The 72,089-nt window shown below is 43.4% G+C and overlaps 1 protein-coding gene across 5 annotated transcripts; it reads left to right on the top strand.

Moving 5' to 3' along the window:
• The first annotated feature begins 20,118 nt into the window (after positions 1-20,118).
• LOC149277302 (rho guanine nucleotide exchange factor TIAM1-like) lies at positions 20,119-57,969 on the top strand. Of its 5 annotated transcripts, XM_089503064.1 has the most exons (26): positions 20,119-21,078; positions 24,440-24,887; positions 25,914-26,086; positions 29,534-29,758; positions 30,669-30,854; positions 32,469-32,615; positions 32,941-33,015; positions 33,396-33,566; positions 33,684-33,788; positions 34,366-34,447; positions 35,714-35,800; positions 36,803-37,044; positions 38,671-38,675; positions 39,948-40,032; positions 49,101-49,280; positions 49,725-49,793; positions 50,389-50,514; positions 50,959-51,067; positions 52,697-52,876; positions 53,535-53,653; positions 54,538-54,646; positions 55,353-55,411; positions 56,051-56,153; positions 56,267-56,354; positions 57,203-57,375; positions 57,467-57,969. In XM_089503064.1, exons 1-26 carry the CDS (start codon positions 20,119-20,121, stop codon positions 57,967-57,969), a joined length of 4,809 nt encoding a protein of 1,602 aa, XP_089359190.1. The 5 variants fall into 5 exon arrangements, with proteins under 5 accessions (XP_089359190.1, XP_089359194.1, XP_089359192.1 ...); XM_089503068.1 differs by lacking the exon at positions 38,671-38,675 and having other exon boundaries at positions 36,803-37,009; positions 39,929-40,031; positions 49,175-49,280; XM_089503066.1 differs by lacking the exon at positions 38,671-38,675 and having other exon boundaries at positions 36,803-37,009; positions 39,929-40,032.
• The last annotated feature ends 14,120 nt before the right edge of the window (positions 57,970-72,089 follow it).

Raw genomic sequence — 72,089 nt, 5'->3', positions numbered from 1 at the left:
TATCATCTGTTTTCCTCCTGACATCCAAAAATCTGGTTTGGATGCTGGAGGAAGTGTGTTAGCCTTCTGTTTGACGGCGTAACCTGGCGTTGAAGTTTAGTAACTACGTTAATATGAAAAAGATGATGGCTTTCAGCGTATGGGGACCTATAGAAGCCCCACATGTGTCAACATGCTGCGCAGGTCCGAGCAACCCGTATTTTCTGTATAGTCCAATTTTTTTTTTCTCTGAGCCGATTGCACCGATCACGTGCCTTACGGGACTGCGGGGTCTCACCCTAACCCCGGCACTTAAAGGGCTGAATTTGTTGATTAGCAGACCTAGGGTCTCCAGACAGGGCCGGCGCTCCCCTTAGTTTATGGGGGATGCTTTTGGTTGGGGTTCCTCTGTTTGAATGGCTGTGATGGAAGGCGTACACACAGACCTTAACTGCTTCGTGTGTCTGCAAACAACGTGTCAAGCCAATGTTAACATGGAAAGGTGAGACGAGTTAAAGCAACTGTTCGCCGTGCCATGTCTGCTCTTGAGATAACACAGCAATTTATCACCAAAGCCTCTCAATCAAAAGGCGATACTCGGACTGTATCAACCGGGATCAATGATATCTTTAAACGCAAAGAATAGGATTCTCCCCCTGGACGGGACATTCCGCATAACGAGGCTGCTTTCCGCTGCTCTGGAAACCAGACGAACAATACATGCTTCATGATCGCTCGGCTGTCTCCTCTGATGATGTCCTGACCTTCAAGGATGTGTGAAGAGCCTCAGATAGGGGATCGGGCTGAGGTTATGGGAGAATGACATGTTTGGACAATGCCAGGCAACGCTGTTTGATCATAGGAGAAACGATTGGCTCGGTCATATCTCGGGGGAGAGTCATTTCAGATAGCGTTTCATTATTAAATGCTTTGGGCTGCCAACCATGTTAACGTTCCGAGAGACGGACGTATGACGGATGTTAAGCCCCAACATATGAAACGTAATCCGTGCTGTGGAATGTGCAGCAGAATGCCTTTGTCCCCTGGCAATCAAAGAGTTAAAAAAAAAATATATAAAAAAACTTGTGGAAAGTTTAACTCCTGCATGTCTGTCCTGTAGCAAAAAAAAAAAAGTGTTTGTTTTTTTTTACTTTTTATTAAAAAATGATTTTGGCTGCCAGAGAAATTGTGCAACTATCGGCCATCGAGGGGTTAAAAAAACAGACCAGACCGTGAGGTTTTCAGGAATATTCTTGCGAGTGTGCAGCGAACATGACTAATACGTCACATATGTAGGCATCAGATGTCATTGTTGCAGGAAACACTCAACTGGCTTTTAAGGAGCTCACAAGTTCACGTAAAAAATAAAGAATTTTTTTTGGGGGGGGGGTCGCCTGAATAGTTCGGTCTTCTTCATGCATGTGAACGTACCCGGAAAGCTTTGTTGTGCGTTGTTTTTATGTATTTAACATACAGATATAACCTCCTTTTACCTGGAGGCCAAGGAGTAGCTAACTAGGTGCATTAATAGGACATTAATTCTGACATGGAGACAGTTCCTCCTTTTTAAAGTGTTTTAAAGTGTGTATATGTTTTCTGCCCGCAATCGCTTGGAAAGAAATTAGATACTTAAAAAAATAAATGCAGAAAACCCCAACACTATGCATTTAACGAGGTGGCATTAAATCTGAGTGCCAGGAAGCAAGAAGTCATTCTGGGGGCCATGAGCCGAGCAGCCAGCTGTCTCTCGGAGTATCGCTTTCTAGTCTCCACTTGTGTCGGTGTTATCAGTGGCTCTGACCTGTGTCAGCACGGAGTAAGCGATGGGATTTATGGATATGCTGCCGGCCCACGTATGAGAGAACACCTGAGAGGATCACATTGTTCCTTCAAGCGGTGTCTATGCCCAAAGAGCTCTTCAGAGAAGTCTTGGCGGGAAACATAGCTACTCGACCTTCAGACAACGTGTTCTTGATGGATCCAAGTGCGGGATCACAAGGGGTTAATTATTAAGTCCGGTATCGGTGATGTGAATTAATGTAATATAAGGGAGATCGTTTGCTGATGAGAGAACTTTACTTTAAGGAACCAACGTTTCTTAAAGCAGAAGATGGATTGTTCTTCAGAATCCCGTAGTCTCTGTTTATTACTTTTAAAGTTCTGGATCCCACTTAGAATAAATCCATTTGTGGCCGGGCCATCCCCTGCTGGGCTAATTAGGCTCATCTATGTCTATGTGAGCTTTCTGAATACATGTTCCACTTCCCCGAAGCTCTCCACAACAAATGAGACACGTTTTTGTGTTTGTCATTCGTCGGGAGCCGTAGAAACCCCGACACAACACGTCAGAGAGTCTTTAGTGATTCTGGGTATTCTGGAAAAACTAGATGTGACTCACGTGAGATCTCACCTGAAAATGTTCCCAAACGACAGCGGAATACTAATCATCTTTACCAAGTTAATATCCCGCTTCGGGGCACCAAACCTATAGCATATTTCGCCCTCTTGATTGACTGAACGAGACAAAAGACAGGTGAAGGGAAGCCCTGGTGCCGGTTCTTGGGCAGGTATAGACAGCCTTGCCTTATAGCATCTTAACAAACCCTGTGAGCAGGCAGGCAGTATCGGCAGCCTTGTACATGCCGGCACACGCATGGTGCGTGACCTCCGGTGTCTGAGCCCTCGGTGCTCACGAAAGCCATTGATCGACACTCCCGCTCTGCATTCAGAAATACAAAAGCGCTTTGGTTATCCGACATAATACTGAGCCGGATACGTTGGCGCGGTCAGGAAAAAGAAAATCATACACTTAGTTATAAACAAAAGTCTCCCGTTTAGGTTCTTAGACCAGTTTTTTCCTGGATTAGCAGCTGGAAGAATATTGTATACAGTATTGGCTTTCAATTGTTGTTGAATTGTTTAGACTTCTAATGTTCTTAAGGCGTTGGACGGTTACTTTCCCTGTAACTGGTTCCCATACACAACGGATTTATACGTAACCGCGCTGATTAAAGGAGAATATACCCCGTCCCGTTTCCCGATAGTTTAAGACATGTCGTTACTCGTTACCGATTTCCTCAGGTAAAGTAATCCCTTTCGGGGCTTGTATGTTTATCTTCTGTGGGTTTGCAGAATTTATTTTCCCCAAAGTGGTTACCGCAACCCTTTAGCCGACCCAGATCTTCCTAATGGCGTTAAATCTTTTCAGAGTCAGAGGAAGGGCCACACCTTGCTAAGAAATGCGAGTGTCGGGCCTCTGGCAACCAAATTGTTAGGGGACCTTGAATACATCCCATTAAGATGCCTCATTCTTCCAGTTTAACCATATAATGGTTTAAGCCTTAGGCTTGAGACTCCGGTATCCCAGGCAGCGTCCTGAATAAAGAATGCGTGTTGAAGCGCTTCGTAAGTATTTTCATATCCATTCACCAGGGAGGAATACCTTAAGGAGAAGCTGCAGTAGAACACTTCCACCAAGGTCTCCTTAAAGAAGCCAGTCAGTGGCAGGAGATACAAGAAGCCAGTCAGTGGCAGGAGTTCGGCCGGCAGAACACATCTCATGCAAGCCAAATAGCTGTTGGGTGGGGAGAAGGGCCACTCACCATGTGCAAGCGGGACCACCTGAAAATGTAAGGGGAGCGCTCAGCTGTCATATGCATTAAAGGTTCCGTGAATAGGTAAGTGAAGCCCCGAACATTTCTTAGCTATTGCCGGTGTTGTGTTTTGTGTATGGAAGCTACCCACCTCCTATCTGCACTAATACAGTCGGTGACATGGCGTGGGTGGAAAGAAATGTTGCTATTATGAGAAGGAAAGGAAACGCAAAACAGCCTCTTCTCCCTCGCAGAACGCCGGTAAACGTTTCCTAGAACCCCCGTTTTATTGTATTAGGTTTTTTTAAACACCTCTGTGCGTCCCGTGTGGATAAGGTAAGAGCTGGAGGGTTGTCTTCTCATGCGCGGGCTCTGCTTAATATTCCTCGGTAGGTTTGTTATCGGCACAGTTGCCGCTATTTTAGTTAAAGGGGAATCTGGATTTTGGGATTCTGGAATCCATCGCCTAGTTTGTGGAATTAAACGCCGTGATGTCTCTGGGCCTGAGAAAAAACTTTTATAATGTGTAAAACTTGTGTCTGGGGCAGAAGTAGCTGCATTCACTTCATGTTTTTAATCCATACATATCTAGTATTTTTATGATTTTATTTGTTCTGGTTTGTTTCCTTCTTTTCTTGCATCGTGGAAACTAATCCCGAGACGGGCGTCCTCCTCCAGCCGGGGACTGGTGAATCAGCCTCATGCGATATAGGTCTTCATTCATGGTGGCTTTGGTCCATGTGATCTCTCCCATAAATAGGGCTTATAGGAACCTGCATGCATTTTGTTCTTTATGTTATGAGCATCATCTACCACTCTCAAAATAGACAGTTTCCACCTAATGACATCATGCCATATGTCATATTTTTCCTGGAGCAGAAACGTTTATCTTCAACTTTATGAAGAGAGAACCGAGCGGTGTGGGTACCTATCAGCCGGGTCAATACCCAACACCAGGACTATATGGGGAGTCGTACGTGAACGGAGTTGGGTTAGCGTGAAAAAGAATCATTGTAGCAGCGACAGACAGCTGCTCGGCAGCCACAGCGGCTAATTAGAGCAGCTATTAAACTCAATCCCTTAATCGCATATTAAAAATTCGCCCATCTTCTGACAAAAAAAAAGAGAAAAAAATATTTATGTTGCTTTCACACCACGATGTTAGGGCCACGCTGTAAATCGGGGTCATATTTTGGCTTTAAGGAATGCAGGCCGTGTGTCACGTGGACCTTGAAAACTATTTTATATGCCAAATATACATATAAAATAGTTTTCAAAAAGAGAAGAAAAGGTCCCAATTCCTGTTTTCTCCATATATATTATTGTGACTTTTTGGGCTGTGGAACCCTGTGATGCCCTCATACCCGGCAAACATTCTTTGAAATCCTAGAAGAGAGGGGCATCAGGGGAGGAATAAAGGATTTGGGTAAGCATATTTATGAGGCATTAATGATCAAAGTGTTTTTATTTATAGTTAGAGTACATTTCCATGCTTTTACGGGAAAGGTATGATTGTGTCTCTAGGAGGAGACCGGTTGCCCATTGAAACGCTCAGCAGTTATTTACGACCCCGTAAAGCCGCTAATTGTCTGTCGGCGGGTGGATGGATCCCTGTGAAGTCCTCCGAATAGTTGGAGAAGAGATGTGAATTTTCAGACAGGAAACTGAATGTAAAGGAGTAGGATGCCCGAGAACCAGGAGTGACAGACGAGGAAAGTTTACTTCTTACCTCCAAACACTTTTCTGTTATGTTAACACTATTTGATTTTAATTTTGTTTAATGTAAACTAATGTTTAAAAGTTTGGGGTCACTTAGAATTGTCCTTTTTTTTTGAAAGAAACACGTTTTGTGGATTAAAATACCATGAAATCCAGTGCAGACAGGGTTAATGTTGTAAACTGCTGATTTTTAAGGGAATCTCTTCATAGGCGTACAGAGGCCCTTTATCACTCTCATCACTCCTGTGTTCCAATGGCCCTTTATCACTCCCATCACTCCTGTGTCCCAATGACACGTTGTCTTCACTGATCCAGGTTTAAGTTTGAAGGGCTAATGGAAAGTTAAGAAACCCTTTTGCAAATTATATTACAGCCAAAAAAGCACCCCCCCCAATGAAAACTGCTCAGTGACCCTAAACTTTTGAAAATGTCTTCTGGTTCACAGATAATGGCGCCCGTGATTCTGTAAGCACAAGTAGCTTGGTTTTATAAAGCACCCTTGGATAATAGATAAATTCCAAGCTTAAAGGAAAAGATATTTATTCTTTCGGTATTTTTGTTCTTTTCGTGTGTTACCGTTGCGTAATTCTGAAGATCGTTGTCTAGCTTGTCTAAAAATGAGTATTTTAGTTATTGTAACTTTGGGATCTGATTATCTTCAAACACGCAGAATAAAGAACGGTTCGGAGAATTCCGATGTGATTACGCCGTTGTCTGTCTTCTGTGATTAAAATACTTCTGTTAATATCTCCCATCGGGGGGAGATGCGATACTTGTTCTTATAAACGGATCATGGTAAGGCAGCTCTGTCCGACGCGTCACGCCTCGGGCCGGGGATCAGTGACAATAGATATGGAGGTCGGAATCAGGGACATCCAGTTTGTGATTTATAGCACTTTTAGTGGTTAATAAGTCCTTTCCCTGGAGACATAGAAACATAGAATTTGATGGCAGATCAGACCCATTCCTCCATCTAGTCTGCCAATTGTTCCTGATTTAGAGACCCAAACCTTAATCGCTCGTTGATCTTGTTTTAGATTCTGGATAGCTTTATGTCTATCCCATGCGTGTTTAAATCCTCTCACTGTATTAACCTCTACCACTTCTGATGGAAGGCTGTTCCATTTATCTACCACCCTTTCAGTTAAGTAAACTTCCTTACATTACCTCTCTCTCTCTCTCTCTCTCTCTCTCGCTCTCTCTAATATTATTAAATTAAATGTCCCTATAGTAGTTTGTTGAATCCCTTTAAGTATTTCCATTAGTAAATCGGATTAGTTTATCTATCGGAATGTGATCCAGCATTAATGCAGAAATAAACGATGAGCACCGCAGACTATATGATGTAAAAGGCGTTTTAATGCAGAATCTGCAATATAGGCAGCAACGAAATAATTTGGAATAATAGTTTAAAAAAGTGTTATTTCCCCTTTAAGAAACGCGCAGGAAGCCAGCAGTCTCCCTTTAAATGCACATCGGGCGACGCTGACCCTTGCTTTGTACATACAGAACAATGACCCGTCACTTCGCTCATCTCCTTATTGCGACACACGGGGTGTCAATCACGGAGTCCTTACAGAACACCAACACCCTGGAGAGAAGAACCGCGCTGATTAACTCCTGTGTCACGCTCTGGATTGAGGTTTTACCAAATCCGCAGCCCCTGCCATGTCGCCTTTTCTGGAACTCTGTGACCGACATGTCCCGAGGAAACCGCCCGTATGTTTCAACAGACAAAAAGGGTCACGGAGTCGGCGTGTAAAACGCAGGAAAGTGACGGGCGGCGGGCGTGTAGAACACGTCTTCGCACACGTGGCCGGTCTGAGTTACCACGTGACGGCCCAGCATAGAAACATTTAATGTTTGGCCCATCTATTCCGCTCAGGACTTTATAGGACTTTATAACTCGGGGTTATTCTTTGTGCGACTTTTACTCGGTCAGATTGAAATCCCGTCCCGCTCCGTTCCCGCGGGCAGACCACTTTAACCTCCCTGTTTATAAAACTTCTTTAGCATGTTTAATAAGGGGGGGTGTCTATTAAGCAAGCAATATTTTAATATACGACATATTACGACAGCTTATATAATATATAATATAACGGGGGTTCAGGTACATCTGGGAGAACACAGTATATGAGTAGGAAAAGCAGCTAACTGGTTAACCCAAACCCGTATTCTCAGCCAATCTGTTAACACCCCCCGGCGCTCTGTATGGAAGGAAGGAAGGTGGTCGCGGGGGGGGGGGGTAGGTACTTGGGTCAGGTCTAGGTACATAAACCTATTGATAGCACATCAAATGCTAAAGCGTGGCATTGAGCAGGACTCGGTAATGTTGCGGGTCTGTGCCTGCGGCTCCGTTGCACCCGGATGAAGCCCCCTCTGCAGTGGTTGCTCGGCACCCCCGGGGAGGCGTTATTCCTGCCCTGCTATGATCAAGGAGATCCACGGCCCGCTGTGTCTTCATCAGCAGGTTAAGCCCTTGTAGAGTTAGTCTTGTCTTGGAAGTCTGAAGACTGGCGTAACAGGTTGCGGGGCTGCTTGTCCCTGCAAGCCTTTCCATGGGTGTTCGGCAACACGGGTAGAACGCACCGACCGGCCCTCATTGTTAAACATGAAAGCTAAGTTTGCACAATAAGACTGATCGCAATGGCAGGAAGATCACGCATTAAACTAGATCGGGGTGTGTAGCGGGATAAAGTAACCGGCATCCTCCTGTGTCTTCCTCTATGCCAGCGTTCATTCAGAGCTCCTGGGACAGCGCATGCGGAGCTTACTGGATCAGCCGGCCATAAGCATGCGCGACGCCGTGTACTTTGAGTGTACTGGTCTGTATCTGTCTTTAAAAGCAAGGGTGTTGAACGCGCACAGAATTTGTTCGATTGGATGTCTATTTTGAGCGTTGCACGCAAATTAATTCCCTGAAACGTAGGAGTTCCAGAACTGAAGCACCTGTTGATCTTGGATCGAGGCCAGACCTGTCACTTCACACAAAATAAACCCATTTTCCACATTAGACTCGTTAGTGGGTTAGCGGATACTTTGTCCAGAACGTTGTCCCTGTCCGTGGGCAGAATGTCGGCCCTTTCCCTGTCTTTGTAGGGGTTTGTCTAAAATATTTTAAGATATACTTGATCCAGATATCAAATGTTACCAAAAAAGTAATCTTTCCCGGTGACCTCCCCTCCCCGGTAAAAATAAAGTAAGACATATGGCGGCCGCGGGCTACGAGCTCACAGAACCTTCAGTAACTTGCAGGAGACTCCATCTCTTCTCTCTCCAGCTCGTTGCCTGTTAAGGTCCATGTCCTCTTCTCTCTTATAGACCTTACACCTTTTCCCGAGACATTACGACTCAAAGCATGAAACGGTTGATCTGTCTGTGTGATTCACGTAGCGCTATATAAATTACCTCCAAATGATATGGATGTCCCGGTGACTTGTTTAACTCATTATAAGCCGGAGAGGTGACCAGCGCTTAGCAAGACAATTTGCAGCACTCCTCCACAGCACTCAAAGGGTTACTAGTTATTGGGAAATATATAATGTATGTATTTCTGCTTCCTTATTTTAAGGTGAATCATTGCTTAATTATAACGTCCCCCTCCATTGCCAAATGATTGCTAGCGTAATCTTCCATTACTCACTAATAAAAGTAGCCGGTTACGATTTCCATTCATATATACAGTTTTATAATCTAGAGACGCGTGCGGCTTCTTTATCTCTCTCTCGGTACACGGTGACCCCATGCTGCTGCTGCTGCTGCTTGAAGATGTCTCTCCTTGAATTCAGGTGAGTGTTTTCGAGCTGATTGGTTAATGTATCAGCGATCCTTGTGCTGATAGGACGCGAGGAGGAGGGGAATGAGAAAGCCTTTAAGCATTGTGTTAGGTCAGCTTTGTAGTAAACACCCCGCTCATTGTATATGTGCACCTGTCACATACGTGTGACCCTTATCATGTCGCATGTTATGGATTGAAAGATCTGCCCGTAAAGTTTCCTTCTGCTCTACATGAGGGCACTTTCAATGCAACGGCCCTCGGGCAAAACTATCTATTAGGATCCTCCCATCGGTCTATTCTTGCGTATGTATGTATGAATATGTATGTATGACCTGCGGAGAACTATCCCACGCCTGGGGTTCAGGTAGTTCTGGGTTATGAGTTCCCATCTCACACACATGGAAAGGGGATGGGGAAGCGGTGGTTCTCCGGTATGATGGCGGGGATGGGGAAGCGGTGGTTCTCTGGTATGATGGCGGGAAGGTGATGGCGGGGATGGGGAAGCGGTGGTTCTCTGGTATGATGGCGGGAAGGTGATGGAGGGGATGGGGAAGCAGTGGTTGTCCGGTATGATGGTGGAAAGGTGATGGAGGGGATGGGGAAGCGGTGGTTCTCCGGTGTGATGGAGGGGATGGGCAAGCGGTGGTTCTCCGGTATGATGGAGAAAAGGTGATGGAGGGGATGGGGAAGCGGTGGTTCTCCAGTATGATGGCGGGAAGGTGATGGAGGGGATGGGGAAGCGGTGGTTCTCCGGTGTGATGGAGGGGATGGGGAAGCGGTGGTTCTCCGGTATGATGGAGAAAAGGTGATGGAGGGGATGGGGAAGCGGTGGTTCTCCAGTATGATGGCGGGAAGGTGATGGAGGGGATGGGGAAGCGGTGGTTCTCCGGTATGATGGCGGGAAGGTGATTGGGAAGCGGTGGTTCTCCGGTATGATGGCGGGAAGGTGATGGAGGGGATGGGGAAGCGGTGGTTGTCCGGTATGATGGTGGAAAGGTGATGGAGGGGATGGGGAAGTGGTGATTCTCCGGTATGATGGCGGAAAGGTGATGGAGAGGATGGGGAAGCGGTGGTTCTCCGGTATGATGGCGGGAAGGTGATGGAGGGGATGGGGAAGCGGTGGTTCTCCGGTATGATGGCGGGAAGGTGATGGGGAAGCGGTGGTTCTCCGGTATGATGGCGGGAAGGTGATGGAGGGGATGGGGAAGCGGTGGTTCTCTGGTATGATGGCGGGAAGGTGATGGATGGGATGGGGAAGCGGTGGTTCTCCGGTATGATGGCAGGAAGGTGATGGAGGGGATGGGGAAGCGGTGGTTCTCTGGTATGATGGCGGGAAGGTGATGGATGGGATGGGGAAGCGGTGGTTCTCCGGTATGATGGCAGGAAGGTGATGGAGGGGATGGGGAAGCGGTGGTTGTCTGGTATGATGGTGGAAAGGTGATGGAGGGCATGGGGAAGCGATGGTTCTCCCGTATGATGGCGGGAAGGTGATGGAGGGGATGGGGAAGCGGTGGTTCTCCCGTATGATTCTCCCGTATGATGCCGGAGTGTTCCTCAGTCTCATACACACTTTGAAAAATGATTGCTTTTGGTTGCGTAACTTCCCGAAGTCATGCAGAATTACACAGATCTATAAAAATCTCTCGGTTGCTGTTGTGTTGGACCCCCTCGTTGTGTAATAGGATCCTGTTGTCATTGTCATCACCCACACACCTGTCATGCTAATGGGAACGCTCGCTCGATTTCCCCCCAAACCCGTGACTTAATCACTGCTATCGGCCCTTGCGTTGAATGTAATTCCTCCCCGTTGCACGCGGCAGAGATTGTGTGTTCTCCGCCAGCCTCCCACTCGTGTCCTTGTGATCGCCAGCTGCACGCTCCGTGGATCTCGATCCTCTATTTCTGTCATGTACGCGGTGGGCAAGATTTCGGTTATTAAGATTCGTTTGACAGAAAAATTAGCTAGCCCCAGGCTACTGGACAGAGGAAGGAGGCGCTGAACTTTTCTAACAGTTTAAACAGCAGGTGCGATGCTTCTGTTCCCTCTTCTCATTATCATTGGTAATTATAATAAATTACAGCGTTTAACGTTGCTTTTTTTTGTGCCATAATCCTCTCTTTTTGGGAGGATTTTTTTCCCAACAGTTACGTAAACCCCGCATTAACCTCTTCACTGTAACGAGAATAAAAGTGAAATGATTCATTAGTGAACACGTCACGCCTTTCAGGCTCACGCTTGTTTTTTGGGGCACTGCTTACACTTTGTGCCCAAACCTGTTCCTGGCTTTGATCGTTCAACCCTTTCTCCCTCCGTGTTACCCAACGCGTTTCACCTGATCTGCCAATCATGAGTAGATATCGGTGATCTCACCCGCAGTGATTGTTGTGCATCCAAAGTCTTCACGACCTCGTAGAGTTTTGGAATCGGACTTTAAAGGCTCGGTGCGATAGGATTGGTTTGGCAAATACCATCATCCAGATCGGTGGAAAATTAGAAAAGTTGACGGTCTTCGCATATTGGGGTAAAAAAAACCACATTATAAGAGATGAAAGATGAGGAGCTCTCGTAGGACTTCATAATGAACGAGTGTCGATGGTCATCTTCTCTTCCATAGGAATTCTCTTGGCCGAGGAGAGTGGGGCAGCTAGGATTCTGTCCGAATAATAAGTACATAAAAAGTGGTTTTCTTTTGTTTTTTACTTGGAACGGTGGAAGTTCCTTCTGTAAGAGGGGTAGCCGAGGTGTGAAGCATTGTAAGGAAGATAGGCAAAGGGCAATTGGGAATGGTGGAGGAGCAGTTTGTGACAGGGAGGAGAGGGGGTTGTAAAGTCATCAGATACGCCTCCCCCGAGACATGTATTTGGGATATGTCGGCAGGTCAGGAGGCTGGAGGCGAAGGCAGAGGCTCGGAATTCCATTAGGCGAGTGCTGAGTCCCCGTGTGCGAGTATTACGGGTGGTAATTAGAGAGGCAGTGATCGTTTAAGGGGCAGTTTAGTTACAAGAGATGATTTACTGTGAAAGTTACTGGCGAGAAGTTTAAGTAAGGAGCGGGATTGAGGACATTTCAGTGGAAATGGCGTTTGGGTGGGAGATTAATTTGGAAGATGCATGACGTGCGGACTGGATGTGGAGGGGCGGCAGACTGATTTGGGACCCGCTGATCTTCTTTATTTAAGGTGAGAAATAATTAGTAAACTATAATGATTTGTTGTATCAAAAACGAGGGATCTGAAGCAGATTCTGATACAGATCACCCTGGAGTAAGCGTAGAGTTTGAGTAATATCTGGATGCCAAGTTTTGATAAAAGAAAACACTCCTAGTACTAACCATGTAAAGACTTGCTTGTTACCCGTATTCACTTTATTCTCATGTAGTTACTATGGTTGGAATTCCCTAAATGTATATATTCAGAGTATACCGTGCGCTTTGGCTTCCGAGTAGCGCTGCTTCACTTAACGGATCAGGTACCGGTGCCAATGTGATGTGGGGTCTTCACATTTGTATCGGTCATTTAGCTGGGAACAGACTTGATTTTCCGCGTCCCTCTTCTGTCATATCTGTGGCTGTCCGTTGGCAGACCGAGCCGCGGCAGTTGCAGAGTTTTGCATATGGGCCCTGACAGCCCACAATGTAAACACGGGATGAGTTATGCGCAAGACAGTCCTGGAAGCTGTAAAAAGAAACCCCCTCTATTGTCATTCAGCATATGCGTATTTCCTTTTTCCTCCCCATGGTATTGTCCCGTCCTCTTCTGGCAGTGGGTGCAGAGTTGGAAGCACTCTCGGGATCGGGATTGTGTATTTGGTGCTGGTTCCGTGTTCCAGAAGTAATCTATCTGGCCGCATGGGGAACCGATGTGGTAAATGGTGCAGCGTGTCATGTCTTATTAACCCTTCGCATACAACACACAACATACATACATATCATTTAACGAAACCACTTCTATACGAGCACCCAAGAGTTGATGGTGGGGAGCGGACAGACCTTTCAGGGGCTCTGCTGTTCTCCGGAGCCTAAGCCTTTACCCAGGGGCATTGGCTGAAAAGTTAAACGTCAGAAGAAGCCAACAAACAGGCGGTTTTCATGCAACTCCCATGAAGCTGTTCCAAAACTTACTGTTGGGGCGGCTGATGAATTTGTGGAATAATTAAAGCTGCGATCTTATTATTATTTATTATTTTATAAAGCGATGTCATATTCTGCCTCACTGTACAAGGGTTTTTTATACGATATATATATTTTACGATTAAGATTATATATATTTTTCTAAAAACATCCAGTTTATTTAGTTTCATTTGTTTCTTTTCAGTGAACCATACTGTATATCCCCCCCCCCCCCCCAAGACCCCTCATTACAGCCATTCTTCTAATGTGATATTGTTGCAGCTCCTTCCTTCCAGGCGAACCTTTTGAACTAAACTCCCGAGGTTTAATTCCTTTAACAGTCTTAAATTAACAAAAACTGTAACTAATTCACGCCGGGTCTCGCGCTTTTGCCAATGTGCTGAGCTTTTGTGGGATCAAAGATTTGTTGCTGAATAGTGTCCTGCTGGTCGGGAATTAAAAGCTAACCCCATGTTATTTGATTGCTCACCTAATTACGGTATTCCAGCGAAGAAGAGGAATTTAACTCCTTCATCCCTCAAGGCTGTTCTTTTATTGTCTCCCCATCCATCAGCGTGTTTAGCATAACTGTACTTTCTGTACTTCGTTTTTATCCGTTTGCCTGAATACTGAACTCAATTTTCTGTTCCAAAAATGATCTCCTAAAACCATAAGCAAATCTCTCCCAATATTTCTAGAAAGTCTTGCTGGGATCTGCCAGATTTGCGTATGTTTTAAAAAAGCGCGTTGGGTATTTGCCCGCGTGCCCATTGAGTTGGCCCGTGCCGGTGCACCTTGCTAGGACAGGAAGGCGTTCAAAAATAATAATCTGTTTTTAATATTATTATTATTTATTGTTTTCTATAGCGCCATCGAATTCCGTAGCGCTGTACAATGGGTTTGGGTAGAGATCTTCTGACAATGGCTCCTCGGCGTCCCCTCTCTGATCCAGTCTCATATTAAACCAACTTGAAAGTGAGAATGAGAGGCACTGTGCGGTCCCGTAATCTGGGTATGTGGGAACGCCGTCGTTCTGCAGGGTGTGGCGATCCTTTAATGAACGCGCTCCTGCACTGCGCCAGCCAGTGGTTTTGCTCTTGGTCTTTGGACATTTATGAGCTGAAGGCTTGTTCTTTGATGATTCTTAGAATAAGAAATTCTAAAACAATGTCTACCACTGCGTATCTCAGCCCAGGCTCACTAGACCTAGGCCTTAGCTGGCAGGTCCAGGTGTTTGCCATCTTGGGTGATCAGGGCTCCCCCAGTGGGTCGCTCGTCCATGATCTCCACAAGCTGCCAATTTATAGTATGGCTCGGCACATCCTCGCTAGACTGCACTAAAAAGGTCTTTCAGCCGTGGCGCGCTGATGTCCTATCCCGGCGCCCTGTGGTGTAGATGGTGGCTGTGGAGTCAGCTGCAGGGTGCGTTGGCCTGGGTCAGGCTTAGGACCGCACCAAAGGTAAACACACCGCTGCTCAGTACATAAATTACTAGTTAATTTTACGGCTTTGTCCCTGACTTCACTTGCCCAGATCATCCAATCTGATTTCGTCGGCTGGGTTTTAAATTAAGGTCACACTGCAAATCGTCGTCATTTCTCAGAAGACAAGACGTCACCTTAAGCAAGTTCTTCTCTTATGGAAACCTGTCTGGGGTCCTTAGTTTATTCTTGTCTGAGGAGCTTGGAGTCTGTATGGAGTATCTAAAACTGAATGCAAGCTTGCGTTTTTTCCACGTTTTTTTTTTTTTTACCAACGTTGCTTGTTCTCGCAGGAAAGCCAGGCTTGGGATTGAGAAATAATGATCTCTCATACACCAAGATAGAGGAGAAGCGCCATGGTAAATGTCTGTCGGGGTGGCTGTAGCTCCACAGCTGATGTCTCTTCTCTGCCATGGATACCAGCATTCATCTCCTGCCGCTGTTTGCTCTGTCTGCACGTCTGTCTTTGTCTCTCGGCATTAGCTCTTTGTTCCGAGGTGCTCGCCTCTCATGTCTCTCGTCTCTTCTTTTTCTCATTTTCTTCCAGCTGTGATTCATGTTTGTTCCTTGGCATCTCCACATTCTTTGCCTCCTAAACTACTTCATCGGGAGTTCCACGACCACAACCCGGGTCACTGTGGACACAAAGCAAAGCTTATTATCCCAGCAAATCATTTAAAACATGTAGCTTCGCCAAAAGAGGCTAATGTGAGAAAACCTATCAATGTATTCAAAAATGTATAACGCAGGATTCGAGAGATTACAAGTGTGTTTTCCCTGATTTCAATTCGCATCATCTTCACACTTTTTATTCAGAGCCATAAAAACAATATAAAATTTTAAGCATGAAGAAAAAAGGATAATGCGCCGAGAAAAAAATATATTATAATCTAGAAAAGGGTTCTGGGGATGTCTGGTATATTTTGGCACAAAAAGGCAATTTATCCAAGTAGAAATAGATTTTCTTTACATAGTTACTATTTACGTTCGGTATAGAGGGTCCGGCTTGCAGGTTTACGATCTAGAGGTAACGTTTTTATTATAGAAGTGACAAATTATATCGATTTTATTTTTGTACGTTTTCGCTATCCTAATTTCCTCTTGAAATAGATAAATTTATCTATTGTGATGTAATCTGCCGTATTTAATCTACGTAGTTTCCCCCACTTTTTTGTTGAAAGGATCCTATGCCCCCCAGGTGCTGTTCCTTCATCCATTACTCTGGAAAGACTGAAACGTTGGAGAGTTTTTTGTGGTTTGCTAAAGCATTTCCAATTGTTAATAAGCAGATTGCGTGTCGGGCCCTCGGGGGCTGGAATAGCTCCTGCATACTTGGAGTAAATCCCGCAGATTATATAAAGGAACTGACTGGGTGCTGGTTTGTTGTCTGCAGTGTACACAATATTTCAGTGTATGACAGTATGTGTGCCGTCATTGATCAAGCATACAATACATCAGATTTGTGCGTTAAAGTGTAGTTGTATTAATCCGCTAAAGTAAGCTATTAACTCCAAAAGAAAGCCATGGGGGAGCAGCCATATTTAGCATTTCAATCAGCCCTGGGTCCTGGTAGTTACAGTTGAATAGTTTCTTTAGTGATTCTGCTGCCAGCGGAACTAGTCGGTCTAACAATGGCCGGTTTAGAGGATTATTGGGACTTCGCTAAGTGCGAGTGGTCTAACGCCATGTTTTCCAACATTATACATGCCAAGCGATGAGCGGCAACGTAAGCTATAGACGGGGGGATCCCAAAACATTCAATAAATTGATGTCATGCAGAGGAGCCAATGGCTGGCCGCCGACGTACGGAAAACAGAGGACCTCATCAAAGACGACGGCCAGTTTAATGGCACCGGTTCAGATGAAGCTGAGATACATCTGTATAATGCTCTAGCGGGAAATCGCCATGCAGCCGTGTTCTGTTGGGCCCATCATGGGGCATTGTAACCATTTACATCCGCGACCAGCCATGACCCAACGAGTAACGGCAAAAGTGAAGTATTGCTCTGGCATTCTGTGACTAAAGGGCCAGGGTCACAATAATTGAAGGTCAGCAGCTATATCTCCCCACGCACCCTTTTAAACTCACTGTCTATTTACCAAAATGTAGACTCCACCTTTGGGATTTCCATTGATCGTTGGAAAAACCTAAAGTAATGATATTGAAAGACTCCATCGCCCCCCCCCCCCCGAACCCGCATTTCTTGAAGACTCTGCCCCAGGCAGCTGAGGTGCGTTAGAGTTGGGTTGATAGCAGGACGTGTCTGCCCCTCTCCTCCTCTCGCTGCGGCGACGCTCTGCTCGCGGGGTATAGGAGAGCTGTCAGAACAGTCTTCCCACCACCAGGCTATTTTTACTCGCGCAATCTGCTGTTGCGACGCAGAGCGGCATTCAGACATGCGCGTAGACTGTGGCCTGTCGGGGGGCCGCAGTCACCTACTTGGATGGGACATTAAGGACCTGGCTTTACTCTGACACCGTAACCCTGTCAGTGCTGGACTGGGGCTCCTATAACGATAATGCAGCTTTATCAATGTTATATGGTAGTTAATTTGTAGTGACCATAAATCGCTCTCTGAATGGATGTCCCCTTTCTAAATCCTCCAGTTCAGTAACAAATAGGCTGACGGCAGATCAGAAGCCTTTCAGCCATCTAGTCTGCCCATTTATTCTGATGTAAGGATTCAGACCTTAATCAGTCATTGGTCTCGTCTTAAATTCAAGAGCAATCTTCTACCCTTTCTGCTGGGAGACCGTTCCGCTTATCTATGACCCTTTCAGTAAAACATCTAAAACGCTGCTATAATTATAATCAGAATGCTATTTTTATTTTTTTTTGCTTTATTCTGTATCAGTTGTCTTTTAAACCTTAATTACGGTACATTGCAGCAGAGACCTGGAGGTTATACCTTTCTCTGTAGACATAAGTTGTGTTCTGCGTTATGTTTGGTATAAGTTGAAGTCTTTCTGGCTTGCAAAAAGCTTTTGTAAAATGAACTGAATGAAGTCTGCATTGTACGAAAGTGCGAAGTTATGGTGGAGAAACGATTTTTTGTGTGTGTGTGTCTACTAAATCCAGAGGCAGCCTGTAGTATAGTTTTATTTTATTGTAATTCTTAATTTGGCCACAAAAATCCCCTGCGAGAGCTGAACTCCTATAGTTGCTCTGCTTGCTGCCCCCGCTTTGTGGTTATACTCGCCTTTGTAGAGCTCATCCTGCAGGTCAGTGTGTGTGTGTGTTTGTATGTGTGTGTGTGTGTGTGTGTGTGTTTGTATGTGTGTGTGTATGCACAGCTGCATGAAACCTGAGTAGGTAGGGAGCCCTTTGTCCGTCAAATCTAAAAGAAAAAAGAGACTTCCGTGCGGTGACTTGTGGATGTAGCCCGTGCCTTTATGTGTTAATTCACCTTGTGTATAGTGTAAGCGTGTACCGGGGTTTCTCTGTGTGTCGAGTGGGATCTTATAACGCCCTTCAGATAACTATTTTAAGCTCGAGAGAGATACGCGCGAGTGGCGGGGTGCTCAATGAGACTGCCGGGTGAATTCATGTCCGAGAAGACTGCTGAGCAGTAATAACCCTGTACGCTGCTTTGAATTAATATCGATTAACCCTTTCAGCTTGTGACGGAGGCATTGCTCAGGCTCTCTCGGGGTTAACACCAATCTGTGCGGCTCAGTCTTTCAGTATTACGGTTCGGTATTTGATAACCGTGCATGCGTTGGCAGGTATTCATTTGCTCTCGTTATCACTAGATGATTGTTACTGAATCTTTTGCATTCGCTGTATTGTGTTCATTGACGTGTAATCTGTATATGTCGTTACTCACGTTTTTTTTTTGTTTCGTTTACAGTGTACCCCGCTCAGAAGAACCGAGAGATGAAGTACCAGGGAACACAGCTGTTTTATGCTGACTGATGCCAACCGCATTCTCCTTTTGCCACAAGTAAGAATTTAAGCTTCGGTTTGTAGCAAATCCTCTATGTATTAATGTTACCCGACCTCTGGAACGCGAAGGGTTAAGCCAGATCCCTTACCTGCCTGTCAATGTCAGACAGAAGCCAAGGAGTAATAATTATTAATGTAGTATTTTTAGTTATCAAAATCGTGGATGAGGAGGAAAAACATGGAAAATAAATTTCTAGTTCTTTAAGTTTCATTGTACCGTTTTGGGTCGGATATTTGAGTAAAATGATACCCTTCAAAGGTTTGGGGTCACTTAGAAATGTCCTTGCATTTTAAGGAAAAGCAGTTTTTGTCCATTAAAATAACATGAAATGGATCAGAAATTCAGCGCAGACAGGGTTAATGTTGTAAATGACTATTGTAGCTGGAAACTGCTTATTTTTAATGGAATCTCTTCATAGGCGTACAGAGACCCTTTATCACTCCCATCACTCCTGTGTTCCAATGGCCCTTTATCACTCCCATCACTCCTGTGTTCCAATGGCACGTTGTGTTCGTTAATCCACATTTCAGTTTAAAAGGATAATTGATTGTTAGAAACCCTTTTTCAGTTATGTTACAGCTGGAAATTTCTTTGTTTTCCTCGAAAACAGCTCAGTGACCCCAAACTTTTGAACGGTAGCTTAGCTTTCTTTTCCATAGTCTTTCTTGCATATAGTTGCTGATTTGCATTCCTATAGTAAATGCTTCCCTGTAGGCATTGTGTTTATGAATTGATTACATATTGATTGCATATAATTATATACCCCGTATCGATATACTGTATACTTTTTCATTGAGGTTACAATCCAATACAACACGTTCTTTAGCAGCTGCCCGTCTTTGTATCCAGCTGGCCGATATGTTTGATCCCGGAAGTCTCGTTAATCTGTATAGATCATTTATAGCGAGATGGACCGCATTTATTTATTCTGCCTTTAGCTTTGATACTTTCATAAGGTATTTGCTTTAAAACGGGAGTTAAATGTAAAAAGAGATTGTTACACGGTGTGAAAAGTGGTTTTATCGCCATAGCAACCAAAGGGATGTAGGGTGATAAGACCACTTTGTGGTAAATACAGGCGGATGCCTCTGTGTTATAAAGGGGTCTGTAGGAGTGAGAATCATTTTCCTGTCCCCTGCAGTTAGAAAGCGATAGTCAGACGGAGGCAGAATCCACCTGTCCTCCACCTCAACTTCTTTGCCAAGTTCTGTATAATTGTTCCTCCTTCAGGTGCAGGCTGGAACATGATGGGGTGGAACAAGGCGGTGGAAATAGTTCTCTTTTTTTATTGATGTGTTGATCCGAATTACGGGCTGGGGAAACCACTTCTTACCAATAGAAGAGAGCGAGTTTGCAGCTAAATATGCTTATTATCATAATGCCCCGTTCTAAGGATGCAGATGGAGAGTCCATAAACATAAAAACTGAAACGTGTTTAGAGTTTACAGAGTTTCTGATATAGAATTTAACTTCTTCTGCTATAATTGTTTTTAACCTTCTAGAACGTGGAACCATGGGAAACGCAGAAAGTCAAAATGTAGAGCAAGCTTTATACGGCAAAGACCACCCCAGCTTGGGCCGCAAGCACACGTCGCGCTCGCTCCGCATCTCTAATAAGGCTTCCCGTCGGACCCGCCATGCCTCTTCTGGAAAGCCGGTGCACAGGAATTCTGAGGTCAGCAACAGATCGAGCAGCACGCCGAGCATCCCGCAGTCTTTAGCTGAAAATGGCATGGAGCCTTACTCCCAAGATGCCAACCTGGATGACATGGATGGCCACGTTTGGATGGATATGGGCCTGAGGCCCGTGTCGTATCACACAGATTCTTCAGTAACCCCTAGTTTAAATAGCAGCACCGTCCTCACAGCAGCCTCCGTGCAGAGCATTCAGGACTCCGAGGAGAGTAGACTCTACGGAGAGGACGTTGCTTATTACACGGAGGGCAATGGCCGGTCCCAGCTGTATCCATTAAACGGGCCGCACCTCTTGGACACCGTGAGTTTCAAGAAAAAGAGATCTAAATCCGCCGACATATGGCGAGAGGATAGCTTGGAGTTCTCGCTCTCTGACCTGAGCCAAGAACACTTGACTAGCACGGAAGAAATCTTATGCTCCACCGAGGAGAAGGATTGTGAGGAAACCAGGAGGACCGAGGCAGGCGATTGCCCCAAGAAACTGGACTCCAGCCAACGTGCCAATTCTTTAACCGACTTGTACCCCCAGAAGAGCCAGCACGCGTCCGTCAGTGGCAATCCCAGGAATAAGTTCATGGTCTATTGTCGGAATCTAGTGTCTCACTCCCCGGAATCTGCAAAATACAAAATGGTACCCGCGTCTACAGAGGAAGGCCCCTCGTACAACAGTTATAACACCCTTCCGTGCAGAAAGTCCCACTGCCTCTCCGAAGGGGCCACAAACCTAAAGCTGAGCCACAGCAATAGCATGCATGGCAGACGGGCAAAGACGACTCAGGTAAGCCCTGCTCGTTATATTATGTTATTTGCCCCAGGAGCCAAACTCTGTCTGCGCTGAAGGTTGGAGCTGAATTCTCAGCCGGTTCCTGATTGGCTAATCATTTAGCAACCTTTTATATCTTTTATATCTTTTTTTTTTTTTTTTATCTTTGTAGCTTATATTAGGACAGGTATGCCAGACAAGAAGAAGGGATGGTTTAGATGCAATAGTCATTTCACGGCAGGCTTAGCTTTTTATTTAGTTCTTAACCCAAAGTGTAGAATCATTTTTAAGAAATATTTTCATTTATGTTCGTGCATTAAAAAAAAAAATCATCCCGCAGTTCTGTAATAAAATGTCTGCCTTAGTTTATTTTTGTGTTGAATGCAATAATTTAAAGAGTTTATGATCCTGGCCTTCGTCTCCATGAGAAATGTATAAATAATAAGATTGGATGGGCTGCAGTTGGGATCTCCGCATTAAAGAGAAGTCTGGCTTTATTCCAAGACTTTCACTAACGCTACGTCTGCCAGGTTGGGATAGAAGTCTTTCTTCAATAAATTGATTTAAGTTTTTTTTTTTTTGTTTTTTTTTTTTCTCTCCTTTACTCTCCTTTTATTTTTTTTTATTCTCCCTTTTTTTTTTCTCCCCCCTTTTTTTAACTTTGTTTTTACTGGAGATAACACGCAGCCAATCACAGCAATATCCAGAGAACATTTATAACATAGAAACATATCCTGATATATCAGGTGGATAGTCTTATCTCAATGAGTATATCAATATTATTTATCATTATTTTTATTTTATTTATATAGCGCCAACAATTTACGCCGCACATAAACATAATGGTGTAACGTTAATAAACCTGGGCACGGTTACAATGTTCAAGAAGAAAAAAGGGCATCGCTGGACCCCACATTCATATAATGCAACCCACAAAGCGCCTTTTGTGTTTGTGAGATGTGTTGTATAATTGCTTCTTTTTGCTGTTACTGTTTCATGTTTTTGTTGCCGCTTGCTTCATAGTAACATGGGTTCCCCCCAGCTACATAAATAGAACAATATATTTGCCCTCCTGAGCTCCAGAGCATAGAATGTGAGGGCATGCGCGATAAACTGTAATTGGTTATACTTCGTTTTTATGCTTGTTCCCCTCGTTCCTGAGTCCCTGATGATTGTAACAGAAGACGGAAGCTGTTCTGCGTTAGTTGTCCCTCGCAGCACATCTGTCGGGCCGGCATCCTGCAGACACCACAACAGCTGGGAGGCGTGAAGGAGTAAATATTTACTGACCTCAAGATATATGACCCTCTTCTGTTTGCCTGACTGCAGGGAGGGGGAGGCGTTTGGACTGCCGGTGACTCTGGAGCTGAATGGGTTAATGAAGTATACTAGACCCTTGTAACGTTAACCCTTCGAGGTTGATCCAAATGCTGTAGAATTTTCTGTGTACCAGTCAGATATCTGAGCATGATGGGAGTTGTGGATTAACTACAGCTCTTTGTTCGGGTGGCATTTGTGATGTTTGAAATCCTTGGTACAGCTCTGATGTCTCACGGTGGAAGGAAGAGCGCCGAGTAGACTGACACATTAGCGCTTCCATCGCTTTCCCACAGTTCTTATCAGGCAGATTATGACATTAAATCGCAGAACATGCCGCGGGGCAGACTGCCAGCGCAGAGCCTTCCCGGGCGCCGACGCGATGCTCTGCGGTTCTCTGGATTAGTGGTTACACGGAGCAGGGTGTCTGCATGTACGCCGGGAATCATTTCCCGCTCCGGGCGTTTATGGCATTTTAATGACGCGGTGGGGTATGCGGCATGCATGGCATAAAAAAACCACGGCCTTTAATCCCGGCATTCGCTGAAGCTGCGGGGACGCACCGCTAAAGAGTTAAAAATGTGGGCTTATCGCTTTTACTTACACTCTCTCTCTCTATATATATATATATATCTATACATCTATATATATATATTTCTCTGAAATCATAACTCATTCTGGAACTCAGGCAGCCAACAGGTAGTTCTCATATTGTAGAACTACAACTCTCATCATCCTCGGCCATAGTGTGGAATGCCAGTGGCCGGTTAGATTAAGGTATTGCGCCGGTGGCTCCGATGTCACGCTTTAGCCAGTGATAGTGTTCATTTTTGGGTGGAATCTGTGGTGCCTCTGATTAACCCCTTCAGCTGTGCGAATCTCGGTAAGGGCCGGTCCTGCTCCTCGCAGGCTGCTCGTGGTGTTAGGCTGCTCCAGGTGCGTCCGGCGGCCGCTGTACGAGAGATCTCTCCTCCGGGATGCGGTTTGTATGTGAGAGCCGTGTCTGTCCCGGGGGGAGCGGAGGAGAACCGGCACGCGGTTACCGAATATTCTTTGTGAATACCGTGCGATATTTTCAGTAAGTAGCGTTTTTTTAACATAGGCTTTATTTTTTGCGTAATTACGAAGTGGCTGAACACCTCGTCGTCGTTAGTCCTGGGATGGGCGGATGGGGGTCCCGACATTAAAAACCGAACCTGAGCCTCCCGCGCAGCATGCGCCTGCTTCACACCTTCATCGGGGTTGACCAGTCGTGGTGCAAAGTGGTAAAAGTGTCTCACCGACCCGCCTTCAAGTAATCAGTCCACCTGTGGCCAAGTAGCGTTTTTCAGATGTAGCTTTGTTTCTAAAGCTTTTAGAAAATACCCCAAAACAACTTTTATTAACTCTTTCCGTCCAGGTTCTTGTAGTATACCTCATTTTCTTCAACCTTGTTGCATTTTTGTTTACAGAATATGATCATAAACTCAGAATATGACGTCATACTTTACAGTGCCTTGAGTACTTTCAACATCTCATTATAAATTCTTCTTGTATATATATTTTATTTTGAGCACTCTGGTAACAAAAAATTCTAAATTTTAATGTAATGAGCAGTTAGCCATGGCTCGTGGGACTAGTCATTAATGTAGGTTTCCAGGGGCTTACGGCCGCGGCCCTGCACCTGGACGGGAATGTTGGCGCCCAACCAAGTCATTATCGCTCGTGGAAATTTGAGCTTGCATGACAGATCCTTTTTGTTTGGGGGGGGTTCTTAAACTGGAGATTCTCTGCCGCATTTTATTTTTAACTACCGGATAACAAACTTTTGTTTTGGCGCTACATAAAACAATAAATAACTATTACACCCTGATACATTGTGGAGCCGTCACCATGGAAACGAATAACTTTATAACTTTTATATAGGAGAAAAACCGTTTCATGTAACGCTGCGGAGTGATTTCTGGGCGCTTCGTGTGCTTTTGTGTAACCGCAGCTATGGTTATAACCTGCTGATGATTAAAAACGTGAAGAAACGCATTGCTTAAAGACTTCATTCTTTTTTGTTTTGTTTTATTAGGATGTCAACACTGGTGGGGAAGGAAGTGAGTTTACAGATAGCGGCATTGAGGCGACGGCCACAGACACGGACATTATGTCCAGGAGATCAAACGCCACGACGTCCAGCTACTCTCCCGCCGCGAGCCGGGCCTTCATCGGGAGCGACAGCGGCAGCAGCTCCGGGGATGTCCTCCGCCAGGGGGTCTACGAGAACTTCCGCCGGGAGCTGGAGATGAGCAGCGCCAGCCGAGACCACTTGGAGGAGGCCAATTCAGCCCTGAGCGACGAGCAAAGCAGCGGCACTTTAAGCTCCCCGGGGCAGTCCGACATCCTCCTCACCGCCGCCCAGGGGACCGTGCGCAAAGCCGGGGCGCTGGCCGTCAAAAACTTCCTGGTCCACAAGAAGAACAAGAAAGTGGAGTCCGCCACCCGCAGAAAGTGGAAGCATTACTGGGTGTCTTTAAAAGGTGCGTTGTGCCCGACGTTACAGAACGGCGCCCGCCTGCCGGGTGACGAGCCTTTCCAGGAACATATCATTAAATAACATTCTCTCCATGTTATGGATTCTATAAGATAATTATTTGTACAATGTTCTAGGCACACCAGTGCAAAAGTGCAATACGCAGATTTCTAAGGAACAGCTAATGCATTAACATACAGTGCACATAAGTAAAGGGTAGTAGATACGTGAAGTTGCCTTCCAGCAGAAGGCTAAATTGGAAATTCAAGGATGCCTGGAATGTGTGTAAAGCTGTCCTGAATAACAAATCCATAAAAAAGGAACGAGGTATCAAAGCGAACAGGCTAGCTGGACGTTATCCGCATGCTGCTATGTTAATACAGGTCAGGATTATGGCCCTAGAGGACAGGTTTTCGGGATTGAGAGAGAGAGACCTGCACTTCCTGTTTTGTGTAAAATTAACAAAGAATGGGTATCCCATGTATTTACATGAACCCTAAATTAAAATAGGATTAGGCGTAGCTATATGAGGTTGGTAGAGAAGGTGTTAAGTTAAATAAATGACGCTTTATACAGTGAGGGTTTTTTAGAGATTTCCTGTCACTTTCTACCATAGATATTCCTAAGAAGCGTCGGGGCTCATAAATATTACGCGTTGGTTTAAGTTTCCTCTGTTATTCCCCGGTGATGGCCGGGGGGGGGGATTTATAACGAGCTCCTGCAGTTCATTAACCGACACTTCCCTTTTTAGACTTCTGTATAAATCCTCCTTGCACGTGTTTTGTGGCCGAAACACAACGTGCCAATTCTTATTCCTCCCCGTTCAGATTTGATCTGTAGACTGTTAGATGCACGGATCAAAGTACTTAATGTAGTCCGGTCAGCACTGTGGCCATTATGGCCCCCACCAGCTAGAGTGACCCTTTGGCTAATTTATTTTATCCTTATGGCCAAAGGCCCGCGTCCTAATCGCCTGTGCCCAGCGGCAGACGCTCGCTTCTCCGTGTGATGCCTGTCCTTCTGCCGTTTACAGGTTGCACGCTGTTCTTCTACGAGAGCGACAGCCGATCTGGAATCGACAACAACAGTATCCCAAAACACGCCGTGTGGGTGGAAAACAGTATCGTCCAGGCCGTGCCCGAACACCCCAAGAAAGACTTTGTCTTCTGCCTCAGCAATTCCCTCGGAGACGCCTTCCTGTTCCAGGTTCGTCCTCTCTGCGTGTAAATGTACACTGGGTGTTAATAATAACATATAATGATACATGTAGGTACAAAGCCCTACACATATATACATTAAAGCACAAAAACTCTACAGGCTCCAGATCCAGACTGGTGCAAGCAGGGAGTGTGTGTGTGTGTGTGTATAGAGGATCCTCAGAGGAGTAAGGTGTGTGTGTGTGTGTGTGTGTGTGTATGTGTATGGAGGATCCTCAGAGGAGTAAGGTGTGTGTGTGTATAGAGGATCCTCAGAGGAGTAAGGTGTGTGTGTGTGTGTGTGTGTGTGTGTGTGTGTATGTGTATGGAGGATCCTCAGAGGAGTAAGGTGTGTGTGTGTGTGTGTATGGAGGATCCTCAGAGGAATAAGGTGTGTGTGTGTGTGTGTGTGTGTATATGTATGGAGGATCCTCAGAGGAGTAAGGTATGTGTGTATGCGTATGGAGGATCCTCAGAGGAGTAAGGTGTGTGTGTGTGTGTATGGAGGATCCTCAGAGGAGTAAGGTGTGTGTGTGTGTGTGTGTGTGTATGGAGGATCCTCAGAGGAGTAAGGTGTGTGTGTATGTGTATGGAGGATCCTCAGAGGAGTAAGGTGTGTGTGTGTGTGTGTGTATGGAGGATCCTTAGAGGAGTAAGGTGTGTGTGTATGCGTATGGAGGATCCTCAGAGGAGTAAGATTGTGTGTGTGTATATGTGTATGGAGGATCCTCAGAAGAGTAAGGTGTGTGTGTATGTATGTGTGTGTATGTATGGAGGATCCTCAGAGGAGTAAGGTGTGTGTGTGTATGTATGTATGTATGTGTGTGTGTGTATGTATGGAGGATCCTCAGAGGAGTAAGGTGTTTGTGTGTATGGAGGATCCTCAGAGGAGTAAAACCAATCTAAACCCGAACTGACCACATAAAGAAAGACACTACCTACTGGCTTTTCGTTGGGGCCGAAATGCTTGTTGGGTTTGAGTGCGTCTGATCTGCTCCGCGGAGTGATATGAAAACACCTTTCTTACTTTTTCACTTATATTTTGCAGATGGAATACTTGCTTTTCTTCAAGTTTCCCTTTAAAGTGACCGTAACGATATTTTAATCTTTGAATTCAGTGATTAAGTTGGGGAAAGAAATGCCTCTGTCCTTCCTTCACAGTGCATAGATCCTTTTGTAATTCTGGAAGGAAAAATGTTTTGGGTAGGGGGTACCAGGACTTTAACTCTTAATTATCTAAATTATCATCAATCTCTTTCTATTAGAGCATCTTAAATCTAGAAACACAGATTATGTGCAAAAGTATAGATTTTGTTTCAGATTTATGCTTGAAAATACATTGTTGTACCAAATTACAGAGATATTAAATAGAATTCCTAGTCTACAAATCCAGATGTCAGGGGGGCTGACCCACAATAATCCTTCTTGCCCCGGACGGGGTAGCACTTTGCTGCAAAAGCGAGCGCTGCGGAGGAAGAGAACGTTTCAGAGCGTTTAATTTAAACTTCTCGAAGGGCATTTAATAGGACAGATGGAACCCTTTCTCCTGGAAAACAGATGTGTGCATCAAATATAAGTGAGCCGGTAATCCCAGAGGAAAGGCCCGTTATATTATAATAAAGCGGGGGGCGGCTGAATTATGGCACTTATGGGTCAGTTTATGTTGCCGAGCTGGTTTTTCCAATAAAGTGGAACTTTGCAGTGAACAGTTAGAATGTTGGTTTATGTGAAAATAAATAGAAATGCTTTGTTCTTGAGTCATGCGCACGTTCCCTACAAGTCCTACGTTTCAGCCGGCAGACCTAAAGTACTCGTAGCTCTGGGTATCGGAGTATCTGATTTGGGATCGTGCTTTGAATAATCTGAACGGTAAAATGTGTTTTTTGAAAGAATGGCTGGAGCTGAACTGGGAATAAATAGATTGCTCTGAAAGTCAGATGTAAGAAAACAATTTAGTGTTGCCATGGCAACTGTCAAAGCCAATCTCTTTACCGAAACGGTTGTTGCGTGACGAGCTTCCGCAGGCAAATAATCTTTCTGAGCTTTGCAGAATATATGAACATACTGTTTGCGTAATGATTCGCTGTGTTTCGTAATGATAGGTTATATAGTCGCGTGTAAGTGGGATAGAGCGTCATAGACCCGACGTGCGCTTCTTCTGCCGTGGTTTAGGGGATTGGTAAATACCCACCTTGCAGTTACACATGCACAGGCGTATGTTTATTACTGTGAACTGTACACATGCATCCTATCTGTGTTAAAGGCATGCCTTCTCTGTCCCTTTACAGCCTCAGACGCCCCTCCTTCTGCCCCTGTTGCCCCTCTTTTCCAGGAGCTCATTAGTGGGTAGTTCTGCTTTACAGCAAAATGCATTTATACCTTAAAATAGGTGGATAGAATTCTAATATTCTTCTAACATTCTATATCGTTACATACATCAGTTGTATTAAAGCCCTGCCCCAGGCACACCCCTAACCACACCCCCTAACCCAGATTGCCTTTCATTGGCTGTTTTGAAATATCAGGAAGTATTTAAGCATTCAGTAACACTCGGTTCCCATTGGTATGCAAGCACGCTCCGCAAGATAGACTTCTTATGATCTTATCAGATCAGCGCCATGATTGTTGAGTCCACTTTAAATACACACACCATCCCTATCACCCTGTTATACACAGGAGGAATCAGTTCTCCGATGAGATTAAGGCCTCTGGGCCGAATCAAACAATATCAGGAGCATGTTATGTAATCCAGATAATCCTGCGGACACCTTCAGGGCATTACAGATCCTCTAGATTGTTTAGGATAAATTGGCTTGGGAGAGCTGCTCTTGAAGCTAAACTCTGCGGCTGTATACAGAACGTTACTGATGGTACTAAAACGAGGACTAGATGAGGGAAAAATATATATCGCGTGAACGTTCAAAACAATGAAAGCCTAGAAGCTCTTAGAAGCCTTATTTTCCAAGCTGATAATCAGTGGTTTGAAGATGTTGAGTTATGCAGGAACAGTTCCATTATTTAACAAATATTGCATGAAAAGCGCATTGGAGTTGCACCATATCGAGTCAAGATTGGCTAGACTTTTCCAGCATGAAGACACGGAGAACCGAGTAGTCATCGTGGATGATGGGCGACCCCACCTTATATTTATTCAGTTTGTAAAAACACTCCTTGGAGACTTACACCAAGGAACACAATCCCATCGCCGGCGTTTGCACATGACACTTGAGTTCCAGTAATGGACGTTTAAGGGCTCTTTAGTCTAGGAATGCTGCGTATGAGCCGCTCCGACAGCATTACATGAATTCCCAAACCTTCCAACAACTCAACGATTGATTAGGTCGGCCACGTTGTATATGGGTGTTAATCATGAGGTGTCCTCGTTTTGAGTTATTATTTAAACCTTGTACCACATACCATAAATGAGCTGATTACACCATTGTTCTTATACATGCAGACGAACAGCCAGACTGAGCTGGAGAACTGGATCACCGCCATTCACTCCGCCTGCGCCACCACGGTGGCAAGACAGCACCATAAAGAGGACACGGTGAAACTCTTAAAGTCTGAGATCAAGAAACTGGAACAGAAGATCGATATGGACGAGAAAATGAAGAAAATGGGTGAAATGCAGCTTTCATCTGTCACCGACGCGAAGAAAAAGAAAACTATTTTGGATCAGGTAATGGCGTATTCTTGGGTTTGAGGTTGGCAGCTGGAACCCCTTGGAACGGTGGAGAAATATCTCTGTTCTGTAAAAACCTACAAAACAATTTGATATTGTGTCTGATGCTTAATTTGTACTCCCCGTCACGGCTTTGAAGCGTGGGGTAGGTTAATACTAAATGTCTTTTTGTATGTAAGAAGCCCTCTCCTCCCAGACAGGAGTGCTGCGAAGCCTCTCTTGAACTGGGCAAGGACGTTTTAATTTAATTTAAGTCAAGACCGACTCATGTTCTTCTCTGTCAGAGATAACACAATAAATGTCACATCATCACAAACCAGTTATAAACGATGTCATCACTCATAAGGGAGAAGCTAAAACTCTAAATTTGTTTTTAACCAAAATGACCCGTCATCAAGATCAAACTCCCTTAAATGTGTAATCGTTGGCTTTTCTGCCATGAGTGACTACACCCTTAAAATGAACATAATGGCCTCCTAAGAATGTGCTGAATTTGCTTTAGAAGTTGCGTCTTCCGTGTTCGGTTTGGCTGTGTATTTGCTGCTCTGCATGTAAATGGTTAGCGTGTGTAATAGGTAATCGCATGTGCCGTCCTATCAAGCCAGGTCCATGAAGGTGGTCCCCCGTGGAATAAAGGTTAATTAATGCAATATTTGGCCTGCTATGCTTTCAAAGCTCGGATAGGGGAATGTAAATGTAGCCACGGTCTTAGATCCTGTGCATGTTTGAAATGTGTCTATGGCTTTACTCACATGGCGTTAGTTCTTTAATCATACAGAAGTAATACTCACGTGGTTGTTTGTCTGCAGACACCGAGCAGGAGCCATCCCTACGTTATCTGTGTTATTGCTTCGTTCAGCTCTCGTTCTTTTACCTTGTATTTAACCCCGTTTTTGTGTCCTTACAGATCTTTGTCTGGGAGCAGAACCTCGAGCAGTTTCAGATGGACCTGTTCAGGTATCGCTGTTACCTGGCCAGTCTCCAAGGCGGGGAGCTACCCAACCCCAAACGACTTCTCGCCTTTGCAAGTCGACCAACTAAAGTTGCCATGGGCCGCTTGGGCATCTTCTCGGTCTCTTCTTTTCATGCTCTGGTAATGATGATTTCTGCTCCGCCGCGTCTGTCTTTACATCTAGTAATGCTAAGAAGGGTTGTTTCTCCACATGAACACTGAAAGCATCGCTTTAACAATCAGTAATGTAAATGACTTATTTCTAACTTAATTATGCGAGCGTATTAAGACTAAGCGTCTCCTTCCCACAATAGAATAGGTTTTTAGTACAGCTAGGGCTGATGTATTGGATGCAGTTCTTGGTGTCTTCAGCTTTAGGACCTTTCCAATCATAAATGTGTTCCTGTAGGGGACTTGTGCTGTAAGACCGTATAATTAGTACGGTTGTAAAAGTAGATCTTACAGGGGGAAGCTGGCGAAGTATAAAAAACACAGAGATATAATTCTCGTTAAAGCGTAGCTTGGTTTTTCATACTACAGGCTCTTGTCCAAGTCAGGTCCCGGCAAGCTGTTGGTCAAACTGGGTTAATGCCCAATGAGCCCGATAACGTCTCCCTCCCGCCATCATGTAATTTAATACTGTAGCATGCTGCCCCCTACTGGAAACAAGTGTCCACAATGTGTGTCTGTGAGACATGGTCCAATGTGCTTCAAATGCCAGCCCCATGTTCATACGAGTACATACAACATGAGTATAAAAGCCTTTTATTAGTTATAGATCTCTCTAGTGAATGAACGGGTAAGATAACTAGTTATGTTTTGTGCTGCGTTGGAGATGCAGGTATAAGACGTGCCGGAAGCTCGATGGTCTTCCCTTTAGTTTTGGGGAATCTTGCTACTTCTGGGTTGTTACTCCGGATCGCTCCTTGAAAGTTGTGCAAAAGTGAGAACCGAGCAAAATCAATTAACACAAACCAGTCTAGCAAAGCAAATATTAGTGTTTATTTATTTAAACACCCTGTCACCCAGGGGCTTCACATTGGGGTGTTTAAGGCACTTTTAGCCCCTAGTAAGTTGTGGATTTTGCACTCATTGCACCCGGTCCCTGTTAGTATAGCACACGCTAAAGTCTGGGCAGGATGTGGCCCTCTGTTAGAGCCAGGTGGGTAACGAGGGGTTAAGTTCGGTGTACTTGTGGCCTGTATTTTGTCAGATTGTCTAATTTCTTCTAGTAGTCACAGCGTTTGCCAGGAGAGGCAGGTGTCTCGGTTCACGGCAGTAAAATTGCCAGATTAACTCCCACAGGCAATCTGCCTTCCGTTACACACACATGAAAGTCATTATCATAGAAGCCTTCACAGTGGCCGCATTTAACTTTTTCCTCCCCAAATAATGCAACCAAGCAGCTAAAAAGGAAAATGGGGTAACTCGCTGCTGGCAAATATGTAATCTGTCCTGAATGTGGTTTAATGTGTTTCTGATCAGTTAGAATGATTTCATTAAAGGTTCCCTGAAAACATTCAAAATATCCATTTCACCCCGGGATGTGATGATAGCGATGATATATAGTGATAAATATAGCGATAGCCAATTGTTACAGGGTGATGGCTACACGGTCCAAGCCGGACGGGAGTGGGGGGGGGGTAGACCCGGGTCCTGCGTTTGCTCGTCTGGTTATTGGCCCTCCCGGGTTTGTGATGTAGGGGCTGAGACGGTGCGCACCCAAACAAACCATTCTCCTGCTTGTCCGATTAGGTGGCGGCCCGCACCGGAGAGTCTGGCGTGAGGAGGCGAACGCAGGCAATGTCCAGATCCGCCAGCAAGAGGAGGAGCAGGTTCTCTTCCCTCTGGGGCCTGGACACGTCGTCAAAGAAAAAACAAGGGCGGCCAAGCATTAACCAGGTATTCGCATGTGAGGGGCCGAGACCTTGGAGAAGGTGCAGCGAGCCAAGCCTGGGAGATGCCTGCTGTCTACATGTACTCGGAGATGTCTCCATTAAATATATATATATATAATGTCATCACAGAAGCTGCTCGTATTTATTGTGACTTATTGACACATTCAATTTAAAGCGCCAGGGAAGCCGAGGCGCATAACATATTTCCATTGGCATTCTAGGAACCTAAATTACGTTTAAGTTGATCCGCGCTCGATTTAAAGCTTTTATTTTGTTAAACTAACTCATGTATTTAATAGTAATAACAAGCACGATGTTCTTCTTTGTAGGTCTTTAATGATGGTCCTGAGTCAGTGAAAAAGTCTCTGGAAGGGATATTTGATGAGTCCATGTCAGAAGACAAGGTAAAGACCTCGTTTAACCTTCCTGTGCTTTGATAACCTGATTAACCTATTATCAGTGTGTGTGGTTGGAGTAATTTGAGTTAGAATAGAAAAACACACAATGAAGGGGCTGAACACCAAAAGCAAATAAAAAGAATAATCGTTTATAATAAATCAGCTAACTAAAGAGGTTCCCCCCACAATCTAGTGACTTAATAATTAAATATAGAAGATGCGATTTCTACACTATATATTGGAATATGCGGGTGGAAAGCCCCAAGCCCCGATGAATGGGTCGGTGTCGGATCCCCCCCCCCCGCAGTCGGTGCTGTTATCAAAGCATAGAAACAAATTGTATATATATATTATTAAAGTCTTTTATTTTTGTTCTCTCTGGACAGAAGGAGAAAGAGGTCGTACTGACCAGCGTCCACCCGCACAACCCCGACGCGGACATGTGGGTGCACGATTACCTGACTCCTTCCTGGGTCTGCTTGCCAAACGACCAGCCCGTTCTCATGGTAATTCATCCCGAGGACACCGCGAAGGATGCCTTAGAAATTATTTGCAAGGTAAAACAATCCGCTTCTTGTCCGCCTCTCGCAGAGCGCCATGTCGGTGACGTTGTTAAGCGATTGCCGCGATTCAGCGGGTTTAATACCGATGCACGATATCTCTTCCCGTTGTAGGCTCACCAGCTGGATTATTCGGCCCATTATCTCCGACTGAAATTCCTGACTGACAGCCAGATCCAACACTACGTTCCCAAACCGGAAGAGGAGATCTACGAGCTGGTACCTGCCCTGAGCTTTACATATCTTTACAGGGAACCTTGTGAAATAATCTGCCCTCTTCTTGTGTTCCTATAATCTGTTTTATGGACACGCACAAGGGCAAGAAGGTCAACGGAACATCTATAGCGTTTATATGCCATGTGCTGACAATCTAGAAGGGAATTCTGACTATACGTTGTGATCACAAGATTGCAGGCAAACATATAGTTCTAGGGGGCTTGGTTTTTAATTTCGTCGCGGTGCCTTTCATTGATGTATTGTGGAGGTCACGGCCCTAGGCCCAGCCACCCCCAGACCTACCCAGGCAGTGAAAAACCAGTCCCTATAAAACATCAAAACCCCAATAAATATTCTATCCAACCTTACAAAACACTTGGATAATTAAAATCTTCCAAGCCCCTTCCTCCAGGCAGCCTGCATACCATATACACACCCGTGTGTGTGTGTGTGTGTGTGTGTATATATATATATATATATATATATATATACTATTTTTTTTACCTACGTTTTTATGTAGTCCTTTTGCGTATTCTTTTATTTAACGTTCTGAGCAATTTATTTGTATGCTTCTTTTCAGCTTTATAAAGAAATTGAAATATGTCCAAAAAACATAAAGAAAATGAAACTGGAGAAGAGTGACCATTGCTTGGAAAACTTTGGTAAGGTTAATCGACGTTATTATATTGTAAGCGCTCGTCGCCATGCTGTGTGGCTGTTATAGAGATATCGAATTTGACGTTAGATAAGAACCGCTCGGCCCTTTTAGTCATTAATCAGTCGTTGGTCTCCTCTTATATTCCGGAGCCATTTGCCGATCCCATGCATTTACATTCCTTTATTCTATTAACCTCAACCCCATCTGTTACGCCTATTTACCACCCGCTCAGTTAAGTACAAATACAAACATTTTCATACGATGAATAGAAGTATTACCGGCCCCAACACGGACAATATAATCTCAACAGAGAACTGACAGCCACGTATTGGCACAATGACAAAAATCAATATTGAGAAATCCATACAGAGAATCTGATCCGTCCGCTTCAAACACGGCGTGCGATTTCCTCAATTAAATGGCGTGACTCCAGCGCCATCTCATGGAAAGTGCATTCATTGCAGTGATCACTACATTTATTATTATTTATTGCTTTATATAGCGCCATCAAACTCCCTAGCGCTGTACAATGTGTAGACAGGACATAACAACTAGTATATAGCATAACAATTCGACTTACAGAGACAACAGGTGACGAGGGCCCGGCTCATACAAGCTTTCAATCTAGAGGTTTCGTTTTCCGTTCACTCGACTTTCTTCCTGAGTTCAGGAGCAGGGTAGATAAAATATACCGAGACTCGGCAAGGGCAGATCCTTGCTGTAGTCTGAAGGGTTAACACTCTGGGAACATTTCTTGGCCATAGAATGGACTCTGAAGCAAAGCTGTGGCTTAGTGGCCACGAGATGAAGGTCCGTGTGATACCTGGTTAGCGTGTGGCAGACGGTTACTTTGCTTCAGGTGTCTTCTGTGTTTGTACAGAGGCTTTTTCTGGATTAGATCAGGCTGTAATAACTCATTTTCTTGTGTGGTGTAAAACGTAAGTCTGGGGCGTGGTGTTTTCTTTTCATTACAGCAGGCAAGTTTAGTCTTGTTGGGTCTTTTTTTCTGGGTGCGTTTATAAGCTTGCCGGCAAGAGTGGGACTGTAGGGAGGGTCGGTGATCATCCCGCAGTCTGGCTTCACGTCCCATCATCCCGAATTCTCTCATCTTTTATTTCTTTGGTCCATGAGTGGATTGTTCTTCCGACCTCTGGACTATTGAGGTTCAGTGTGTTCCTCGGTAAAGCGGTTATTGCTGTTTGGTTCTACGCTGTGCTCCTTGCCCGTGTTTTATCAGCTTGGTTTGACTGCTTTTTTTTTTCTGTTTCAGGCTTCTCGGTCTCTTTGGTTGAAGAAGAAGGTAGACTTCACCTTTATGTGAGCTGCGTGAAGAAATCCGGCTTGGCATTTAGGAAGGGTAGGTGTGATTTTTCTCCCCTTGTGGTTTATGCCCGACCCATCCATTAATCCATGGCTTTGCTTCCAGTGGTCCCGACACGTCAACGTTATGTTTATGCACATAAAGTAAAGGAATAGATATGTTGACATTATTTATATCATGAGAACAGCCGTCTTAACTTGCTGTTCTACGTATCTGTGTTACTGCTCTGTTCCTCTTTGGCGGCAGATGATTGGTTCAGGCTGGAGAGATTTTCAGGACAGAGAACTATTGGTATTCTCATTCTGCCACCGTGTGCCACGGATCATCTCCAAAACAATTACACAGCAAGCAAAACAGCACATTGTGGGTTGTTTTCATTAATGAAGATATTATGAGACCCTCTGGCTGTGCTGATATTGTGCGTCAGTGTTTTGGGGTCTCCGTCGGATACTTTGGAAACGAGGCCCCCTTGTGGTTTTTACCCCGGCTCGCGTGGCTTTTGCAATACTTTTAGACAATGGGCCGGAATACTTACTCAGTCTTCAGGCTTATATACCATACCCTTATACCTATCCGTAGACTATCTGAACATCTGCCACTTCTGCTTGGAGGCTGTTCCCCTTATGTACCACCCTCTCAGTGAAGTAAAGCCCTCATTAAATGACATATGTTCCCGGACCCTCTAGTTTTAGATGATTACATTGTTTTAACATTCTATAATTTCCTATTTTTAGTAAAAAATAAGCTGTCCTTTGGTTAGGATTGGGACTCGCTGCTTATAGGAGAGACAGAAGGCCTGGCTGTCGGGGGCCGATGAATGGGTTTCCGTGGCTGAGCGGTGTTGGCAGACGTGGCTGTATAGTGCCTGCTGTTTAATGTAAACGGGGCAATTGTCTGGGGCAGATTTCTATGATACTGAGATGAATATCTATAAACACGGCGAGGTCCAGAGATCTTATTTTCATGAAAATGACATTAGAGAAAACTGTTATCTCTGTGACCTGTTCTATACTAACGAAGCAAACTGTTCATCTTCAGGTCTCAAAGTGGGAGACGAGATCATGGAGATTAACAAAGCCACTGCCCGGGACATCAACTCTGCGATGCTGAAACACGTCCTCTCCAAGCCGTTTCTGTGCCTTACGCTCCGCACCTGCCCGGAGGGGGAAGAAGACGATGGCCTTTTAGAGGCTCTGCCACGACGCTCAGATGCGGATTACAATGACCTCCTTCTTCTCAACCCTGGTCGAGGTAAGAAGACAATAGCGTCGCCGCTGACGGTAACGGAGGATAAATTACGGGACTTATTTAAAGATCCTTTGCTGTTCAAATGGCTTAACTGTGAGCTGAGCAAATATGGCTCGGTTCCTTCATGTTAGATTTGTGTAAATAAAACGGCTCGTTAGTGTTATATACGTTATGTAACGTACAACTTTGTGTCGATCTATGCATTTGAAAGAGAATTTGAAAGTACAAAGCTTTTACCCATATCTTTTATGGTGGGCACTAAAGTGTAGCTGTTAGGTTAATGTCAGCTGGAATGTAGAGAAGTTAAAATGGTTTTGTTGGATGGACATTGGGTCCTCGTTGTCCTGTTTATGACATTCTCCTGGACCATACTATTTCATCAAGCAACAGAACGAGTAGTGACTGAAGGTAAAAGATATATGGTACGTTCCACCGAGCCAAGCCAACCCCGTTACGCTCGGCCCCTATCCAGCTGTTAGTCCAGTCCATCGTATCCTCATAGAGATGGCACAGAAGGGTCTGCGTTATTGAAGCAGGATGCTAGCGGAGGTCTTTGGTGATTCCAGGACAATATCTGCGTTTAATCCAGCGCTACTGGTCGCTGAATTCACGTTTGGTATTGTTTCTGTGATCCTGTCCCTGTAAATCTTACAGCTCAAACTGCACGCAATGGGTTTTGCATACCTCCCAACTTCTACCCTCTGGTGAATCAGGATGCCAGGGGCGGAGCTTAGGAGGTAGTGTCAATCAAACTGGCAGCGCTACTGTGCATGCTCACAATTCTGCACATGTGCAGTATGCATTCTGCAGGGTCACAGAATCCTGCTGGACCTAAAAGCTGGATAGAGTGGCAAAATCGGGACTGTCTCGCGCAATGCCGGGCAGTTGGGAGGCATGTTCAATTAGTTGATTATACTATGGCAGTTTTTCCTTCAGAAACATACCCTGCACCCCCCCAAAGCCTGTATATCTGCTTACTACCACAATCTACACATCCTTCAAACATGTTAAAGCTTTGAATTTAGCTGGCGCTCCCACCATTTGTATTACTGATATCAGATGAAAAATGAGTTTCTGGAAATATTGTGCTTTTTTCAAAAACCCTGACTCCTTATGCTGCCTAGAGTAAACAATCGAATGACTCAGTCTTAATCACTCTGACTAAGGAACGTCTAAGAAAGACTTAAGTAGGAGTCCATTAGCATGCCTAATTTATGATGTCAACCTCTAGGACTCCAGATTAAAGCAAGTTGTCCCAGGAGGAGGCTATTGGCCATGTTACTGTAACATGGGGGGTGAGGCATGGGAATGTGTATAAAGTTATTATGGGGTTCAGTGGTCCTGCTGATCGCACCGTTCCATTGGCTGCTATGTTGATAAGAAATGTTTTAAACTTTGCACCGGAATCGCGTTTAATGCGTAGCATCTAGCATGCGTCCGGTTCATTTCTGTGCATCTTGTCGATATTAATGTCACATTATCCTTTAGTATTTTATTTAAATCATATGATTCGCTGATCGTTTTTTACAGGATCGGCTGAACAGAATCATTCTGACTCGTACAAGGTCATATAGAACAGAAATATGTACTTGGATGTCATTAAAATGTTACATTCATATCATAACTGATATCGGGATCAACAAGCCTCTGGGATACAGTCCCAGTTCCCGTCCTGTTTGCCAGTTAAATTCACCGTTGGCGTGTTCTTTGGCCTGTAAATTATCCCGTTGCGCACCCAGGTGGCACTGAACTACTTAATGTACTGGGGAAAATCGGAAATTGCGAGGAAGGTTGGCGATCGGCGTACAGAAAAAACAGAACTTCTCTATTTTTGTCGAGTAAACTGCCAGAATAATTGACTTTTCAAGCATTAAAGATTTTCGGGGAAGTTCCATGGAAAACAAATATTTTTCTCCTTGAGCATAAAATCCAGTGCTGTGCATAGTAATGTGGCTCCATTTCTCCTTAGGCTAATACAGCTATATTTCATTTTCTATACCTAGTTAAAGAATACTGGCTGAGCATCATGGGAAATGTAGTTTTTTAAAAGATGGAGTAGGGGTTCTCCTGCTATCGAAATAAGCACCATTTTCACCTTATGTTTAAAACTATTTTGGAAGGTTCAGGGATAAACATTCCGTAGGGTTAAATCTATTTGGGAAAGTAAAAAATTGCCCCATATAAATGCCTGGGAAAGGATGCAGTACCAGGGCCGGCCTGTAGGTGGCGTCAGGAACATTTTAAAACACAGCTCCAGAATGAATCTTTTCCTAGAAAATATGTTTCCGATAAAGATTTGTCCGTAAAAGTACACTGGAAACACGCAAAAGGTTAATAAGTATAAAGAAAGTAGAATATTGGACCATGAATGTAACCAAAATGAAATAACCGTAATGGGCCAGTTGAAAGAAATACATTATTTCTGTATTTTTTTTTCATGCGCCAGTGCCTTATAACCCCCCCTCTTTTTGTAGCATATCGGGCAGAATGGCTTTCAAGGGTTAAAGGTATAAGGGCAGCTTCTGCGGCGAAAGGAGCAATTTGTTATTTATTATATTCATTATTCAGTACCGCAAATAAAAAAACCCCAGTCCCCCAGTTTAACCCCCAGTCTACGAACGTTTCCACAAAGGAGCAATGCCTATGAAGTTGACTACTTGCATTTACGTTTGTGATCATGATTGCCACGCGGTGTACTATTATCTGTATGTTGATGGATTACCGCGATGGACAATGCAGCATCCGTACTGTGTGTTCATTCTGGAGCATTTACCGGGAAGACCCCCATCTCCATTTAGCCCTTTACATGATCAGTGGGTATATTACACACGAGACCGTTTATACTCATTATTGTAGGATATAGAGTTAATTTGTTTCTTTGGCGCAGGTGTTATTCTTTTCTTTGTTTTATTTTAGGATTTGCCGCAGTTTGCAGCGAGACGAGCAGCTGCAACGAGACAGCTCCGGAGGAGATAGAAGTTCAGTTGGAAACGTCTGACGAGACCGACGCAATAAACAAAGTAGGTGTATAGTTAATTATTGATCGTATATAGTCATTTCGTGCAACTCTTTCAATGGTCAATGTCAGAGTGTTGGCGGGGCTCAACCCTTTGTTTCCAATGGTGTAGAGGGGAGCTCCCTTTTTCCTCCCCTGTGGGTGCCATATTGTTAGCAATGTACCTAGTGATGTGCACTAAGTAAAGCAGGGAAACATAAAGCTTGGCATGGTTGTCCCTTGCTTTCTGACCCCCCCCCCCCCCCCCCCCCCCCGGGACAGTGTAGCCTGAGCTGGAGTACGTAAAGCCAAATGTTCTCAGACGAGTTTTGCTATTTTCGTGACATGTGGCAGGCATAAGACGTTTGATGCCATTTGCGGCATTAATACTTATGTGGTTATGACACGCGCTGCGTCACGTGTGACATCATCACATGCTGCTCTCAGATCTCCATGAAGCCTCCAGGATGAGTCCCCGCATTACCCGGGAGGAATGACGTGTCCGGCTATTAAAAAAGAGCAGGTGGAATAGATTAATACAGATATAAAGGAAGCGAAAGTAAAATATGGAAGCAAAGTATTGGGCGAGTTACGATCTCATTAAATTAGAGGCAACGCGCATAGACGGGGCTTTAAGATAGATTGACGCGATGCATGCGAGAGCCGGTTCCGGGCCAAGTTTTTTTCAAATGCGTTTCCGCTAATTGTATAGCGATGCCTTTAAAATGTCCGGGATCCGGCTGTGTCTTTAGTCCCCCGGGGGTTGGGGAGCAGATGTTGAAGCGCAAGAAGAAGGATATCGGGGTAACGCGTATGGGGCGCGTTTTTCTCCCACCGGCTGGGTTAACGCCTTCTCGTATCCGTGTAAACAACCGCACAGATTGAGGGAGCGAGGGCTGTCTGAGAATGTGCGTGAGCCCAGCACTCGGCAGACCGTCTACCAAAACCGTCTAAAATTAGAAGAAAATGCTAAAAAGCTCGTCTGCCGTCAGAAATAAACGTTTGTAAAATCTAAAGCTTGCATGTTTGTTTCCTTCTTCGTTTCTCTTTTTTTGTTGTTGTTGCTTTGATGGTTTTAACACCTTCACACGATCCACGGTGTGAAACGACACCCTTTAAGTCTCCTCCTCGCTGGAAGCGGGCCAGATAAAATATCATCTCCAGTTTGTTCCCAGGCGCTGATATTTTCACGCAAGGTTTGATACAGGAAAGACAAGCATGTTTCCAATTCAAGGGACGAGAGATGCATTTAATCCTGATGCTTAAATCAAGCGTTTTATTAAGACTATCCGGTTTACACGGACACTCCAACATAAGAGTGTGCGTGTATGTATAGTGTGTAAAATGCAAAAAATAATATAATTATATATATATATATATAATAATTTTTTAAATTTATTTATGGTCACTTCCCTTTTGGATCAGGGTTTATCCACCCATCTTTAGTTCTAACTGGAAGTTTATTGTCGTAAGGGGTTAACGAAACCGACTTTTTGTGTATGTATGATGATTTTTATAGCAAATGCACATGAAAAGCAGGCGGAATGTGTTGGATCCCGTCATGTGCGGCTTACAGCCGTGAAAGTCAGTGCGATGTGCGAGTAACCGCTGGATAAAAGCGCTGTTTAATTAACTCTGACTGTTCGCCACAATTAAGTTCCCCTCGGTTCGGCGACGCTGTAACCTCCTGCGATCATATGGAGGGCACCGCGTGCGCGGCTAATTACTCGTGATTTATACTTACCGGCTTGGGGATGAGCGCCGTTTAGCAGGTTTAATTACTAATACGATGTGAAAATATGACACCGTATTAAATGCGATGGAACGTGGGGGGGGGGGCGTTCTGCGCTTTCTATGCATCCGGCGGAACTAACCTTCTTTATTTAAGAGAGAGAACAGAGAGAGGAAAGGGGAACGAATCCAGTGTCATGATATATTAGTGGAACCGAAGCCAGGAAACGCGTCTAAAGGGGTAAAGAACAATAGGGGCAGATTTCCTATGTATGTGATGCGCGTCCATAAGATAAGTCGGTGAGTCTGGAGGAGAGACGTCTCTATAGAAGGCTATCGATGGCCGGAGGAAGGAAAGGCTTACATTGGTTTCCTGGTGTTTCGGAGCAGTAGAGGAGACGCGAGCGGCTTTTATCTTCTTGTTATTGCTGCTGCTCAGCTTTACGTTATGGAGAGACTCTATAGAGCGTGACTTTCTTCGTATAGTAGGTATGTAGCGTTTCTTTCGGGATGGATTGGGCGGCTGGTGATTGATAGAAGGGCTCGTTGCGCATGCATTGAATGTATAGCCTCTGTGCCGCGCTCTGATTACCCTCATTAAATGCCGCTCTGTTGGCTGGCGATGGGGGTTTCTTGGCTGCCGCGGTGTTGTGCTGAACAACTACTTAAGAAGGTCTCCGGTTCAGGGGACATTCAGGGGAAATTGTGTTTAATTAGCGGTGCCATATGGCGGTGCTGCGTGTTCATTTCATCTGCATGTATGTGTGGGTTTTATGTATGTGATCACATAGAGAGCATTCGGTATAATGTGAATTGTAATATTTTGGCTTTTTTTTTTTTTTTTTTTTTAGGTAAAATCGCAGTTTTTTTTTTATGTGCCTCTTAAATAAGATACATATGAAAGGACAGTTCCTAAAATCACCGCGACCGATGGTATCATGCGAAAAAACATCTTATGAAATTAACCGTTTTCAAATCTAAGTAAATTACTGAAAACAAATTAATCAAACTTTTAGCGCTCCTTAAAAAAACAAACAAAAAAAACCTTAAAAAAAAAAAGTCTGCAAAACTTTCTTTTGAACAATAATGACAATAACCCATTAACGTACCTCCCAACTTCTACCCTCAGCAAATCAGGACACTGGGGGGCGGAGCTTGGGAGGTAGCGTGTGCACTACTGCGCACAATTCTGAAAAGCAGGGCAGAGGTAGTGTGTCCATGTGTTTGTGTGTGTGTATGGTGCTAGTGTGTGTAAGTGTATGGGGTTAGGGTGTGTGTGTGTGTATGTATGTGTAAGTGTATGGGGTTAGGGTGTGTTTATGTATGTGTATGGTGTTAGTGTGTTTGTGTGTATGGTGTGAGTGTATATTAGTGTGTCTATGGTGTTAGTGTGTCTGTGTGTGTATGGTGTTGGTGTATATGTGTACGTAAGTGTATGGTGTTAGAGTGTATTTATGTATGTGTAAGTGTAGAGCTGCACCTGACCACCATCACTTGCACCCACGCTGATGTACCCTGAACCGGCAGAAAGGTTTCCCCCCGCGTTTCGTTGTACTCCCCGCTGACGCTCTAAGGGTTACTGCGCCTTTGGCTGCAGAACCTTCGGCTGGGTTTCTCGCCAGTGTTCTCCCCGACGCAGATTGCAATTTGTCAACTGGCACCCCTGACTCGTTTCATTGTTTTCTACTGGCCAAAACGCTAACCAATTTGCCAAGAGTGGCAGATGCAGTAGCGGGACTTATGATGTACTAAGTACACGGCTAAAGCGTGTGTATTTACATACAGAACATGATTAAGCTCGGAGTTTAATATGTTCGGTTCGCGTTTGTTCATCCTCTCGCAGAACGCTCTGTGCTTTCAGTGCTTGGCTTAATTAAGTTAATCACACGTTGCCTTTTTAGTCTTCTGTGCGTTTTTAGCCCGTCCCAGCGTAGCAGTAAATGTAATGGCGTGTGCGCCGTCTCCGAGGGGGGCCGCTCCTTCTATAATGATCGCTGACACTGACAAGCATCTCCCCGCTGCCGGAGTTTAAAATTCAAGAAATTTGGGCGCTTTTTTTTTCCCCATGTTTCTTTCAAGAGAGAACAAGGGAAGCTCTATCAGGTCTCGATCTTAGAAGAAAAATAACACCAATGCTGGGAATTGTTAAAAGCCGGGGAGTGGAAACAATGTTCCTGTGTATCTAACCCCCAATCTGCGGATGGCTGCTGCAGGCACGTTCAGGTCTGTTCTCGCCCGCCGCACCTTCCTGGGGCTTCGAGGAGGAGAGATCTCCGCGGGGGGGATAACCTTCTCCTTCCTCGCAAAACCGGAGTAACATTAAATCTGAAACGAGCGAGGACGGCAGGAATACATTCTTGGAGAGGTAGCATGCGAGAGACGGGAGTAACAGTCTGACGGAGAAAGCGCTTTTCTTGGATCAGAGAGCTTGTGGATGGATCTCGGGGTTGGGACGGGGTTCTCATATGCTGTCTTGTAGGACTCTTTATCATAACTGTTTGCATTGCTGTATAGATCAGTGTATATATATGTGTGTATATATGTATGTATATATAGTATATAGCAGAGGAACTCTTGGTGACACACATTTAATTTAGAAAGTGCGTGTGTCGGGGTCTCTATGCTGTGCAGAGACCCCAGACGGCTGTTAAACGCGTTCTGTTTCCCGTCGTGTGAAATGTATCCCCCTGAAGACACCGCTCTGAAGCTTGGGTCGGCCGTCTTTACTTTCTTGGGGTCGTTTAGGTTTCGTTGCTTTAGTACGCGGATTTTTAAAATGTGCGTATCTAACCCGACGGCTGATACAGAACGCTGGAAGGGTTTCTGCTCTTTTCGTTCCTTTATTTGCAGATCCGCTTCCATGGATTTACCCTTTGAGTGCCAGGGGAGAGGGAAACGGTTGTTTTGTAAGGATCAGCTTTTTGGGTCTTTTCTGGGGAGAGACTTGATATATTTAGGTGAAGTTTATATAAAGCATGCGTTATTGGGTTTCTCTTGTATTTGTGGTTCCTGGGACTTTCCGCTGGTTGGTTTTACGGATTATTTTTTGGAACTAGTTGAAATAATGTTAAAGTGTGTAATAAAAATCTCCTAATGGCGGAGTAATTGCCCTGTCGAATGGGGTAGGTCCTGTATTAATAGCCCCCTCGGCTTTCTGTTCCCAATCCAGCTTTATCTCTGAGCCGTAGGTTCTGCGTGTCCCGACCGGCCTGAAAATGTCTCTTCGCAAGCAGAATAAATATTTGCCTGGGGAATCGCTGTGCGAGCGCAAGTGAAATCCTGAAATGCATTACTGGATGATCGAGAGAACTTTCTAAATGAGCGGCCCCCCGACACTGTATTAACCCTTTAATAGCCGATTTGTGAAGCTTCTATGTAGTGACTCGCCAAAATGACCTTTCATTATTTTAAGAGACACTGAAGTGAGTCACCTGTATTCAAGCAGGGATATCAGCCGTAACATATTGCTAGCAAAAGTACCAATTAGGAGTCCTATAAGATTGGAACAAAGGAAGGGGTCAGTTGTGTGACCCTGAGAATCCGCCCCTCTGACCTCTGCTTTTGCTGTAAAATGCTGGAGGCATGTATTTTTTTCATTTTGATATGGGTAATATATGTATAAATATGGTAGGATTACTATATTTTTGGAGGCCTAGCTTGTTTACTTTGAAGAAAGCGCACCCCACGCACACAAAATGCAACGCGTACGCAGCAGCTGTTACCAAAGTCCCGACACCCCCAGCTAGACGTGATGATGCCTGGGGAGAAAATAATGATCCGGGGGTCCATACCTGCGCCTTACACGTGATGATACACTAGTCATAGAGGAGTGGACCCTGGACCCGACGGGCAGAGCCAGCGACCACCCTTTTGGGACGCTTTTAGTAGTTATTGGTAAAGGTGGTTTCATGGTGACCATCAGGATAGGTTTTATTATTTCATGTATTCAGGTTTTACTCCCATTAACCCCGAGAAGCCGATCCAGCTGGGGTTGTGGTGATTAAAATGATTAGAACCTTTTTTTATTATTATTCTTTGTGGAGATGCCCCGGGGGGGGTACAGAACTCCGGGATATTGCACCGTAGTGTATGCATTGTGTTAACAACACGCATGATTCCTGAACATGCTCATTGGTAATAAGTTTGACGCACAACGTTTATTAACGATAAAAGCTTGGAAAATCCTTCAAGGCAGATTAAAAATGAGCACTTCCGTTCCGGGAAACACAATTCCTATAACTCTAAGCCAGCATCCTTAAAGAGAAAGCGGTTCTCGTGTGTGTGTGTGTGGGGGGGTCGTACGATAGGTTTGTCACCCGTATCCATTAAGGGGCCGCCTGCTGAGCTGCTATTTAAAACGTGTGACTCGAGCGACCTTGTAACCTTTGAATGAAAATGTCGTCCTGGTGAGCGTGACTGTTGTCCCCCCCCCCCCCCCCCCCGGACGTCTTTATTTTCCAAATTGCAGCAATATTTCTTATTTTGTATTGCTGCTGGAAATAAAGTATCCATCATTCAGATCAGGACAAATCGTTTTGTCCGCAAGAAGACTCTGATGCTTTGTCAATATACAGTGTTAGACTGAGTGGCGTGTCCACGAGCAGCGTGTTAGTCTATGGAGGGGAGAGTGTGTGTTAGTGCGCAGTGTGGTGTATTGGTGTGTTAGTGCGCAGTGTGGTGTGTTGGTGTGTTAGTGCGCAGTGTGGTGTATTGGTGTGTTAGTGCGCAGTGTTGGTGTGTTAGTGCGCAGTGTGGTGTGTTAGTGCGCAGTGTGGTGTGTTAGTGCGCAGTGTGGTGTGTTGGTGTGCGCGGAGTGGCATGCAGGGAGCAGAGCCGTGAAGAAGCTTTACACAGAAGGGCAGGGCAACTATTTTGTGTGCCGGGCTCAGCTGCCCCTGCATAAGAAATAATTGCTCTGCGCCCCACAGCTTCTTCACAGCTCCATCCTGCTGGGCTTTAAAAATCTTGCCATTTATGTAAAAGAATGTAAGAGAATATTGCCTGGAGTGTTTGGGGTTGACCGGGTCGCGTGACGTGGAGTGACCCCACAGTTGTAGGGGGGCTACGTTGAGGAATAGACTGGCGTGTCCTGTGGAGTTTGTATCTATAAATTGCTGCCGCATAACCGTCTTATTTTACTTAAGTTGCTTATTTTGAACTTCTTTTGTAGAGATCTTATGTTAATATTGAATGTAATATTTTAACTAGTGATATGCTGGGATTTAATGCTCTGGTGATGCCCCTGAGCCTGGTGCCTACAGGGTTCATGGCAAGTCATCATGTGAACTTGGTGATATAATCTGCCGTGTAATAACTAGGTGGGGCTAAATTGGGCCAAAGGGGGTGGAGCTTTTGGACAGTGGGTGTGGTAAATAAGTAATTGACAGCTGTTCTGCAAAGTGTCCCTGGAAGTTTTCCCCCCAGACATTGGTAAATATGCAGTTGGTGCTGATCTGAACGGTGACTGATTTATTTTTTTACCGCTTTAGATTAGAGTATATATGTATTTAGGCAGGATTTCCTCGGTGTGTGTAATTTATTGTAGAAAAATATATATTTTTTTTATTTGTTACGTTATGTTTCATAAAATGCGTGCATTTAATAATAGAGTGGATTTATCGTCGAATAGGACAGACAGATAAAATATGTCTGTAGCCCTCGGAACCAATTGAATCCCAAAAGTTTCCCTCAATTTATCGGAAAATCCCTCCTATGTTCACTGGGTTAAATTGGCATAAAGGTCAAGTTTTTTTTGTTAAATGATTTTGACCACCGTCACGAGAAAAGAGGATTGCAAGTAGTTCTGGATTACTAGATTATTTCCATGGACCATTTCTTGTTCTCTCTTAAATCTGAAACATGGAGAGAGAATAAAAATAACCTCCCGGTAACCGTAGCCTCCAGTCTATGGGTATGCGCTTCGGGGGAAGGGAAGTAAATCCTTCACCCAATGAAGAACACAAGCCAGTCCTTGGGAAGGGAAGTCTTCTTCTGGACTCGTAACATCTAGGTTTAAACGTGGGTGATCGGAGTCCAAGGTTCATCAGAGTTTAACTGCGAGGCGAGAGAGTCCTGGGGTTTTCACAGCAGAGTCCCGCTCAGTCCTCCCCGCTTGTCCTTATTCACAGACCCGAGACTTACTGTAATGGGGATCGTCTAATATCTTGGTCCGGCCCCAAACTTGCGTGATGTAATATGTCTGCCACTTTATGGCAGACCTTGTTAGTCCCTCGCTATAGACTATAATTATTCAGATGGTCCCTATGGTAGATCAAGACTGAGGCATTCTAATTTAACTCTATTTGATTGAAGTTAGAAAAGTGCTGAAAGACCAACGTAAAGGTGCAGCTGCCATAAACACTTAATTTCCTTAACGTGGACCTTTTTACTTTCCTAAAACCTTAGTGGTTTTTTTTTTCAGTTCCTTAAACTAAATAATCCCACTTAACGATATTTACAGATGAAAAAAACCAAAATATACATTATAGGAGAAACCGTGGCACTTCAGCTTCGGGATTGTTAAAGCTGTGAGCGATGTACGTATTTTAAGATTCTCCCACCGATTCATTAAGCTGTGAGCACCGGAAGAAATCTTTCTTTTCTCTAGGAATCCCCCCGACCGTTATTTACGTTGTTCACGTGGGTTGCAATCTACAAAATGACTGACGGCTTCAAAGAGCGTTCCTTCATTAGCGTCTCCGGTGTTTTTTCCCGAATACATATCTATATCCCCCGGCTGCTCTGTTCCCGAGAACGCCATTAACATCCAATGTTTTCAGTCTTTAAAAGCCAACACTCGCCAACGCACCTCGAATTGTTACTCTCGTGATTACTGTTTGTATAATATCAGAATCGAGAAAGAAAAGGGGAAGATTGGGGAGCCTTTTGTGAAGGAAGGTTCTTTGTTCATTAAAAAAAATAAATAATAATATATATATATTTATTAAAAGCCTATTTTTCTGTGGAGTGGCTGTTTTTGGATGAAATCTGTTGATGTGTTGTTGCGAGGTTCTGGAGAGGAGTTCTTGGATGCGGTTGCTAGGTTACCGGGTGCCTACACACAGGCTTCGTTTCCTCCGGAGACAGCAGGATGGAATGGCACGCATCTGACAAAGTTGAGAGCTCCTTACGAGCCCTCGTTCCCTTCTTGCATCGATCCTTTTCCTAGTTGAGACGTTGCGGCGAGGTAACGTGAAAACCCCGTCCTGCGGCTCGCGTCTCCGCACGTTTACCGGTCTCTTTGGGAAGCGTGCGAGCCCCGGATTTCTGTGTTTGGGATTTCTTTAGCCGTCTGCTGCTGGCATGTTGATGAGCGACGGGCACGTCGGAGCCGGCGGTTGTGTAACTCCCCTCTCGTTGCAGAGCACGGAGCAGGTAGCCGCGTTCTGTCGCAGCCTGCATGAGATGAATCCGTCCGATCCCTGCCCGACTCCTCCGGAATCCTCGGGACCCCAACCGGCGACCATGAGGCAGCTCACCGACGCCGACAAACTGCGCAAGGTCATCTGCGAGCTGCTCGAGACGGAACGCACCTATGTCAAGGTAACGCTTGTCTTAAATTATTTTACTGAGAAGGTGGTAGATAAGTGTGACAGCCTCCCAGCAGCTTTGGTAAAGGCTAATGCAGCGAGGGAATTTATACTGAGGACGGATTACAGTCTGTGTCTTTACAGCAGGCAGACTAGATGGGCGAATGTTTTTTTTTAATCTGCCATCAGATTGTATGTTTCTATCACCGTCTAGATTTTTGTCTTCTTTTTACAAAAGGAACCGATGTGCCCTAAAAATAGATGCCTACAAATATTTATTGTTTTTAGGATTAAAAATGTAGAAATGATTCATATGATTCTATAACGCTTTACTGTTTGCATACCCAGTCAGTAACCCAGCCTGTGGTGCAGAAGGGTTAATGTTAAATAGTCATTAAAATTGGAGCCAATTAGTCCTCTCTCTTTGACATCGTATGTAATCTTTGCTTCTGATTAGGATCTCAACTGTCTCATGGAGCGGTACCTGAAACCATTACAGAAGGAGACGTTTCTCACGGAGGACGAGGTATAGTATTGTGTGATTTTCTTTTTTCTAACACGTTGGTTTTTAGTTTGTCTATTTTAGGAGATTTTCGCACAGTGCTTTCTATAAGAGGTCGTGTGAGATTTTGTTATTTTCGCACACGCAAAAAACACTTTTTTTTTTTTTTTACATTACTGAGAGCAAATAAGGAGGGTTGTATTTAGTTTAATGAAACAATCATTGGCTTAACATCTGATTTTATAAGAGAAATAAAAGCTCGTGTAAAGCACAGGACGGTGCTGGTCGTTTCCACCGGGCGCCCGAGGTGTGGGGCGAGGAAGAAAATCCGGCAAATGTAAAAAAAAAATTGCAAATTGTTCCCTTTATCCAACGTTTGGACTATTATATTTTTGTTACGTGGCTTGTAAACCCGATTGATGTTTCTCCAGGCCTGGTAATCTTAGTGTTAACCCTTCAGGTGCCAAGCGGGGTCTCCGGTGCATTTCTCACCCCTTACTGTGCTCAGAAATAACATAAAAACAAAAAGAAACCGCTTTTATCCGCTTATCTCGCGTTTCTGTGGATTTAACGTCCAAAGCTAAGGATGAAACCGGCTTGTTTGTTCTTCTCTCTTCAGCTTGATGTCCTGTTTGGGAATTTAACAGAGATGGTGGAATTCCAGGTGGAGTTCCTGAAAACCCTCGAAGATGGAGTGAGGCTGGTGCCGGACCTGGAAAAACTGGAAAAAGTAGAGCAATTCAAGGTAATGAGGAAAAATGAAGGGAGGTTTTTAGAGGTCATATAGGTTTTTAGATATAGGAGATATAGCAATGCGCACTTCAACTGACACTCCAGCCGCCATATGCACTTTAATGGCTGAGTGTCCCCTTTAGATGGTCACTTAGTCCTCCTTGGAAACGAATGCAGGAAGTCTGTGGAATCCCCCATATGCATTCCGCTCTTTCCCCGCCCCTCGGCTCTGACTTGCAGGAAGTGTGCACCGCTGTACGCTTCCCCTGCGCCCGTGCCTAAACCGGTTGGGAGAGAACAATGAAGTACCTATCGACGTCCATTTATGTGCATTGATTATGAGGAAAAAAAAAAAGATTTTTCCTATTTCCCGTAACCTGTAAGCCAGCTGCTTGTGAATATTACCGGTATTTTTTAAGAAGCAATATTTAATAGCCTCATTTTTATTGACTTGCAGAAAGTTTTGTTTTCGTTGGGAGGATCGTTCCTGTATTACGCCGACCGATTCAAACTCTACAGCGCTTTTTGTGCCAGCCACACGAAAGTCCCAAAAGTGCTGGTTAAAGGTACGGTAGCGCCGTCTCTCTCTCCCGTCTCTCTCTCTCTCTCTCTGCCGTCTCTCTCTCTCCCGTCTCCCCCCCAGCATTTTATTTGTCATACATAATAAGTATTTTACGGCTTGTATTCTCTACAGCTCCTTTTTTGTACCGTTCAGTTTGTACTGGGCTCCTATCCATGGGGTAGAGATATTAATGTTTTCCCGCCATTTTATTTACACCTCCCGTTCGCTGTGGGCATTGTGTCCTCGGTGTAGGAGATTTCACATGCCGTTTATCCGTCATTTTTACTCCGTTGGCAGGAACGTGAGAATTGACTGCAGTCGGTCGCATTACATTTTTAAAGCCGTTCTTATTTTAGGCTCCTTTTTTTATTGTGCTGTAAAGTAGAACGATTAGTAACAATTCCTGCATAATTACCTTTCAGATGGAGACATGGTGTGCTTCGGTACAACATTGCACATTAATAAAACATTTCTTCATTATCTGCGCTTTATTCAGGCTTTTGGAAGTAGCAAAAATAAGCTTTTTTGCTCGTACTGTATAAGAAAGCTGTTCATTTTATAGTTTAAAGTGGATTTACTCCCCCCCCCAGCCCAAATAAGAAACAAACTAAGAAAACAGTTTGTCTTATTCATCTAAAATACTAAGAATTAGGTATACGGGCTATATGGGATTCCCTAAATCTTGATATTTTGTTACACGCGCATCTGCCTTCCCTTAACTTTATTATTTTATTTTTTTTGCCACCAATTATAATACGAGATAATGGTAAATCACTGGGGGCACCACTGATGTTAGGAATAAAACTTATGTTTGGTAGAATCTACCCAAACACAAAAATAAGCTGTGGAAAATACATATATTTTGGGAAACTTAGATACCCATAAAACAGGGTTTACTAATATTTCACCAAAATTCCTTTATAGCCCCGAGAACGCGTACAAATGTGTGATTAACAGAAACAGAATTTCAAAAAATGTAAATTCGATGTTTTTTTTTTTTTTTTTTTTTTTTTAATAAAGCGTAACTTTTTTATTACATTTTTTTTAGACGGCATCTCTAGTTCCCTAAACAGACACAACTGTTGCTAAATGTAGGTTTATAGCACTTCTGTCACTCTTCCCAAATCTTACATTTCCTATCGGCTCCTCTGGATTATCTCTTATTGTTAAGGCGATGATTGTTGTTGATTGGTTCAGGCTGCCTGAGGTGGGGGAGGGTAAGGGACTCAACACTGATATACTTTTGCCACGGATCTTAATAATTTTTCATGTTAAATTGCCTCTTTTAAGTTAAATATCTCAAAGGCAATAAGCGATTGAAAACAAAACCCACAAGTTATTGGAATGATGGGGAAAAAAGTAATGAACGGAGAAACATCCGTTCCTCTTTAAGGCCAAGTTTAGGTCTGACATCTTCGTCCTCCCCGGCTGGAGCAGCCCGGGGCAGGTGGTGCCAAATGTGAACCAACTAGCGAGACGTTTTTATTCCAGGATCAAAGGAATCCTTTAAATGTCATTTTCTGAAACCGTTTTCCCACAATTCTAATAAGCCTAATAGCTTGTGAGGTGTAACGTCTGCAGCGGGGGACCTACTTCTGTCAGCGAAGGACTGATTCAAATGTTTCTCTTGCAGCCAAGACAGATCTCAGTTTCAAAGCGTTCCTTGATGCTCAGAACCCCAGGCAGCAACATTCGGCGACTCTGGAATCGTACCTGATTAAACCCATCCAGCGCATCCTGAAATACCCTCTGCTCCTGAAGGAGCTCTACTCTCTGACCGACGCGGAGAGCGAGGAGCACTACCACCTTGATGGTAAGATCCCGGCGGCCGCTGAAAACTTACGGACTAGCGCTTTCTCTCTCTACTCCTTTCAGTCTTCAGGATTCCTTGGCGATCCCCGGTCATTGCTGGTCTTCTGGCGCATTGGTGACAGAACTCATCGATCCGCCCGAGCTGCCTGCGTGCTCCTCCAGTACCCGTTTCACGAACCTCGCACCTCTCCATCTATAGGGTTTACATATAGAATATATAAATAGCCTCGTGTCTGCCCTTGCGCTCAGCAATCCAGTATTTACACGGCGCCTAATTTATTTTTAATTATTTATTGACTCATGCCAAGGTCATGGTTTCTTGTACTCTTAGCTTTTCATTTGCAATAAGATACAGATGCCGCCAGCCCATCATTCAGCCTTCAGAATGTTCATGTTTTATTAATGACTACTTAATATCTTCATACCCGCCAGACACGGATTATTATGCCTGGCTGTGAGGTGGAGGGAATCTTTCCCAGATTCAAGCGGGTATTAAAAAGATTTAAGTGTGTAGCTCGTTAACCATCAAGAAGCAGCTCATCGCATAGAAATGCATTCAGCTGCACCCCTTCCAGAAAGGGTTAACTCGGTAGATCACGGCGATAAGTATGGTGGAGTAAAGAAGAATGATAATAAAAGTATTTGTTATTTTTCCTTAGTGGCTATTAAGACAATGAACAAAGTAGCGAGTCACATTAATGAGATGCAGAAGATTCACGAGGAGTATGGAGCCGTGTTTGATCAGCTTATAGCCGAGCAGACCGGAGAGATAAAAGAGGTAAAAATCCAAATATTGAGCTTTTTTCACTCGCTGATCCTCTGAGTTATAAAGCATGACAATGTGACCTGCGTAGGGCTTATCATTAAAATAAACCTCAAAGCCGAGAGATCGGCTCCCAAACATTTTACCGTTATGCTCCAATATCATATATATATATATATATATATATATATATATATATATATATATATATATATATATATATATATATATATATATATATATATAAATATATATAATACAACGCAGCTGTTTCCTAAGGTGTTTTATAGAAAAGACCATTTTTATTTCAGCACAATCCACACGATCCACTAAAAAGCGAATTGCTTTTTTTTGCGCCCTATTCCCCGGGGCCCGTTCTCGCTTTTAACAGTTTTTTTTCTGTGATCTGGTAAAATTGGAGCAGTAAATTGGATTTTTTAGCATGTGCGTTTTCACATAAGGGCAGCGTGCTTATTGTCATAGGCATCCAAGCACGTACATTAACCCTTAGGCTGTCTGTGTGGGGTTTAACACTTAAGATGACCAGAGAGCTGCCTTGCAGTGTGAAGTTGACCCCTTGGGCAATGCCCTACTTTATTTATATATATTTTTTAAATGCTGCTAGCTGATATATCTTTATCTGGCAAACTTATCGTGGACACATTTACAGTTTGGGAGAAGTACTAAATATTCTAGCTTTCCATCCTTTAAAGGTCATTATAAGATATAAACTTGTAATCTTAGCGCCCATGACTGCCGGTCACCGAGGGTTTGTCTAGACCAGTTTGCTGTTTCATCTTGGCAATCACGCGGACCTGTCTTACTGCATTGTTATTGGCATTGACTTTAATTTGATTATTCCAAAAATTGCAATTATTGACTTTCTTGTGTTCCTTCAGGTGGCCGACTTGTCTATGGGAGATTTACTTTTGCACAACACAGTGGTCTGGCTTAACCCTCCAGCATCACTTGGGAAATGGAAGAAGGATCCTGAACTGGCAACATTTGGTAACTTACTCATTCTCTATAAAAATTAAGATATATATATATATACACGTGTGTGTGTGTATATATATATACACGTATATTATATAGTAAATCACTGGATGGACTTGTCTTTTATCAATGGACTTTACGTTGTTAAATGGCGTTTATTTTCTCCAGGGGTAGATAGATTGGAACACCCCGTTTTGTTCTTTGGCTGAAATGTACATTTTGTATTTTTGCAACATATTGGCTTTAACGTCTGGCACAAAGATCTTCTTGCAGTTAAAATCTGTGGATTTTAAATGTTGAGAGACTGCGCGGTCCTCTATAGGTAACCATAGTGATGTTCTGGTGGTTTCAGGCGTGATATGTAGGGCTATGTGACGTGTTTAGCGGTGTTCTTACTCGCTGCCTTATAATTTTTGTCTTTTGATCATGCTGTTAAGTACAAAATAACAGGATAGCGCGAGTGCCCGTGATACAATAATGCCAACGCTGTGAGATTTGGCCTTTTAGCGTTACCGGCAGATGACTGGATTGCTTATTGTACCTGTTCCTTCCACCTGCCGGTCTCAGCATGTGACGCGTATCCCGATCCAAACGTATGCATTCTGCTGTTCTTTGGAATCAATTATAAAGATGGAGGTCCACATTTACATTTATGTTAAAATTGATTTAACCGGTAGCTACCAAAATATATAAATTCATTTCTGTCTGATTTTTGCAGTTTTTAAGACGGCAGTAGTCTTGGTTTACAAGGACAGCTCCAAGCAGAAGAAGAAGCTGGTAAGACCATGGTTTTATTCCTCCTATTTTATATATATATATATATATATATATATATATATATATATATATATATATATATATATATATATATATATATATATATATATATATGTGTGTATATATATGTAACAATAATTGTTTTTATTATTACATTACACTTCCTTTTTTTAAATATTAAGTTACATTATTGGTGAGGATAATATATACGGACTCCGCTCTGTGGTTTGTAGAAACACACAAATCCTTTTCATTCTGTTTATGGTCCCAGAGGATCTGAATCAGAAAGAACCCTAGCTGGACTGTTAGAATCTCACATCTGATTCTAAGCACGTGTGCACTGCTTGTCACGAGCCGTAAATGTCACTATAAAGGTACAGGCGATGCTAAAAGCTTGTTACGTTTAGGCATCAATCGCTAAAGAGGGAGTTTGCGGGGGGGGTGTTGTTGAAATTTCAACTTTACCGACTTGGCTATGTATCAGGAGGGTCTGGCCCCCGTGAGCTGCCGCGGTTAGAAAGGGTTTGTGGCACCCATTCCTCACCCATTAAACTATACATCTCTCCCGCAAATATTCACTTTAGTAAATGCCCCCCTTTGTATCCATGTGACGCTGATCTGTAGTGAATGTTATTGTAGGGTGGATCTCACCGAGCATCGATGTTTGAGGATCGCGACCCTTTTCGCTTCCGGCACATGATTCCAACTGAAGCGCTGCAGATTCGAGCCATGACGACATCGGGTAAAAATGCCCCTTTTGCCCTTTTATTTTTTATTTGTATTTTTATTTGTATTTATTTTTCCAGATTACCAGCTATACTGATCATCTTACCACTGTCTCTTTTACCCTGCTAGATGCTGAAACCAACTCGGTCTGTGAAATTGTTCATGTGAAATCTGAATCGGAGGGCAGACCGGAGAGAGTGTTTCATTTGTGCTGCAGGTAAGTGTATTTTCTGTAACAAGTACCCTGGACCACAATGCTTGGGGACGCATAGAAAATGAAATGATGGCGGCCCTGCAGGGCTGCGGGGTCTTTGTAACTACATTAATTACTGGAAAAATAAATGTTTTTTTTTGGAATACACCTAACGATCCGACATTCATACATCCATTCAAAAGAGTTGTCCTTTAAACTTGAAATCCCATTAGAGCAGTCAACATGTCTTCCGGTTCGCTTTATAGTTATTTCTGTCCTTTTGATAAGTTATTCCTCCTCTGGGCCTTTGTAATGGTTAGTGAGGAACTTGAAGGTGAAATGTTATGTTCATTTTGCCACTAATGCCACTGATTCCCGTTCTGTTGGTAGAACAGTCCCTTGCTTTTAAACCACATATCTCCATAATAGTAATACTATCTAAAACCCCAAAAATGATAGTTTTAATACAATAAAAAGGCAAATTATTGTGATGCCCTCAATTCTCTTAACAAAGATTATCTCTGCCATAAAGCGGCTAACACTGTATTTATTGTATGTAGATGTTTAAATATCACATGACTGTCAACAATGATGGCCCCCCCGACACATTACTAATTACACATTTAATAATTAATAATTAATAATCAAATACAGCGCTACAGAATATGATGGTGCTATATATAAAAGTAATAATAATAGTATTTATTGGACACAAAAAATTTGTCAGTAGGGCTTCCCCCTTCATTTTTTAGCGTGAACCCGGGAAGTATTACATATATGCCGTTGCGTTGTACTGTTGCTAGGTGGGTGAAGCCCGTGTGAAGATGGTTTATTGCGTTATTTCTTAAGCCGTGTCTTCTGTTATATGCTAGTTCCCCGGTGGGAAAGAAGGAGTTCCTTCGGGCGGTGCACTCTGTTCTACGTGACAAGCACAGAAGACAATTGCTTAAGACAGAAAGTTTACCCAGCTCCCAGCAGTACGTTCCCTTTGGAGGGAAGCGGCTGTGTGCGTTGAAGGGAGCTCGGCCGGTGATGAACAGAGCAGGTAACGCAACGTGAGCGACATCAAGGGGTTCTGTCCCGACGTAACAGAATGAGTCCCTTTCTCTGTTCTAACTTTCTCTCTCTCTCTGCAGTTTCTGCTCCCAGCCGATCTCTCGCAAGAAGGCGACGCTTGGTCAGAAACAGGTTCACCATAGACGCAGACACGGTCTTCACAACCGGTCCCGACAAGGACTTCGAGCCAGAGACTGAACCCAAACCTCCGCAGCAGACGGGGAGCAGCGGCGACACGGATCGCTGGGTGGAGGAACAGTTCGATCTTGCGCAGTACGAAGAACAGGAGGACGTTAAAGAAACCGACATCCTCAGCAGCGATGACGAATATTGCGAGTCTATTAAGGGTGGCTCTATGGAGAAGGATCTGAGCGAGGAACTTGAGGCCACTTCTATCTCCGGCCACCCGGCTGGAAGCAAAGCTCACAACGCGATGAGTTCGCACGCGTCCCGAATGACTCAGCTGAAGAAACAAACGGCCTTTTCTGGGATGAACGGTAGCATTGAAAGCAACGCCGAGGAAGTCATATGGGTGAAACGTGAAGACTTTGTACCCACCAGAAAATTAAATACAGAAATCTGAAGAGATCACTTAGAAAATGTTCAAAGGTCAAAATGAGTGACAGCCCCCCCCCCCACATCATGCACTGTGGAAAGTGATCCTTTAGACTGCACACTTGCACACACGAAACGTTGGCAGCTATGTTGGCCCCCCCAGGCCAAATCCTGGTTACAATATAATAAATGCAAATCCTGGTACACAAGGCCAAGAGCCCTTCTATCTGTAACGAGGAAAGGCTCCTACATTCTTTTATTTATTCTGAAACAATCAGGGTTGGAAAGAAAGGGTTAACGCGCGGCTGGAGAGTGAGTTTGTGGGATCCGGAACGGGTGGAATGCGATAGCACAAGGAGCGAAAGGGATTTCTGTCGTGAGTCGTCAATCAGACTATAGTTCTTGCTGCTTTTTTTTTTATCGGTTATAAAATTGCCGTGTTGCGGACCCTTTCTTCTCCTCAATGTTACAGTGACTTTTGTATTTTTAGGAGTGTTTGAGGGATGTTTTCGGGGTTATGTTGTAAAGCTATTTTTTTTTCTTTACCCTTTTTACTCTATTTGCCGGTTATTTAATATTTTTTGTTTCGTTTTGCAAATCATTTCGTTTTTACATGAGAATTCTAATGATGCCAAACTCTTACCATAGACCCACGCGTAACACTTGAAACGAAATATATATCTTTTTTGTATTTATACGTTTTAAAATTCAGGGACACCGAGGGGGGAAATGGGGCATTTTACATTTATCCTACAAAATACAGATATATCGTCTTTCATAGGATATAGGACCACAGTAGTTTTATATGTAAATATATATATTTAATAAAGAGAGTCTCTGACGAGGATATACGCAGGTATAGAGGTAACATATCCTGTTTTTTTTAAGCCATTCCTTTCTCATGGTTGTGATTCCTAACACGTTGCAGACGGCCGCAGCTCGTTGTCCCTCGCACTCGATACATACAAGCGCAGGTTACGTTACCATCTTCCATTTTTTTCCCCCATTTGACCATTTTTTTTTTTTCTTTGAAACTCCAGAGCAATGAAATGACATTGAGCGTTTTTTTTTCTTGTTCTTCTAAAATGAATTGGTTAAGATCGTACACGGATTCATATTTTGAAAGAATTTTAGAACTTTAAAGTATTGTGCAAAATGTTTGCCTTGACATCTTCTTGTTGTGATGACTAGCTGGAAATTGCTGTTCAATCTTTTCTTCCCCAAGGACACCTCTTATATGGCGGTGAAGTCGTAAATATGCTCGACCCTCTGGAACAGAAGGGTTTAAAGGCCATTTATTTGATAAGCTATGGTTCCATTGTGATGTGTGAGAGTGAAGACCTCAAGTGTTAACCTTGCTCTTCATGGTAGCTTTTAATAACGCTGCATCTTATTTTGGTTGATGTGACGGTGAGTTTTTTGCGGTCCATATGCAATGCTTTTCGAACGGATCCTCTCCTTCGTAACTCTATTGTTATTTTATGCCATCTGCAGTTCACTTGTGTTTGGCCGGATTAATCGTCCCGGGCTTAATGGTCAGTTTGTGTACTGTATCAATCAGAGTATGGTCAATCGTGGAAAAACTGGAACGGCTGGTGCTTTTTAACCGCTTGAGAGACGGAGGTGGCGCGCATCGCTTGTTGCGACGTCTTGTGCACCCCTCTGGCTCACAAAGAGTTAGTTAAAGGCACCATCCTCTGTACATATTGTTATGACATGTCTATGTCAAATGTTCTTATATATTTCTTTTATAAGCTGAAAGAAGGTCTATTTTTATGTTTTTAGGTCAATGAATGAAAAGTTGTAAATGCCTGTCAAACGAACAATAAAAATCTGAAATAAAATAATCCTGAGTAATCGTTTGTTAAGCGCGTGATTACTACCGGACTTGTGCGTCTAACCGGGCCTTAAAGAGCGAAGGAAGGCTGCAGGAATAACCCTAAAAATATATGTATATGGTACACCATAAATATCACATGGCTGACGATGATGGCCACCTCCGGGTCTGCAGGGAGATAAAACCAGGTTTTTGTCAATACTGACCTAAATTACTGTATACAGTGCCGGGGGGGGGGGGGTTAACTGTATACAGCGTATTCTAGGCCCCCCCCTTTTTTTTTTTTTACCGTTTTGCCTTGCTTGGCCTGCCTTTATCAGCCCACCCATCCCCTGTATTGCTCTGTGTAGAATACTGTAGATCACCAAGTATAGCTCTATGTAGTATTATTACTATTGTTTTAAATAGCACCATCAGATACCGCAGCGCTGTACAAAGGGTAGACAGCATATAACAATTAGTATATAACATACCAAGTACAGTATAAATTCCTCCAAATACAATTACAATTATTTCTCACTGTCAAGGCCTGTTTATTTTTAGAGAAGAGCACATCACGATGAAGTAACTTGTTTTATACATAATAAATGAAGGGGGATTGCCAAAATAAAACCCACAAGGACCTCCGGAGTACTGACTGCACCGATATCGTGGGGGAAGCTGTGTACTTGGCTTGTTGTCCGTTTGTTGGAGTATTCACCAAATGAATCGTTTGATAGGCGTGCTATGATTCATTTTAAATCTGTTAGAAGATTGTGTCATTCCAGCGTCAGAAGAAGCCAGAAGCGCTCAGGGCAGGCGAGTGATTATTTATTAAACATCTTCAACAAGAGGCGAAATTTTGAAGTAGTAGCTAAATGAAAGCCTAAATACCAAAATCTAAGCTAAATACATGCATGGAATCCACGTACAGCATCACGCCGGATGGTGTTGAGACCCACAAGTTTATTCACAGGTGATTTTGCCAAATTAGATGGGAAAACCACATGCTATTAATCATGGCTTCCCAGGGGCAACCTCACCTTCTCACAGGAGGGGATCTGACCGCCGCAGCTGCCGTCCTTTCCGCTGAGTGGTGGGGTAGGTTGTCGTACCGCGGAACCATGGAGCTTAAGGACTGCCTTGCCTACCATGTAAGGGACCACAAATTGGTTTCTTCACTGGCAGAGTTTGGGACAGTTGTCTTTCAGCTCCTTGACTTCACTATACGTTATAAAGCGTCAATCCCAGTGAGCTTTGCTGCAGGAATAATGTATGTAATGCCACAATGTATAGTCGAGTGAGAGTTAACCACAACCCTCCTACCTACTCTCATCATAAGACATCATGAATCGCATAAAAGCAGCAATTCTGGGGTAAGTTTCATTAAAACGGTTCAGAATGTTTAAGAAGTTGCAAAAAGTAGAACGTGCTTCGTTCTCTCACGTTGGATACCCCTGGGAATGAAACGCACATCCCAAGCACTTAATGATCTTGGCCTTTTGGAACTAACCTCTGGACTGTTTCACTATAAATGTGTATCACATACAAGCAACGTAGGGGTGAATCTTTTTGGATTAGAGCCTCGGTACTGCCTTCCGCTGACTATGTTGGCTTATGGATAAGCACATAGGAGTAAAAAAAAATTAAAGGTGAATAAGAAATTATGTTTTCATAGAAAGTTTTTTCATAAAAGTAAAAAAAAGTTTTTTTTTAAAGAACCTGAAAAGTGCCCTGTCCTGTTTTTTTGTTAATTTATGGACAAGTATATGGGGGCATGAAATAAAAACCCAGAATGAAAAGGTGGGAATGATCCTTGAGATGGAGGGGGCATAGTGTGGGAATGAGGGAGCCCTTGGAACCCCCCTGATGGTGGTTTTGATAACTGTTTGTATAACTGCCAATCGCAGCAGAATCATCTTTCCAATGGAAAATAGGGGTCTCGTAGAATGCATTTATAATATCTATGTGAAGACCTGTCAGTCGCATACTTCATTGATACATTGTATTGGAACAAACGTTCCGTACCTTTATAGGTTTCCTCTAGGGGTGTAATTGATTGAACCTCGTTTTCAGCAACCGACTTGGTTATTTACCAAAAAATTCCAAGGTTCTTGTTGGTTGCCACACTTGGCATCTGCATGCTGGACCTCATCGCTGGCGATTTTGCTGCTAGGTTCACCTGAATACCCAATAAACCGTGTGTTTGGAGAAGTCTATCTGCCCTGAGCTTCACCCATGTCAATTAGCGAACACAGCCCTTTCTGTGACTTGCAAAGGTTGCACATGTGATTCTCCCCCTCTTTTTCCTCCTCTTTTATTGTTGCTTCTCTTCTCACACATATAATTGTGGGAGCTGAAGTGACTAGACACCATGTAGCTGTTTAAATGCAGCTCTTTTCACTTTTAATGGATATCTCTCGGGGAGTTCAGCCTAGCACCTATAGTTTATGTGATGTGCCGTATAATTTACCTATCACTGAAACAATAAAGCCAGCTTCTCTGTGAGGATAATGAGCTCAACGTATACAAAGAACTGTGAAATGAGATCTATTACATAAACCATTCTGCGCATTCGCCTCGTCTGTGTATCCTGCTGAATTAATTACATTTACCCTTTCGATAATACGGACGTGGTGCCCTGAAATATGGAAGAGCTGGACGGGTTTCCTGTTTAGCACAGACTGATTAAGGTCTGAGTCTTAAATCAGGAAAAAGGGCAGACTAGATGTTTTTGGTCCATTCATTTCTCGGCTCAGATGATTTAGACTTTTTTCAGGCTCTCTCGATGTCTCCCTACCTTCTCTGCCAACTGCTTTTGTGTGACTTTCCAAAGCTGCCCTTCTTGTCTTGCCTCTTCCTGTTCTTTGCTTTTTCTGGGTTGTTTCTTCTGTCTTGGTCCAGTTCTCCCCATCATCTGCTACGCGATCCAGAACTCCTGAAGTGCTTCCGCGGGGGTGGGGCTTCTGTGCACACCCTCTCCCTCTATTGGAGGAATGGGGGAGTGGTGCCCGCTGTGACTCTGCCCTGTTGAGGAAGTTCTTCAGGAGTCCAGGTTAGTGAGTGGATAGGGGGAAGAAGCAGACCAAGAGAGAAGACAGAAAATATGTTGAAGAAGAGGAGAGAAAGTGTGTGTGTGTGTGTGGACAACAAAATGCAAACAAAAGTTTGGAGTTCATTGCTTAATTTTTATTTGTTTTGTTGGGGGTCCCTCTTTGTTTTCACATATTCCCATGAATTAATAAAAATTGGCAAATGTCATTAAAAAATTTACACAAATCTACCAAATTAGCCAAATGGTTCTTATCTGCTGTTATTCTATGTAAAAGCCCCTATAAGTATGGTAATCTAACTACATGTATTATTTGGTAAATTAAATCTTTTTGATTTTGCTGTTGCCATATAATCTTAAAATCAAAAATACAAAAACAGAGATTTTATATAATGGTGATTCTGGTACAAAGTCTTATATCACCATAGCAACCAATGGAATGTCCCAATCAGCAGGGAAACTTTGTTGGTTGCTATGGCGACTTTAACTATATATATCTAGATATATATGATCAGAGATGGGCCGCTTGTCCCCTCTGGATAGTGCATGCCACGGCCCCTGGGTCTCAGCCATATAAACGGAACATGCTCTCACGTTTTTTAAGATGACATCATATTGTTTTTAATAGATGACATGCAAGACTTTTTCTCTTTTTCTTAATCACAATAATACTTGTTGTCCTACATTTCATTCAGTAAAAATATATCATTTAACTCTTGATTTCCATTTTATATATAAAGTAACAATCACCGTTGGATGCATCCCTGTCTTTCTTTATCCAGCTGGTGGTGCTAGAGCATAGTCTTCTCATAATAATGTCACATTTTAAGATATTTTATTAAAATATAGAGTAAATCTGTATAAACCCATACTAAAAAAAAGTAAGCTGATTTATTATACTATACCTGTATTGTTAGCTTATGGTATGTATTCTATCTTTATAAATAGTTTTTATTTATGATATTCTAAAATAGTGAAACACTTATGTCTGTATTGTTTCTTTTTTACCTGGGAACAGTTTTTTGTTTTAAGTAAATATAGACTTTTAAAATAGTGTTTGTAATAGTATACTGGTAAGCATACACATGGGAAATATATTTAAATAATAGTAATAATAAAATATCTAGCTGGACTTATCTGTGCGCCATCTTTATCACAATAAATCTAAGAATGCCTGGGACCTGCATAGAGGTTTCATGAAGAATAAAATGGACCGTAAGCGACAGAAAACCAAAGATTGTGGCAACTGCTCACTTGTGGGTCTCACCTAGGTGGGCAGCCTGTCCTGTGTTGGTACCTTTTGTACCTTTTGCATGTGTATATCTTGTATCTGGTTTCTTGTTACAGTATATATAATCCCAGCATATATCTTGTGTTCTTGTTTGGTGTGCATGCTTATAATTTGATATGCTTTTGTTTAGTACTTATTTAGCATAGCTCCCTACTTTATCTATTGTTGCTTCTTTTTTCATTTGGTGTGCCGTTTTATAAATGTGTCGCTACCAGGTTTGTACCAGGAGAGGGCAGGATGTCCCCATAAATGCACATATACTGCTGGTTAGTACAGGTTACTACACTTATTGCTTCACGTCATTTATCTAGAACATTTACTCTAAAGAAGACACACCGACAGCTAATAACCTAAAGAGGTATCATTACAGGAAGTGTCTTCTTTATTTTACATGAAAAATGAGCTGTTGACCAACTGAAGCCACCCTGGGGGCTCAACCCAGGTTGATGTTCCTGGAGGAAAAAGCCAAATGGCAAACAATCTAGGTAAACTGGAAAAATGGTCAGAGCTGTGGCATTTGGCATTTAATGTGGATAAATGCAAAGTAATGCACCTGGGGCATAAAAACCCAAGGGCAGAGTATAGAATATTTGATACTGTCCTAACCTCAACGTGCGAGGAAAGGGATTCAGGGGTAACTATTTCTGAGGATTTAAAGGTAGGCAGACAATGCAGTAGAGCAGCAGGTAATGCTAGCAGAATGCTTGGTTGTATAGCGAGAGGTATTAGCAGTAGAAAGAGGGAGGTGCTCATGCCGTTGTACAGAGCACCGCTGAGACCTCACTTGGAGTATTGTGTACAGTACTGGAGACCGGATCTCCAGAAGGATATAGAAATGTTGGAGATACCACCACAACAAGAGGACATAGTCATAAGCTAGAGGGTCGGAAAATATTACTTTACGGAAAGGGTAGTGGACGCATGGAATAGCCTTCCAGCAGAAGTGGTAGATGTTAATACAGTAAAGTCATTTAAGCAAGCATGGGATAGGCATAAGGCCAAGCTAGATATAGGATAAGGGCAGGTACTAAAGGAAAGTACTCAGAGGTTGGGCAGACTGGATGGGCCTACTGGTTCTTATCTGCCGTCACTTTCTATGTTTCTATGTTTCTATGTCTTATTGGCTTATTGTCACGGCTAAAGAGAATGGATGAATACGCTCATGTTAAACACTTTTTCTTGCATCCTGGTTTACAATCTGTCTTCTCACCAAGGGCCCGGGTATTAGACTTGTATCTGGTTTCTTGACTTAATATCTCACCGAGGAACTCTACAGGTTTGACCCGGAGTCTCCAGGAAAAGGGCTGCTGCTTCCCCAAGCCTCTGGGTCACATTCCTATTCCTCTGGGCGTGAGAGCAATGTTTGGCCACACCCACTCCCCACCCACTTCTACGCCTGCTCCACACAAAGCCACTCCCACCAGAAGACAGAGCCATCTGCTGGTCAAACCTCAGAGGTTCAGAGGCATGTTTAATGTGTGCTGCTGTGTGTGATGAGAGTTTTATTCCATGCAGGATAAGACGTATTGGGAGCCACTGCTATACCAGGCAACCCCCAGTCTATACTAACCCAGTGATCCCCCTTCTATATAGGGAGGACTATCTGATGGGCAGTATGGCTCCCTGCAGATGGGATGAAATTTGAGGAAGCATCAAATTTATCTAATTTTAGGAAATCTGATATCTACCCTGATCTAAAAGTTGTTTTTACCACAATTTTCTGGTATCAATAAATAACATAAAACATGATATTGTCATTCTTCTGTATATTAAATGTAGGATGGTTCTGGTCAGTGCTGTGCAATACCTGAAACCAGGCCCGGACTGGCCATTGGGCACACCCCGGGCCGGATTGACTAGGGGCTAATGGAGCTGCAGCTCCAGACCCCTACCTTAAAATAGGCCCAGTCAGGACCGGACTGACTGGGCCTATGCGGCCGTCCTTAACGCAGGGCAAATGGGGCACCTGCCCCTTAAGCCCGCAGCAACTGCGACCGGGCCCGCAACTCTAGTCACGTACGTCACATGACCCTGCTGCGTGTCTGCTTCCCCTGTGCAGATCTGCGGAAGTCTGCGAGCGGCGCGTACATCATCAGTTCAGGTAAGGGTGTGAGGGAAGCCGTATGGAGTATGTGAGATTGAATGAAAGAGTGAATTAATGAGTATCTGTGAAGGGGTGAGTGAATGAATGTTTGTGAATGAGTATATGTAAATGAGTATCTGAATGAGGAAATTAATGAGTATCTGAATGAGGGAATTAATGAGTATCAATGTATGAATGAATATCTGAATGAGTGAATGATTATCTGTGAATTAGTGAATAAATATTTGTGAACAAGTGAATGAATCTGTGTCTGTCATAGCATGGATGTGTAAGGGGGGGCAAAGATGCAACAGGCAGGCTGTTTTGGTGGCAAAGATGCCACAGGCAGTGTGTGTGTGTGTGTGTATGTGTGTTTGGGTGTCTGTGTGGCAGAGCCTGTCCTGGTGTGTGTGTGTGTGTGTGTGGGTGTCGGTGTGGCAGAGCCTGTCCTGGTGTGTGTGTGTGGGTGTCAGTGCAGCAGAGCCTGTCCTGGTGTGTGTTTGTGTATGGGTGTTGGTGTAACAGAGCCTGTCCTGGTGTATGTGTGTTTGGGTGTCGGTGTGCCTGTCCAGAGCCTGTCCTGGTGTGTGTGTCTGGGTATCAGTGTGGCAGAGCCTGTCCTAGTGTGTGTGTTCAGGTGTCAGTGTGGCAGAGCCTGTCCTGGGGTGTGTGTTTTTCCTGGGGTGTGTGTTGGTGTGGCAGAGCCTGTCCTGGTGTGTGTACGAACACAGAAAAGAACCCCAGCAGCCCAGTCAGCTTCCAATCCTTAGGTTACTTTATTCAAAGAAAGCAAAACAAAAAAGGCCTGTTTGGCCGAAACGTTGCTATTTTTGTTATGCTTTCTGTTTTTGTTTTGCCCTTTTTAGCTGCTAGCTCCCAGCTTCCTGAGAGTTGAGTGCTGAACCATTTCTTCTTTTTTTTAACTGTCCTGGTGTGTGTTTGGAGGTCGGTGTGGCAGAGCCTGTCCTGGTGTGTGTGTTTGGATGTCGGTGTGGCAGAGCCTGTCCTGGTGTGTGTTTGGGTGTCGGTGTGGCACAGCCTGGTGTGTGTATCTGGGTGTCGGTGTGGAAAAGCCTGTCCAGGTGTGTGTGTTTGGTTATCTGTTTCCTTAATTTACAGTAAGAACTATTTCATTTTTACTGATCCAGAGATAAAACGCCCTCCTGAATTTGTAGTGACTTCAGGGGACAAAACATTCAAGGCCCTGAAATAATTTAGTGGAAAAGATAAGGTATTGTGTTATTTACTCTATAATATTTATTTCAAGGATTAGTCGCACTAAATTGTGGCTTCAGGCTTCCCATGTTGAATGACCAAGTATTATGTATATGTATGTACATGTTTTTTCATTAAAGTGGGCTGCTCAGTCTGAAATGCCCGGGCCTATTTTTTGTCCCAGTCCGGGCCTGCCTGAAACATATATGTGTCCTGGAAATCATGGCTGATTTAGTCTCCCTGCGTGTTTATAACTTTGTTTATACCTTTATTGGATTCCTTTTAATTACCAAAAGTATTTTTGACACTCTCATAAAAACAGTCATTATATTAATGTAGAGCTTACAGTGCAATACATTTTAGTACAGCTGTAGCTCAAATCCCCCCCCCCCATGCGCATGCACAGAAAGCTCTCTTTCAGGAGGAAGAGAGGAGCTGCAGCTTCTCCCTAAGTAAGTTATTTTTATATGTAAAGTACTCACAAACTTTTTTTTTTTTAAATTAGGACACTATTAGATACAGCATGTCCCGCCTAATCACTTTGATACACAGAACAGAATGATAAATACAAAATTAACTGATCTGAAAAAGAGATCTAAATGAAAATGTTCCAATTCCATTACAGTGAGCTTCCTATGGGAAATGACAGTCAAATAAACATCAAGGGATAACCGCTGATTTCATTCTGAAATTGATTATAAAGTATAAAATATTTCTTAAATAAGCAATTCAGTGACCGTGAGATGGGCTCCTGTCTCGCTACATAATATCAGAGAGGAGACTGCATTCCATTGAAGAATTGCGCAATCTTTTTCCGCATGGTTTCTTCCAAGCCGACATAAAACATCCAGCCGCCATAAAGATGATATTTATTTAGAAAACTTCCTCTCTCTGTTTACACAGAAACTGCAGCTGACGTGTAGAAACTCTTTTTTTTGCCTACAGAAAAACACATTCTAAGGTCCCGTGCTGCTTGTATGAGGGAGTTTTATCTGATGGGGAGCAACATCCTTGTGAAGCTTGAAATGACAGCTCAGTCCTCAGATAATTATACTTCGGCAGAAGGTATTAGTATGCAGCAATATGGTTTGATCAGTCTTAAAGCTAACACGGGCTCTTAAAGGAACATGCCGTTGTCCTAGGCAGCCTTCTAAAAAAGACACATCACTTACCATGTATAAGTTGCAGCTCCAGGGCTGCAGTGGAATGTCTCTTCTGGAGCCACTGAATGAAGGAGCTTATCACACATGTACAAAGGCCATTCAGGTATTTCATAGGTTCCAGCTGAAGCTCACCTGGTACACCTAACGAAGCCCTTGATCAGCTGCATCCGGTGTGCTGGAGACAACATCTGTCTTGCATAGTTGTGCTGTTGTGAGGGGTTCTATGGGGGGGGGGGGGGTAGAATAATTTTGAGTCTGGAGAAGTCATTATAGGGTGCTTTTTCAGCTGAATTTGGGGAAACCACTTAAAGCATCCGTTGTGTTGAGTTATTTCAATTGCTTTTGCTTGATATGATCATTGAAAACAGCGGAAAGTCTGTAAATTTTGACAATAAAGCTGATTTTCAGTGGGGGTTGAATAATTTTAATTGTAACTGTACGGTATATCACTTGTCACCCGGATACATCTCCTGAATGGCAAATAAGACATTGTGGAGAAAGAGGCAATTGCATATATAGGGCATTCTGCAGAATCGTCACATGCATTTAAAGCAGCACACAGTTATATCATGCATTAAAGTGCATTATGCATTAAAGTGCATGTAATGACTGGAATGTCCCTTAAAAGTGACAAAGACCCTATCTGCTAAATATACACAAGACAGGAGCAGTGCATCGCCTAGCGAGAATGCGTGATGTACATACATGACATTAAATGCTATACTTCATATACTCCTTTATTTATGTTTGTTTATCCTGGCCAGGTGGACAACCCTTTTTGACTTTTTAATCTTTATTTTATTTATTTATTATTATTATTTTGTTCTGATATTCATTGTAGTTTTGTATACTATATTTTATATTGTGTTGAATATTGTGGTGATTTTTCCAATATATGGAGCACTTTCATATATGTGTATTGGTGTTTATGCACTAACAATATCCTAATAGCATTGATATATTGTATTTATTTCTGGTATATACCTACATTGTGTTTTTTTTTACTTTATTTACTATTGTATTTTGTATTGAATAAACATATTTTTAGATATATTGCGGCATTGAGTAGTTTTAGTGCTGTCTTTTTCTTTTTGTATATAAGACTGTGAAAAGATACGTCCATCAGGTTTGACCTGTTTTTCCACATTTAGTAGAAGACGACTTGTATATACAGTGGCGGATTTAATGCCCTCCCCAGCATGTTGGCATACATTAATACTTAACTATTGATACAAGTGTTACCATATATATCCATTGTTATGGCTTTTGCTATAAGGACATTTTAGACTGATTTATCAAGGAGTGTCCATTTTACAACACTGTCAGTTCAATGATTCAGTTTTTTCTGCTATCAAAGGCATAACTTGAGGAAATTCCATGATCCTCCTTTAACATAGAAACGTAATCATTTGGGTGGAATATAGACGCAAGTCCATCAAGTTCAACCCTGCTGTTGATCCAGAAGAAGGCAAAGCCCCGCATTGAAGTCTTTTCCAATTGTGTCTTAAAAAAGGGGAAATTCCTCCTTGACTCCAAATGGTAAACTGATTTCTCACTGGAACAACAACCAATAACTAATGCTGTCCTTATGACCATATGCATATTCTTCTCTGCCAAGAAGTCACCTAGCCCATCGATAGAACATTAAATGTTGCTTACACATGACCTCGAGGAGACCAGCATTTCAATGGATGTCATTTATTTTATTAATTAACTATAAAGTCGACGTATTGTGATAAACCTATCATCTGCTGCCATTACGCATTGGTGTTATTACTCAATTCTATGAATTCCACAATGTCAGGGAAAACCTAGATAAATCACAAACTTGCGTTAACCTTCAAAAATGGGAGCTACCTAACAATTTATTGCCTTTCCATGGGCTTACAGATGTTCTCTCTCGCTATCTGATTATAATGATAAAGCTTACCTTTTATCTTTTTATATTGAAAATCAGTATCAATATAATTATACCTGTGACAATAAACATTGGTTTATATCATAAATAATATGCAAAATGCATGCCTTACACCTCAATAACGCAGAAGAGTCATGTAAGAAGCTTCTGTTTTCTAAATGTCTATTTTAAAAAATGCCCATTAATTTGTTTATTTTTACTGTTTAAACATTAGTTTATTATTTTTATTAGTTTTTGAACATGATCAACAGTGGCCGCATCATGAAAACCCAATTGGTACACCTTCTCACATTTATATTAACAATGCTTAAACCACTATATCGTCCTACAAATAGGTGACACAGTGGGGTCCGTGCGCAATAAGTCCACGAATATTAGAGGGTCTTGTCTTCTGGGTCTTTACGGACTATAGTAAAACTCAAAAGTGGTGAAAGTGTCCAAGAACTGGATTGTAAGCTTGCAAGAATACAGTCCAATGTAGCCCTGTTTCATAAATCCACATGGTTTGTAAGGTGCGTTTCCAATGCTCCAAGATATATTAAAGTGTTATAATTGCTCCCGCTTTATTAAATATACCATATACGGGGAGACCGAGTCCTTTCGCTGGTTATGGCTTTTATGGCAAAAGCATCCTAGCCTTAAGGGAAAGTGCAGCTGAACATATTTTAAGGTTGGAGATTTAGACAACTGGATCCTTGAGCTTGTGATATAGAGAAAGGTTTAGTGGGATATTAAATTCTGGCAACGTTAATGCCAGTGGATTAAACCAGTATTTCATTAACGGACACTGATAATACAGCTAGACTGTAGATTCTACTGGGGGCAAAGAGAGTGGAATTCCACAATAATATATCTGTACTATATCTGTTTGCTAAAGTCATTTATAAGGATTTTTATCCAGTTTGAGATAAAAGGATCAAATGATAGGATTCAGCTTGTAGAAAAGAATTTTAGGTTTAAAAGTAAAAATAAGGTTAAATGTGTTGGCTCCAGTAACATCTTTGTAAACTAAGCAAAGTAAAAGATATGTTTACTTTAGATCTAGTTAAGAAGATGACCAAAGTGTCAGCCTTCACTTATTCGTTGACCAAGTGCCCACAAAAAATACAAAAAGGGAAGCACACTCCTGACACGCGTATAAATGCAGGTTTTAGGTCATTTCAGTCAGACCCCTAGATGAATGTTTTCTTTGGTGCATATTCTGAGGTCCTGAGCAGACGTCTGGGTTAGCATCTCTCTCACCCACCAATTCACTAAAGGTGTCCAAAGGCTCATTGAGTTACAAGGCAGTGCAGTCCCTGTCCCAAAGTTAGGATTAGATATATGGGCAAATGATGTGATGGAATCCCCAAGATTTACAGTATCTCACAAAAGCGAATACACCCCTCACATTTTTGTAAATATTTTATTATATCTTTTTATGTGACAACACTGAAGAAATGACACTCTGCTACAATGTAAATTAGTGAGTGTACAGTCTGTATAATGGTGTAACTTTACTGTCCCCTCAAATATAACTAAACATAAAAGTGAGTACACCCCTAAGTGGAAATGTCCAAATTGGGCCCAAAGTCTCAATATTTTGTGTGGCCACCATTATTTTCCAGCAC

This window comes from Sceloporus occidentalis, unplaced genomic scaffold (assembly GCF_023333645.1).
Source record: "Sceloporus occidentalis isolate IW3139 unplaced genomic scaffold, rSceOcc1.0.p SCAF_219, whole genome shotgun sequence".
Classification (NCBI taxonomy): domain Eukaryota; kingdom Metazoa; phylum Chordata; class Lepidosauria; order Squamata; family Phrynosomatidae; genus Sceloporus; species Sceloporus occidentalis.
Note: the sequence above shows the minus strand (reverse complement) of the source record. Positions and strands in the feature narration are given on the sequence as shown.

What these genes read in the sequence shown, in the direction of transcription:
- LOC149277302 (XM_089503064.1), top strand. Translation starts at nt 20,119, where the DNA reads ATGGGAAACGCAGAAAGTCAAAATGTAGAGCAAGCTTTATACGGCAAA. An exon ending in CCTTAGAAATTATTTGCAAG is followed by an intron (nt 33,567 to 33,683) that starts GTAAAACAATCC and finishes TTCCCGTTGTAG; the next exon opens with GCTCACCAGCTGGATTATTC. An exon ending in CGGCTTGGCATTTAGGAAGG is followed by an intron (nt 35,801 to 36,802) that starts GTAGGTGTGATT and finishes GTTCATCTTCAG; the next exon opens with GTCTCAAAGTGGGAGACGAG.